Consider the following 69,154-nt stretch of genomic DNA (forward strand, 5'->3'; position numbering starts at 1 on the left):
TTCAAATTCCATCACCTTGGATACTGAAAAAGAAATTTAGGGGGAAAATTCTTCATTCCCCAGGTGAGTGACCCAGTCTGGGATCCTCATACAAATTTTCAAGGTCAGAGAAGGAATCAATCCCAAAAGGCCAGGGTTATCCAGTTAAGGAACTGGGGGGGAAAATTAAATAAATCTGGGAGATAGTTTAGTGAAAGGTGAGTTTAATGATCACATGGAACTTGCTTTAAAGCAAGAAAATCTTTCCATCACAAGCTCATCTTGAGAAGCTCTTGGGGCGTTGGGAGGCTCAGTGTTTTAAGCAATCCTTGGTACATAAAATACAGTTCCAACTCTTAAGTTGACATTCGAGGGGCACTAGAATGACATCACATCAGCAACCTCCAAACCACCTTGTTTTGTTTCAGAATATTCTTGGTTACCTGGTGAAGTGTCGTGTGTTCAATGTCTGGAATAACTGTTACCAGTCCTTGAGATGCAAACAGAAATGCTTCGTCTTGAGGCTCTGCTTGAGAAGGAAGAACTCTTTAGCCAAAACTCATTAGCCTAATGATGCTGCTGTAATTTCCTACTCCATTGGAAAGTTATTACCTTAACTCTAGTTGAATGTATTGGCTGCTTTGTAAAGGGCTAACGATTACAAAAATACAAATTTATGCTAAAAGAATTTGTAGAGGGCAAGGAGCAGAGGGAATGACAGAGACTGCCAGGGTGGATATTTTTGAAAACCATATGAATAAAAGGCAAGCAGTTCTGTTAGAAGTTGGCTCTTCTGTTTGGGATTTTTCTTCTATATTTTAGGAAGAAACCAAATGAAGTTGGATGATTTTATCAGCTGTATTACATTCAACCCTTTAGGCAGCAAATCCTGGAATACAGTTGTTAAATACTCTGGTGAAAAATCAAGCAAATTTTAATAGTTGGAATTGGAACTTGAGCATTGTTTATTTTTATGTTAAATAACAACCAAAAAAAAGGTACAAAGAAAAAATAATGTAATTTTACATGTTCCTGTACATCTGGCTCTTCTTCACAGACTTTCACTTTCCAGAATGCCTTTACTGCTTCCTCGCACCATGCAGCAGAGACACCAAAGCTGACTTTCACTGGATATTTATCGGGCTCCAAATTTTCTCTCTGTCTCAAACTTTATCTCAAAGTTTGCTCTCTGCTTCATCAAAATCTCATTAGATAGAAATTGTCACTCAAGAATATTTTACACATAAAATGTAGTCAAATATGCATTTAGGGGAAAATTTGTTACATTAATTTTCTGCATAATAAATCCTTTCAGGGACATTCAGGTAAATCTAAGTGCTTTTAGTCATGAACATTTCACTGATACTTTGTAAGACACAAATCCATATGGGGGAATGCAGTTAAACTCAAGAGACAACCAACATTGTTTCCATTCAAAATTGTAAAGGTTTAGTTAGCAAAATCAATTTCTGGTACCTTTCATATTTCATCTCATTTTAAGTGATATCTTGAAAGTGTTTGGTTTAATCTGACTTTACCTCTTGTTTATTGACCTGAAGTGAGGCAAGCTTGGATATTGCAATTCTGCAAAGGGCTATTCAGCAAATGTCTGGCTGTTACAGATCTCTAGTTTCCTTCTCAAGGGAAGCTGAAAGTAAATGCTTTGAGTATTGTTAATTCTTTATATATTAAAAAAAATATTTTTCTGTTACTGCAATCAAAATAAAGAGATATAAATATATAAAGATGGAAAACTTCTAGTTTTAAGATTCAGGCACTGAAATTGTATCATAAATATCTTAACTGTCTCTTTATGGCAGTTGGTGCTGGGGACTGCTCCCATTTTCTACTCAATTAAGGAGGAAGTTTTGTAGCATAATTACCACTGAGGTCCCACAAGTCCAACTGTTGTCACCAAACAAAACTTTTGCCTGCTCTGAAAACGCTTTACTGAGGCTAGGAGTGCTTCAGGCCATGAGCTCTGGTACAATGAAATTATCTGGGCTGCAGATCCCAATGTCCTGCCCAGGAGATGCACAGCAAATGTTGGTTGTGGGAAGATTCTCCTACCTGTATAAAAATCGTCCCTCATAAAAAACGACCACAGGCATCAAGATACCCTCACTGTCCTCCTGCCTGCAGTGGAAAACGTGGAAAACCTTGTGGCTCTGCTTCAATCCGTGTGGTTTATCCCAAAAAAAGCCTTTTTTCCTTTCTGCTGGCCGAGCAAAAAGAACATTATCCCGGGCTCTCCCGACTGGGAGCAGTGTTCCAGGAAAAGCTGTTTCACCACTGTAGGGCAGCACAGGACAGCACAATTCTGCTGTGCTGCAGCTCAGGTGCTGGGGTACATTCTCTGTATTGAACTTTGGAGTGCAGCAAATCCCTTGATTAGCACATAAACCACATCTAAACAAGGATTTTGTCTGTTGGAGATGCTGTAACTTATTTCTGAGCAGGGGGTTTTTGGCCTTTTTTACCAAGCAACGCATGGAAGACCATGTCATTTTTTTATACTGTTTTTCAGTTAGAAACAGAATGAGAATAAAGGACCTTTTAAATAATTAATCAGCAAAACTCCTGGCTGGTCTCCAAATCCCAGAACACAGCCTTACCCTCCCCTTTCTCCCAGTGAAACTCTGATCCAACTGAAGAGTGGGACTGGAGCTGAAGAGAGACAGAGGGACTGTTTCTCACATGATCTCACTAATGCCTCTCTCCTTGCCCGAGGCCTGATTATGTGATCAGTTTTCATTGTAGACTCGTCCCTGTTCATCTAATTCCTTGTCCTTCCCTTCCTTGAGGACCCTCTTGACCTGTTATCTTTGCTCAGCATCCTCAGGAAGGTCCCAGGGTGAGCACAGCGAGTGCTCTGCAGGTCCCGTTTTGTGGATGGGGAGTGTCACACTACGACACGAAATATTACTCACACAAACAGGCTGGATGTAAAAGGAGAGAAAAAGAACCAAAAAAAAGCAAACTTTATTTTCTGACTCTACTATATCTATAATATAGTAGAGTATAATATATATATAATAGCAAAAGTGACTGGATTGGAGGGTGAAACTGCCACCTCTCCAACCATACTGGTCACACCAAGAGTTCATCAATTCTCTCCACCCACAAAGAATAATGCAAAGCAATCATTGTTTATATGAACAGTGTGAGAAAATTCAGTAGAAATATGTAAAAAACAGAAGGCACAAGAAACTTTTCTAAGAACTTTAAAACTCTCAAAAGAACAGGGTGACAGGGGAGCAGTCACAGGCTGCCCTGCCTGCTTACAGAACAGCCCCACGACAGGGGATGTGGCTCTCACAGCACCTCTCCTCTGCCCAGAGATGCCCACTTTGCTCCAAAGTTATCCCTTCCTCCTTTTATTCTGTTTTGGTTTTGGTTTCTGTTTTCTTACTTGTCAGCTTTTCTATTCTACCATAACATTTCATCATTCCTATTGTGAAAAACACCCGTCACTTGGTTTTTAAAATTTTAAAAGTTTAGTAATAATAAAATGGTTATAAAAATAGTAATACAATTAGAGTAATAAAGTTTAGAGCGAGGACAATTACAAGACAATAAAAAGCAAAGAGCTACGGACGTCCGGATGCTCTCGGACACTCGGTCACGAAAAGCATCCCTTGTGAACAAAGGAATCACCCTTAAAACAATACACTTGTTGCATATTCATACATCCTTCATGGTTATGCATACATTCTATTTAAAACAAGAAACTCTGTCTGTTGTGTGTCAACTCTTTCCTTTAATCCCCATGGCGTCTTCGAGTCTGAGCAAGGCCTGAAGAAATTAGTTTCTTCTGGTAAGAAGCCATAAATTCCTTTCCTTTGGAAGATGTAGGTGTTCCTCGAAGCGAGTATCTCATTCCTAAAAAAAAAACTCCTCCCACATCTCTATTTTAACATTATGTTGGAACCTAAAACTATATTTAACACACTACTTAAGAGAATGAATACAGCATAACTTTCTAACATTACACATATAATATTCAGTGTAATATTTGCAAAAAGCCAATCACAAAATATGCATTTTTTACACTATCAATTTGCTGTTGTTTGACATCGCCCTCATGCTTCCATGTGAGTGAGGGAAGGAGTGAGGGAGGGAGGGCAGTGCTGTGTGTGCAGTGGCAACCAGAAGAGGAATAAATCCCTCAGAGAACACATCCCTTGGAGAACACATTGCTTGGATAACACATCACTTGGAGAGCACAAACCTTGAAGAACACAATCCCTGGAGAACACAACCCTTGGAGAACACAACCCTCGGAGAACACATTGCTTGGATAACACATCACTTGGATAACACAACCCTTGAAGAACACATCGCTCAGAGAATAAAAACTTTGGAGAACACAACCCTTGGAGAACACAACCCCTGGGAGAACACATCCCTAAGAGAATAAAACCCTTGGAGAACACAACCTTTGGAGAACACAACCCCTGGAGAACATATCCCTCAGAGAATAAAACCCTTGGAGAACACAACCTTTGGAGAGCACATCCCTCGGAGAACACATCCCTCAGAGAAGCCACCCCTTGGAACAACGCATCCCTTTTTTCCCTCTTCCCTTGCAATTCCCGTGCGGTTGCTGCTGCGCTGGGAGGCTCCGCAGGGCAGTTTGAGTTCACATTTACACTGGCTCCTTTCCCCTCAGAGCCGGGACGCCATGCCCCGCCGTACCGTCGCCCCTCAGAGCCGCGCCTCCATACCGTACCGCCGCCCCTCACAGCCGCCCCTCAGAGCCGTGCCTCACAGCCATGCCTCCATGCCGTGCCACCGCCCCTCAGAGCCGCCCCTCACAGCCGTGCCTCCATACCGTACCGCCGCCCCTCACAGCCGTGCCTCCATACCGTGCCGCCGCCCCTCACAGCCGTGCCTCCATGCCGTGCCGCCGCCCCTCAGAGCCGCCCCTCACAGCCGTGCCTCCATACCGTGCCGCCGCCCCTCACAGCCGTGCCTCCATGCCGTGCCGCCGCCCCTCAGAGCCGCCCCTCACAGCCGTGCCTCCATACCGTGCCGCCGCCCCTCACAGCCGTGCCTCCATGCCGTGCCGCCGCCCCTCAGAGCCGTGCCTCCATGCCGTGCCGCCGCCCCTCAGAGCCGTGCCGCCGCCCCTCACAGCCGCGCCTCCATGCCGTGCCGCTGCCCCTCAGAGCCGCCCCTCACAGCCGTACCTCCATACCGTACCGCCGCCCCTCACAGCCGCGCCTCCATGCCGTGCCGCCTCCCCTCGGAGCCGCCCCGCCGTGCCGCCGCCCCGCGCCGCCGCCATTGCGGCGCCCCGCCCGTTCCGGCGCGGGCGGACATGGAGGACGCCGATTACTTCGAGGGCAGCGCGGCCGAGTGGGGCAGCGAGGCGGACGGGGGCGCGGTGAGCCCGGGGGAGCGGGGCGAGGGATGGCCGCAGCCCCAGGCGTGTCCCGGGGCAAGCCCCGGGCACAGATCCGAGCGTTCCCCTGGCTCCGGAGCATCCTCCGGGAGCGTCCCGGGGCTGCGGGCTGAGGCGGCAGCGCCGCGTGTGTGAGGGCCGGGGCCGCGCCGGGCCCGGGATAAACCCTGCGGGTTTTTGTGCCTTCTCCCTTATTAATCGCTGTTTGTCGGGGTGCAGGTCGCTTGCGGTGCTGAGCCGAGGTGTGTGTGCTGCTGTGGGCAAAAACAGCCTGAAGTGGGAGTGTGGGGGGAGACGGGACAGGGAGGCTGACCTGACTGTGCTTGTGAGCAGCAAGATGATGAGGATGGGGAGGGAGAAGATGATGCCGAAGTGCAGCAGGAGTGCCTGAAGAAATTTTCAACACCTGATTATATAATGGAACCGTCTATCTTTAACACGTTAAAGAGGTGAGTGTGATTTGATGTGTGTTATAGGTGTCACTTCGTATAGAAACATATGCAAATCTATAAATGGTGCTGTTGTTTTCCCTTTAAATTTACACTTCTATTGAATTTTGGGTTTAATATGACTCAAATAGTCCTTTTGTAATCCTTTTATCAGATATTTCCAAGCAGGAGGGTCTCCAGAGAATGTAATTCAGCTTCTCTCTGAAAACTACACTGCAGTGGCACAGACTGTCAATTTGCTGGCAGAGTGGCTCATTCAGACAGGTATGATACAAGATACAGAGTATTTTGGGTCTATTTTCTGTCAGAAATGTCTGAATGTCTGGCAAATTTGATCATCCACAGGAAGTGGATTGTTATAAAGCCATCATCCAGTATGTGGCTAAATCCTTTATAATAATAGGTTTATTCCGCTTGGAGAATAATGAAGCAATATGTTGATGAAAGGCCAACAAACTATGTTATGAAAGGTTTTATAGTTGAAATAACTGCATAAATTATAGCTTCTTTTTAATTTTATTCAATGGGTAAGGGAGCTGTTATGTAGACAGTATAAGCAGAGTTTTTATCCTGTAATGGAATTAATTATGTAATCGTTATTACATTACCAGAATTATTATACTCTGATTTTAGAAATGTAGAACTACTCATTTTTACTTGTGTGTTATTTTTTATAATACTACCAAATCTACTGATAACCAATATTTAAAAGGATTAATTTTACTGTGTAGTAACATGGCTTTGTGCCCCAGCCCTGGTGATCCCTTTTTTGGTTAAGACACCCCCTGCATTTTGCTGTTACACCAGTAAGAGTCCTGGGGATGACTGGCAATGTTTTTTGTGTGTCTAATGAGGAAAGAGGAAGGTTGTGACCTGCCTGAGATCTTAAACAGTTCAGCATTTAGGAAAAAGAGGTGGAAAATCTGTAAATCTGTATAAGCGTGGCTCAGTAGTAGAACTGATGGCTCTCATCTCTGTGCTGATAAATTTTGGAGTAATTTCTGTTCTCACTGTAAAATGTGGGATGTCGCTGCTGTGTTCCACTGTACCACACTGCATGTGCCAAGTGTTTTGTTCCTTCTGTGCAGGTGTTGAGCCAATGCAAGTTCAGGAGACTGTGGAGAACCACTTGAAGAGCTTACTGATCAAGCACTTTGACCCTCGGAAAGCAGATTCCATCTTTACAGAGGAAGGAGAGGTGTGCATGCAATCCCTGTTGCTGTCCCTACAGAGAATCCTTCCTAGATGCCTTCATCTGATGGAATGGTGAAGGGAAGGGAAATTGAATCTTCAAAGCTCTTTAGCTGGTTTCAGACAACCAGCTCTGTCTCACTGGAGTCCTCAGAGGTTTAGAGAACTGGGAAATTTGGAATACATCCCCATTAGTTGTTCTACAGTAATAAAGCTCTGTAGAACAACTCACTGGACTGCTGAGAGGTAAAAGCCTTGCTTTTTATGATCTTGACAACAAAACATTCTTAAATTTCTCTCTGTTGCTCTGTTCTTTTCAGACTCCAGCCTGGCTTGAGCAAATGATAGCACATACCACGTGGAGAGATCTTTTTTACAAATTGGCAGAAGCCCATCCTGATTGTTTAATGCTTAATTTTACTGTGAAGGTACTACACTTAAGTCTAATGAGTAAGAATATCCATAGATAGCTAATTGTTCTGGCATCAATTATTAGGTGTTGCCTTGCTTGTATCTTTTATGTATTCCTGCTAATACTAATTAGTAAAAAGACTCCTTGGTGGGAGGACTTGTGCTACAGGTGGAGTAAGTGTAATTTCCCAGTTTGAAGTACTGCTTTTTCATTTTTTGTTGAGGTTGTTGGGGTTTTTCTCTTTTTTTTTCTTGTTTGTTTGTTTTCCTGTGATCTCTCAAAATTCTGTATTTCTGGTGCAGTGGAATGTCTCAGACAGTTTTGTATGTTGCTGTGATAAGAAAAGAATGTTATATTTTGGTGTGCTCTGCTACATTTTTTATTATTGTGCTTTATTTTTGCTACCTCTTTATTGGTTTCCTTTTCTGTAAACCACAATGTAAATGTGAATTCCAGTCAGTGTGTGCAGAGGTGAAACTTAGATTGTCTGTGTTCTTCTAGATTTGTTAGGATATCAGAAATAGAAATGCAAATAACACAAGATTTCTGTGATGTTTTTATTTTTATAGCTTATATCTGATGCTGGGTATCAAGGGGAAATAACCAGTGTTTCAACAGCATGTCAGCAACTAGAAGTATTTTCCAGAGTCCTGCGTACATCTCTGGCAACAATTTTAGATGGGGGAGAGGAAAACCTTGAGAAAAACCTCCCTGAGTTTGCTGTAAGTTTGGTTTTTTTCCCCCTTTTTATGTGGAAAAAGAATTGTTCTGCTTTCCAATTAGGAGATAGAGATCAGTGTAGGATTGTAGCCAATTTTGATGTCCTATAAAAGCTTATGAAGAAAAGGTACATCTGAGTTAAAACCCAAAAATTGATGCTTTTTGGTCATTCTGTGACCAAGAATTCTTTGGGTTGCTTATGTGACACTTCTTACATTTATTAAATGGATTGTAAAAAGTTGGGGGTAGAACTGTTGTCTTTCACATGTACTGCAAGATCTAAAGATCAGTATTGTCAGTCCTCGGGCAAATGAAAATAATTCTCTTACTGTCCACATCAGTGTGAAAGTTGCCATCTGAATCAACCCAGCATTTCAGTATCATGAAACAGCACAATGATTTTCAGCTGGCTTTGAACTTCTCTTAGTGTTCAAATACTGGGAAAAAGTGCTGAGCATAAAAGTAGAATAGATTTTCCTCTCCGTTTTGGAATTTGAGAAATGAAGTTTCTCAATTCAGAAATTTCTTTTTGTGTGGTGTCAGTGCTTTTTTGTATTTTCCTCTTGGCTTTTGGGGTTTTGGCTTTGTTATTTAGTTGTTTGTGCTTTGGTGTTTTTTCCCCCCGTTTGCTCTCACGGCAGTGTAATCACAGAAAGGCACTGGGATGTTTTCTTGCTGTCTGGTGAGCTTTGTGCTGTGCTTTCACAGAAGATGGTGTGCCATGGAGAACACACTTACCTCTTTGCTCAGTCCATGATGTCCATCCTGGCCCAGGAGGAGCAGGGCGGCTCCGCCGTCCGACGCATCGCGCAGGAGGTTCAGCGCTACGCCCACGAGAAGTGAGTGGCAGCTGTGGGACCAGGGAGATGGAACTCACAGTCAGATTTTGATACTTTAGAAATATGGTCTGTAACTGATTCCTTTTTTTTCCCTTTTTCTTACAAAAGTAAACTGTAAACTCTGCTGGCTTTTGCTCGTTCTTCATCACCTTTCACCAGCAAAAGGAGAATCTTGAGCTGCAACAGAGCAGTTCTTGTAGCGGGTCTTTAAGTTGTGGAACAGCAGAAAAGTTCAGTGTCCTGTACCAGAGAGACCTGAAACTGGAAAAGCAAAGACTTGAAGTTTCTGTCTATTAAGAAATATCTATTTTTATTTTTCTGTTAACATTTTGGAAATAAACAAGGCAAGCACGGGCCTAATTCTGTAGTTACCCTAAGGCATTGCATCCCATAGAATATCCCTGTTGTCTCAGCGAGACTTCATCTGAAATGTCTGAATTAAGAAAACAAATCACTGTGTGTGTTTGCTCTTCCTGCAGAGGCCATGATGCCAGTCAGATCACCTTAGCACTGGGCACTGCAGCCTCCTACCCCCGAGCCTGCCAGGCTCTGGGGGCAATGCTGTCCAAAGGAGCTCTGAATCCAGCAGATATCACTGTGCTCTTCAAAATGTTTACAAGTATGGACCCACCTCCGGTAGAACTGGTCAGTATTCACCTGTTTGTAACCTCTGAAACTTATTTCTGTTACAGAAGCACTCAGAAATGGCGTGCCTTGTGCTTAGTGTTGTATGGACACAAAAATTAAATTAGCATTCACTTGTCCCTCTGTTATTTTAAGCAATGTCTAAAAGTGAAACTGATGCATTCTGGTTTGCATCAGCTTTGTGGTACTTCTCTTGGGGTTTTTTAATCATTCCAAGTTGTGTTTTTACATATAACTAAACTAAAAAACATTTCCATAGGAAATTAAAATGGCAAGGAATTAATTCTTTAAACAAACAAAATGAAATTCAAGAAAAAAGAATCTGTGCCCACTTTAGCAGTTTGTTATAAGCAAGCCTGAATTATACATTTCACATTTCTCACTGCATTGTTCTTGTTTTGGTATGAAAAGGCAAGATTTTGATACTTTAGAAATCTGGTCTGTAACTGATTCCTTTTTTTTCCCCTTTTTTCTTTTAAAAGTCTGTATCTGCAGAAAACTGTTTAATGTACTATTAAAGGAAAATGTGTTATATTGTTCTATACAAGGTTTATCAAATGCAGAAACTCCATTCTGAGTCATTTCTCCTGAGTCTCAGGCTCTGATAAAATGTTCTTTCTCTTCACAGATTCGAGTGCCTGCATTTTTGGACCTCTTCATGCAGTCCTTGTTTAAACCAGGTGCTAAGATCAACCAGGATCACAAGCATAAATATATCCACATACTAGCATATGCAGCTAGTGTTGTAGAGATGTGGAAAAAGGTAATGTTTACTTCTGTGAATAATATTATTTTTTACCTGCAGCAGCCTGCCTGTGCAGAAGAAAATGTATGGTTGTGAACCATATGGTTGCAAGAATCATCAGTTTAAAATAAAACATTCAGCTTAGTTTACTTATTTTAATATTAAATGCTTCTGCCTTCAACTGTGGTGATTAAAAAGTGTAGATCCTGATGATCAAACAAAAGTCTGAGTGCACTGAGAATTAAATAAAGCAAACATCCTTGTACTCCATCTCACTCATAATTAATTCTTCTGAAATTGCATGCGAGTCTGAATTTTGAGACACAGGTTGCAATCCTAGGCTTATTGCAGGTTAAGCTCCTTTCCTTAAATAACCAAAGACATCTGCAACTTTTGCATTCCAACTTTGCAATAATTTTGCAGAACAAGAGAGTCAGCATCAACAAGGATGAACTCAAGTCGACCTCAAAAGCCATTGAGACTGTTCACAATCTGTGTTGCAATGAGAACAAAGGGGCATCAGAGCTGGTTGCAGAACTGAGCACTCTCTATCAGTGCATCAGGTGAGCAGAGGCTGGGAGTCTCTCATGACTCACAAATCCTGTCTTTCACACACAACTTGTCCACCTTGGGTGGCAGAACATGCTTTTCTGTGCCACTGGAAAATGATGGCAGATTATTTCAGGTTCCTGATAAAACTTCCATTTGCTTTTCATGCTGCTGTGCTAAAGCAATGTCTCTCTGTAGGTTCCCAGTGGTGGCTATGGGTGTGTTGAAGTGGGTGGACTGGACAGTGTCAGAGCCACGGTACTTCCAGCTGCAGACAGATCACACCCCAGTTCACCTGGCACTGCTGGATGAGGTAAGAGTGTCTGGAAAACTGTGCTGGGGAGCAAGAATGGTTCTGGTTCTTGTGTAACACTGAATGCCTGTCATTTGCAGCAAGGCAGTAACTATGCAGAGATGAATCTATTCAGAGTAAATTATTTTATTTTGTCAGCTCAGCATTTACGCCAGGAAAACTTGGGCATCATAGAAATGATGGAATGCTTTTCTAAATGAATTTCTGTCTGGCACTGAACATCAATGCAGAATTGCCTGCGTTGTGCATTGTGCTTTAAATTGCAGTTCTGAGGATCTCACTTTGCTGTATTGTTTGCAGATCAGTACCTGCCATCAGCTGCTTCATCCCCAAGTTCTGCAACTTCTTGTCAAGCTCTTTGAAACAGAACATTCTCAGCTGGATGTGATGGAGCAGGTGATACTCAGAGGATTCAGTGCTTTCTGTTACTTCACATCAGTCACTCTTACCCAGTTCAACAGCACAGTTAATTTAGAAGCGCACGGTTAATTTAGAAGTGCTGAAAATGTAGCATAGCAGATACTGAATGAATAAAAATTGCACACTTTGAGAGCAAGTTCTAAAGTGTTGGTTCTTCCCTCCCTTCCCCATCAGCTGGAGCTGAAGAAGACTCTGCTGGACAGGATGGTTCACTCGCTGAGCCGAGGGTACGTCCTGCCTGTCGTCAGCTACATCCGCAAATGCCTGGAGAAGCTGGACACGGACATCTCACTCATCAGATACTTTGTGACAGAGGTCAGCAGCAAAAACTGTTTTCTGAAGTCTAGAGATCAGGTTTAAAATCAGCTCCATGTGTTTTGGATATTCAGAAATCCTTCAAGTTCAGGTCAGATTCTGAGCAGTGTCTCAGTGATGTGACTTGGTCCTACTGATCCTGACTTCTGGAAGTAACAAGGTACTCAGTAGAGCACCTTGAGAATACCTAATTACTTGCACTTGAGACCTCTGGTTCTCCATCCAACTACTTGTATGCTTCCAAGACTGGTATATGAATTAAATTTTGTCCCTCCTCCCCCTGTAAGTGCAAGAATGATCAGTTTTTGTTTGCTGTTTCAGGTGCTCGATGTGATTGCTCCTCCGTATACCTCAGACTTTGTACAGCTTTTTCTTCCAATCTTGGAGAATGAAAGTATTGCAGGCACTATAAAAACAGAAGGTGAACATGATCCTGTCACGGAGTTCATAGGTAAGTCACATTTATTCCTTGCATACCTGCTTCAATTTGTGTCTGTTACAGCTAGCAAATGTTTAAGAGGAAGATTGCTGAATATAGGAATGCCTGCCAGCTATTTTGACAGACAACTTCCCTTTTAGGGGCCTGTATTTAGCAATTTTCCTGTGACCAAGAATCTGTGTGTAGTAGTGAGGAAAGTGAACATAAATACTGCTTTTTGGGAACTATCACTGCAGCAAGGAAGGGAAGTTGTTTGTCATAATACCTAAACTAGAAAAATCTGTCTGGACCCTAAAAGCCTAATTGTTTATATAATGCAGAAATCCATATGCAAATATATAAATCAGAATCATAGTAATGTACTGAACTGTGTCTTTTTTTTTTTCCTCTCTTTTTAAGCTCATTGCAAATCTAACTTTATTATGATGAACTAAGCAGTGGAAAACATCAAGAATGCAGCCAGAGCTCATGATCACTGCTTTGCCATGCTCTCCACCAGTGAGGTTCTGTAAATGGGCAAAAAAAACCCAACAAAACCAACGAACTTAAAACAAGGAGGAAAAGGCTAAAGGGCATTTGCTTGACTTGCATGGTGACCTCAGAATTCTTACCAGAGGAGTGATTGTGTTTCGTATCAGAGGACTTAATGTCATTTGGAAAATGGAATGATACCAAAAAGGTCTTTCTGTTGTTACACGAATCAGGATGTTCTCTTGTTACACAATGTTCTGAAGAGGATGGATAGCAAGAAACAGATTTATTTGAAGGAATTATTTTGGTTACTTGCAGAATTTGTCACTGATTCTTTGTGTAAGAAGCAAAATATGAAGAACGGGTAAGGTAATTCCTACCAAAAACACTTTGCAGATAGTTCTCTGAAAAGGTCTTGAATGCTCTATGCTTTCATGTTGCAGTTGTGAAAAATAGGAATTTGTGGGATTTGCTCTGTGCCTGCAGCACAGCTCTAATGTCTGTTCCTCCCCTTTGCATTGTATTAAGAATTCTAAATATGAATGAAAACAAAAAATGTGTTTTGTGTAACACAAGAGGAATTGCGACAACCAAGGTTAGTTTTGTATTAAGAGAGGAATTCTGTGTGAGTGTGTTACCTTTCAGAATCTATTTTTTGCTAAATAGATGGATCAGATGTTACTGGTAAGTTTAATTACCATGTAATTACTGTCCCAAAATATGAAACGTGTGCCGAAATTTCATTAGTGCTTGTGTGGCTTTGTTTTTATACTGATCTCTACTCTGTCCTGGCTGATGCCAAACTGTGGCAGAACACCCAACAATATAATTTTACTTTTAAATAAAGGTGTTGGTTCTTTTCCAGAGATGTCTTTCAGTTTCATAAGATGACTCGTTCTCTCTGCTCATTGGGCTAGATTCCTCTTTACACTCCTCACTTTTAAACAAACTGTAATTCTCTTGAACAAACAAGCAGATTTTGCTTTTCCAAGCACATCTGTTTTCTGAAGAACCTGCTTTCTAAAAGACACATCTAACTGGATGTAAATATAAAATGGAAATCACCTGAAAAGGTCAAAAGTTGCTTCTGTAGAGGCCATTTTGAACTTCCTTGCTTATCTTTGAAGATTTATATTATTCCAGCTAACTCACAATTTAAAATTTGTATGAAACCTAGTTTTTGTAGTTTAAGTAAACTGTAGAATTAACAACAGAAATTATTCACCTTATAGAAGATCAGTTTAGGATACAGCCCTGTACAAGCTCTTGGTGATAATCAAGAGCAGTTTGCTCTGTGTGCACTGCAGCTTTACCAGCAGTTTAGTTTAAACAAGGTTTATTTTTATTTTCCTGTGTTCTGCTTGGTGTCACTTCCTCTAAACAGTTCCTCTGTAGATGATTTTTGACTTGTTAAACCCTTTGTGCTGTCACATGATCCTTTTCATACCCAGTTGTTGTCTGAACCAGCATCATTGCTGTATGAACTTGTCCATCAGACCTTTCAGAAGAAAAAGACCAGTGAAAGCAGCAAGATCCAGGTAAAGAAAACCAAACACCTCTGTTAATAACCTCTTATAATAAATACCCAGTCATGTAAGAGAAAAAGTCTGTTTATTAAATCAGTTAGCAAGGTCAGGTAGTAAATCTGATATGGCACTGATTTGTCATATTAGTGAGGAATTCTGGGTTATGGCAATCTTCTCTTTAGGAGAAAAAGGGCACAATCACATGTTAAGAAATTTGAGCAAAAACAAGACTAATGAAGTAAGAAGTGTTTAGACTGTCTTTTGGTTAAAGTAATTCCCATTATATCATTTTGGTGGATAAAAGCAACTTCATTATTTAAGAATTCCAACACTACTGTTTCACCAGGAGGTCAAGAAAAACAGGGTTGCGTATTATTTTTAATCTACCATGTCCAGAGTTATCATGGCTTTTGCATCATTGCAGCATATTTGGTCAGTACTGTCACAGAACTTAAAAGAAGCTCTAGACCCAAATATTGAGTATATTTTCCAGTACACCTACATGATTTGTATTTAAAAAAATAGATATTTACACGTACATGTTCTGTGATTCAGTCATTGTGATTTTAATACTGTGCATCAAGGTAGACAACTTCTTCATGGGTGATTTACTTCAAGATGTAAATAAAATTAAGGCAGTTCTGTATTTTTTAAAGGTACTGTGTGTGGCATCTGGGCTAATTTTGCAGAACTGCCTGACGGTGTTGAACTGTGAAGGGGTCTTAGGCTATTATTCTTTAAACAAGAGGAGGTTGTGCTGGGAAGCTTCCAAACACTGACTTTTCTTCTGGAACCATAAGGAAGCTCAGAAATCCCTTATCTCTAGCAACCCATAAAGTGGTCGAGTAGTACCCAAACACAAAGCACCTAAACACAAAGCTGTACCATGTAGAATCAAGGCAGTATAGGATCTCCATATGTACAGTCCTCTTCAATAGCCAGATTGTAGTCTGCTCCTCTTCCACCCTTATAGGCACTGGTCACAATCCTCAGCCACCCTCTTTCACCCTGTAAAGGATTTAATTTGCATTGTAAATTAGGAAACACAACTGTAGAAATTGTGTGTTGGTGAGTCTGTTCTGTCTGCCAAAGATGAGCGATTTAAATGAACTGAGGAACTCAAGCTGAAGTGTAACCCTGGAGTCATGAGCAACCTGCTTTGGTGAATTGACATCCCATTCATCCAGTCCAGGTATATGACTGGATTTTTACCTACAACTAACAGCAATTTACAGTTACCCATAACAGAAGCTGCACGTCCTTGAAAGGTAGAATCTGGGATAGAGCTGACATTACTCAAATAACTTTGACCAAATATCCTTGTCTTCAGATTGGCTGGGTGTCATTTTTAAATTGGTAGTCTAGTTCAAAGAAAGTTCCAGTTTTATATCCATGGGCTGTACTTTTGCAAGTGACAAACCCCATGCTCCAAAGTCAAAAGTGTGTTCCCATGTCTCCTTACCCAGGGCTCGCCCCAGGAGTTACGAACTATCCAATATTCTGTCCCATTTTCCACTCCCCAGCCAGCCACAGAGACGATGTGATTCACTGTAGGTGTGGGGTTGTACTCTGTGTACAGTCCCCCTGTGTAGGCATCCAGCTTTTCAGTAGCCATTATGCCACAGCTGCAAGAAAACAGAGAAAGTTTCATACAAGGGGATCAGGGCAGAGGCCTGGCTAAAAGCCAACTGGTTTTCTTGTATCTTGAGTTCTGATCTCAGTTTATATACAAATTAAATAAAGTCTGCATGTTAGTGCAGAGCTGCTGACACGTGCTAGAGTGAAAACGTACACTGAGTTTCATGTATCTTTTTTTTTTTACCTAATTGGTCCATTAGTGTAGATTTCTGCCATCATTTTTTCTCTTCCACTGACAGACCCATAGTCAGCAACTTTCCAGAGAGTGTAGTTCTTGATCACGTGGCATTCTCCAAAAGTGACACAAGTTCCACACTGGTTGAACTTCTTACACTCTGTAAAACAGAGGCGAGATTACCACTGGAGGTAATCTGCAGGAAGGTATTTTTCTTCAAGTGAAGTGACTGTAGGACACTGAGCTTTTATAATTTAATTGAGGCAGATACTAATAACTTCAGAGTAATTATTAATACATATTCTCTCTGGTGAAATAAATTATTTTCTGGAAACCACATTTAAAGTCCCTATTACCACCACTTATTGTTCTTACTTCACAGGCATAAATACTTTGTTGAGGACATCGAAAACCATTCCAGTCATACATGACCAAAGGTTAAATTCCTCTTTTGTTCAGCTTGAGGTGACACTTGTACATATTTCAGTACATTAGAGATTGTGTGTCACAGATTTGAGAGATTAAGTTAAAACCATTCAGCTGTGCAAACTTGCCTGAGCATGATTTAGTGCTACACTGTCTGTGTGGAGCAGACAGTGTAGCCACGTAAATAAAACCTGTTCTGTCAGCCAAACAGCAGGAGCCAGTACTCTAAAAACACAAAACATTTTTTTTTTTTTTTAATACACTTAGATCTGCTAAACCTGGGAAGAAATCCTACAGCAAAGCAGAGGCATCCTACTTTGATCCTTGGCTTGGTAGTTGTTGCAGGTCTCGTCGGGGATGCCGTGGTCGTGGGCGTACATCCAGACCCGGGAGTGGTCCCCGCCCTCGCAGGAGCCGGCGTCAGCGCAGTCGATGACGTTCTGCACAGACAGGTAGGCAGAGGGCCAAGCACCTTTCCTCTTGATGTTGATTCGGTCTGTAAGGATAAGAAACTGGGGTTTGTTGCTGGAATACGTGGGTGGCTACACATTGTAACTGGTTTTGAAACTGTCTCCTCTTCATTGAGGCCGTCACTGGCTGCAGACGGCAGCACTTGTGGTTGGAAAAGCCTCTGCTGTCTGCAGTGAGAACACAGCGTGACCTAATTCAAACCAGAGGCTGACTTATTATTGTGGGTTTCCATTAGGAGGGTTTTTTCCATTAAAAACTCAGCAAAAACTCGGAGATGAGTAAGATCTGTCTAAAGCCTTGAAGAGCCCTAGTCCTCTTTTAATTCAAGCTGCAGCTTCTGAAAACTTCTAGATCTGTTTCCTGACTTTGACAGCAAAGAGTTTTCAAATACACATCATAAAAACAGCTCTGAGCAGCATCTTTCGGAGGAGTAGAGATTTATGTAGAAGCCCATGGATAAACATAAGCCCATGGAGTTCAGGCTGCTGGCTCTGTGAGCCAGTCTCAATACAGGAGAAAGCTTTCAGAGTTATCTCATTGCTGTTACATCAGCATCTCACTGTTTTCCTGCCATCTCAGACAGGCACCACCACCCTGCTGCCTTCTTTTGTCAGAAACAAGCAGCTTACTTGGCGGAAAAGCTTCCTGACAAGTATTTATAAACTGCTTTTGTGCATTAACAGTCTTAACTGTTGCAACTGTAGTACTTGAAATCCTATTAGGACCAACAACATTCAATAAACTTGACAGAACAGGGAGCTATCATCCCAGCCTAATCTTCCTGCAAGTTGCTGTATTTTACCTATCCCAGTACTTCAACCCATCCTGGCAGGTGTCATACATGTCCACATCCTTGTATGCTGCATGATTCCTGCTGTCTGCTCACACATGCTCTATCTTCCCCCTTCTCCCCAGTTTCCTGTTTCTCCTTCACAGGTAATTTCCCTACAGCCTCCCTGTGCAAGTGGTGCTTCTCCAGCACATAACTGTTGCATGCAAATCATGCATTCTCTCTAGAGCCACTACTTCTCCATCTCTAGCAAACCACTACTTCCTCCTGACTGAGAAAAAGGCTGAAATCAGACTTACTTATGTGTCTGCTGTGGTGGTAAGTTCTTGGAATGATAGGGCTCCTGTAGCAAATAGCCCATAAGAGGCATCTTTCATTTCCTCAGTGACAGCATGGCTGCAGTGAGGTGCCAGAAAGGGGAAGGAGACCTTACAACACTTTTGCATCTGCTGCTGCCATCACCACACCTCTGAGTAGAGGGCAGAAACCCCAGCTCTTACTCCAGGACCTAAAGAGCAGTTTGGGAGGAGCTATGGCCACATTCCTTCTGCAAACAGGTTTTTAACCACACACCAGCATTCCCGCCTTGCTGCCTTTGGATAAGGTGGAGACAGCTTCACTCTGATTGCATTTTGTATTGAAACCAACTTTCCCTGTCTTCACCTTGGGCATTCCCACTGTTCTGGTGTATTCACGGACATCTCAGTCTAGTCACTGCAATGATTTAGCACCTTTATACCAACTGCCAGTAACCTGAAGCTAAACTTCCTTTGCTTCCTGAGAACTCCCGATTCCAGCGGGGAGCCAGCCCAGCAGGTGAGCCTGAGGGTACCTGCCAAGGCGCTGGTGCTGCCGTGGGCCCAGCAGGACCCGCAGTACTGGGGGATGTGCTGGTTCCGAGTGGTGCTGGCGTAATTCACCCCGTTGACGTTCCGCCAGTCCCAGCTCTGCGGCAGCGCCGACACGTCCAGGTACTCGTGCGGCCGGGGGTAGGTCCTGGGAGGGGACGGGACGAGGAGGTAGGGCCGGCATCCCCCGAGCACGACGGGTGGGCATTTAAAAAAAAAAAAAAAACCAAAAAAAACCCCAAAAAATCACAGAAAGCAGGGATGTCACAGAGTTTCTTAGCGAGCTCGCCAGGGGCCGGAGGGGTCACGTGACCGCGGCGTGACCGGTCCGGCACCGAGAGCTCGTGACCGCCCCCCCCCTCCCCAGACCCGGAGCGGCCCCGGCACCCCGAACCCCCATCCGGCATCCCGAACCCCCACCCCGGCACCCCGAACCCCCACCCCGGCACCCCGAACCCCCATCCGGCATCCCGAACCGCCCCGGCACCCCGAACCCCCATCCCGGCATCCCGAACCCCCATCCCGGCACCCCGAACCCCCATCCGGCACCCCGAACCCCCACCCCGGCATCCCGAACCCCCATCCCGGCACCCCGAACCGCCCCGGCACCCCGAACCCCCATCCCGGACACACCGAACCCCCACCCCGGGCATCCCGAACTCCCATCCCGGGCACCCCGAACCCCCACCCCGGCACCCCTAACCCCCATCCGGCACCCCGAACCGCCCCGGCACCCCGAACTCCCATCCCGGGCACCCCGAACCCCCACCCCGGCACCCCGAACCCCCATCCCGGCACCCCGAACCCCCACCCCGGCATCCCGAACCCCCATCCCGGCACCCCGAACCGCCCCGGCACCCCGAACCCCCATCCCGGGCACCCCGAACCCCCCCGGCATCCCGAACCCCCCCGGCATCCCGAACCCCCATCCGGCACCCCGAACCCCCATCCCGGGCACCCCGAACCCCCATCCCGGCACCCCGAACCCCCACCCCGGCACCCCGAACCCCCCCGGGCACCCCGAACCGCCCCGGCACCCCGAACCCCCATCCCGGGCACACCGAACCCCCATCCCGGGCACACCGAACCCCCATCCCCGGCATCCCGAACCCCCCCGGCATCCCGAGCTCCCACCCCGGGCACCCCGAACCCCCCCGGCACCCCGAACCCCCACCCCGGGCACCCCGAACCGCCCCGGGCACCCCGAACCCCCCCGGCACCCCGAACCCCCACCCCGGGCACCCCGAACCCCCACCCCGGCACCCCGAACCCCCACCCCGGCACCCCGAACCCCCCGAGCCCGGCCGTGCCTGCCCAGCCCTGCCCCGCCGCCGGCGGGCCGAGCGCTCCGGGGCCGGGCTGACCTGAGGCCGGGCGCCCTGCGCGGGGCCGGGCGGTAGCAGCTCTGCCCGGCCCTGAAGTGGAGCCCGGCGCGGGCGGGCGGGCAGAGGCCGCCGCAGAGCAGCAGGAGCGCGATGAGCAGCGGCGGGGCCATGCCGGCACCGCACAGCTCCCGGGAGGCGGAGGGCGGAGGGGAGGAGCGGGGGACGGGCGGGGCCGGGCCGCGCTCACCTGGGACCAGGGGACGAGGGGACAGCCCGCGGCTCCCTCGGCACCGCCCCTGGGTGGCTGCGGATCGCCTGGGGACGGGGAACAAACTCAGATCCCGCCTTCCCAGCCCCCAGTGCCGTTTCCAGCTCAACAATTTGGTCACATGCGTCGTGAGAAGGGGACTTGTGCCTGGGACAGGCGCTCTTACAGGTTTCTTCGCCTTTGGCCAAACACCTCAGCGTTGTGCTAGACTGCGGCTGTGACTGGTTTTTTGTTTGGTGGGTTGTTTTTTTCCTAGTCCCCCAAATTCTGGATTTCTCAAGCCCTTTAATGCTACAATTAGCAAAGTGTGTCCATTTTCTAGGCTGCTCCTTATCCTTGAACATCTGAAGGTCTTTATTATTTGCTAGAAGATTTAGTCAGTAGGAAAAATAGTTTTCTAATTTTCCTGTAGAAGCTTCTAGTAACTGTGTGAATGGATTATCAGTCTCTTTTCCATACGTTAGGTAGAAGCTTTCATGTTTGATAAACTGGTTTAGTAAACCACAGGCAGTTCTTCCCTTCTAGCTTCTGTTCCTTAGCGTTCAGCACTTTTTGTAGAGGGCCTGAGGTTTTATTATTAACAACACATGAATAGAGAAACTGAGGCACAGAGAACCAATACACCAAAAGGAAGAGCAGAGCATGAATGAAGCCTGTGGATTAACTGCAGTGTTTTTTTTGTATCATTCTTAAGGGTGATTCAGCTGGCCCAGGTTAGTTAAGACTTGCATCAGCTTGTCTGGTAGCCATTCACAGATCTCTGTAAAATTATCTGATGGCCTGTAGCCAGGCTTATCTCAAACTGAATAGGCTTTCCTCTCAATCTTCTCTGCTACTCTGAAAAGCCATTAAAAAAGAGTATCCCAGAATGCCTCCTTGCACATGCATATTTACTGGGGATAGTGTTAAAAAAACCCCCAAAAATCAACCAAGAAAACAAAAACAACAGCAAAAAGCCCGGCAACCACAAAAGCCTGGCGTCTTTGTGGTCTCAGCCCAAGCCCATCAGCAGGCCTGTGGTATCTGGAAGCAGAGGGCAGCTTGATAATAAGCACTGTGGGACAGCTGCAATAGCTGTGCCCAGTGCCAGGCTGCTCCTAATCTCCCCAGTGCCAAAAGTGGCTGGAGCCGGCCCATCCAGCACAGCCCCTCTCTCCCCAGTGCCTCTCTGCTAATCTGCAGCTGCACATGTGCCCCGGCTGTGCTGGGAAGTGCCTCGGGCTGTGTACAAACCTGGGGCTTCCCTGGGCTGAGCAGAGACCGGTCTGCAAGTAAATCTACACAGAAGCAGCCCCTCCTGGGCCGGGTTTGGGATAAAATCAGACTTAGAGGTTCACGGAAAGGCAGATGGGAAGGAGAGGGAAAAGAAACCTGAGCCCACATCTTCTTCACAAAGAATCTCAGCTACCTGGTGTCATGTGCCAGAATTTTTAAGGCTCTATAAGGAAGTGCTTCAGAGGAGGCACATGATTCTAGGGAGCTATTTTCAGCAAGAGGAAAAACCCCTATTGAGTGGTTGCATATTTCTTTTACTTCCCTTTTCACCGTTTCCTTGTGAGATGTGCTCAGTGAATATATTTATTGCTGAAATTATTTTGTCAAATTTTCTGGACAGTGAATTAGCACCTTCAGCCTTTTCTTAAGCTGATTTTCTAATTTATATTAATTTATATTTTTTATAAATTAATATAAATGTATATTTTTATATTTTATTTATTTAGTATTTGATATTGACAATGTGGCAATGGAACAAAACATTCTGTGTGTCTTGCTGGGTAAACTGAATGGCTTAGAGAATACTTATCTTTTGGAAAATTTTTAAATGATTGTGTTTTAAGGAAACAAAATGAATTTACCTGCATTTAAAGTCTTCCTTTTATTGCTCCTTACTGAGTATGCTCATAGCATGGCAGAGGGTGATGGATGTTTGCTCTCTATTTTTTTACAATGCACTTCTGGTGCTGAGCTCTGTGTTAGGAGCAGGGTCTGTTCCTTCATTGGCTGGTGGGAGAAGTGGAAGTCATCAAGTGGAGGGGAAGCCTGGAACAAGCTGATTTTTCTTTAGGAACCATATGGAAGCTCAGAAATCCCTTATCTCTAGCAACCCATAAAGTGGTCGAGTAGTTACATTCAGTGAGTCAAGCCCTTCCACTGTCACCATTTTATGCTAAATAGTTTAAGGTGCTTTCCTATTTATAGTTCCTTTCCAAATCCTTAAAAGGAATGCTTACAAGGCAGTGACAGTCATTTGACGTGTCATGAAACTGCTCTAGGCTTCCAGAAGTCATTTTACCCTGGGTTTCTGCTGCTCGGTGATATTGGTCCTGGTTATCAGCAGCCAAACATGACTGTGCTGTATTTTGTTCTGCCTCACATCATTTCCTTTAGCACAGGGAGATGTTTCACTCAGTGAAGGTTACAGTTCACTTCAGAGAGCTTCAGTGAAACAGGTTTTTCATCTCTAGCAATTTCTGGGCAAGTTCTGAAGTACATCTGAGATATAAGAAATCAAGAAATATTAGAAATGCTGCATTTCTTAATGTCAGGGAATGAAGAGAGAGAGATGGAGAGAGAAAGAGCATCTGTGCAAGTTAGTCACAAGTTAGTTCAAGTTTTGACTAAAAATTATGGATTCCTGTAAGTATTTAAGGACCAGGCATCACTGAGAGAGTACATTGTTATTTTTTATGTTACAAAATATTTTTTTTTCCTTCTGCTTCATGCAGTCACATCAGGAATGATGCTTGTTAGTGAGCTGGAGTTTGCCTTGCAATGAAGTGCTTGTTGTGATTATAGGAGGCTACTGCTCACAAGTTGTTACCATTTTTATTATGGGTGTTGTCCTCTATGACTCACATGATGCTAAAATTTAAATTATGTGGCAGAAGCACATGTGCTTAATAAATTAAGATCACTCACTTTGGGCTATCATCTCTACATACGCACATATATATTTGTATATATATTACGTCTAATATAAAATAATGCAACACAAACAGACTATGCACACATATTCATGCACCACACTGCTGCACAGAGAACTGGGAAGGGCTGCATGTGACAATGCTGCTTTCCAAGCCACTCAGGGTGCACCTGTGCTGCTGTACCTGCACCCAGGCAGTGAAGAGGCCCTTGGCTGCTGGTGCAGTGCCTGGGGCTGGCTACTCCCCTGGCTGGCTGAGTGACAGTCCCTGGGGTATAAAAGGGCCCCTGGGCCAGGCTGTGCTGGGTGCAGCTGATAGAGCAGCAGGCTGAGGGCTTCTTCTGGGCAGCTGGGGAGCCTGGGCGAGGCTGTAGCCACCGACAGGTCTGAGTCACACAAAATGCGTGAAATCGTGCACCTGCAGATTGGCCAGTGTGGGAACCAAATCGGATCCAAGGTAAGGTCTCTTCTCAACACTCATTATTAGCAGAGGATCAGAGGTAGCAGGTCACACATCATCAATGGATGGGGATTTTTGGGAGGGACAATTTCCTTGTAACTCAGTGGTGGGAAGCATGGCATGTTAGCAGGGAACATGAGTATTTTGGTGTGAAAGGCAAAAGCTGGATTTGCTCCTCATGCAAAGTTAAATGTTCATTTGCAATAACCATAGCCCAGTGATTACAGGTGCACCAGAACATTCCTGTTGGGATTCCTGTTCTCAGGGGGAACTCACATACTCTGACAGATACTGGGGCAAGAGACAGAGCCAGTAATTCCAGGGCTGTGAAGTTGTGTTGCTGGTACTTTAGTTAAGCCATGCAACAGTTCTGCCTCAATTTATTCTTGTATATCACAGTATGATTATACAATGTTTTGGGTTGGAAGGGTCTTAAAGATCATATAAGATCATATTAATCAACAGCATAACCTGTGTTAACAGTGTAGAGTGACACCAAAATGTCACTGGCCTCCTGTAGACACAGGTGTCACTTGGAGTATTTTTGTGTAGCTCAAACACTGGCATGCTGTGACATAGGGAGATAGGGAGTAGTCACTATTGCTGACTTTCTGGGCTAGGAGTAAAATTGCCCCTCAATTACTATGCTGTGTCCATCTTTTTTTTTTTTTTTTTTTTTTCCAATTGATATGTCAGAAGTTGTGCAAAGAGTATCTATTTTGGGCTGGGAGGTCTTTTAAGACATGAGATAGTTTAGGGATTGTTCTGCTGTGTTCTTCCTCCCTTCTCCCACTCCTAACCTTGATTCCTTTTAATGGAATGTGAAGCATGGAACATGCACCTGTTGACAGTGGCGTATTTGTACACTCAAAATGGGACTGGATGCTAACTCAGGAAACCTTTAATATTAGAATAGCCTGGCCCTTACAGTGGGTGGGTGTGTCTGCATGAACACTGCTGTGGCTGCTGCCCAGATAAGAGCCCAGCACAAGAGCACATCCATATGAGTGTCAAGATAGGACATTTAGGACCAGCAGCTGTTTGTGGAAAGCCTTGCTCATGTACAAATTTGCCTGTGCCAGCTTTGTCATGCCATGGTCCCACTTGTGCATGACAGGACTCAAAGCAACTCTGCCTAATCTACACCCTCACAACATTTTTGTTAAGCTCATACTGAGAAGTAACTGTTATTTAATATTTTTAACTACCATCAATTTTCTTTTATTATAAAGAGAACAAATTGAGGGCCTCAACCTATTAGTGCATGGGTCATAGCTAAGCAGCATAAATGGTCTGCTAAACTTTTCCCTCAAATTTATTTGGGAGGGGTAGAGACGCATCCCTGTTCTGATCTGGTAAGTACATGGCAAAGCACCCCCTACTTCAGGCACAGTTCCCAGAGCTGGTGCTGAAAATAAGTAAATCATTCTCATAAATAAAATAAAAATAAATAAATCATACCTCTTTCCTTTTGCAGTTCTGGGAGGTTCTTGGTGAGGAACATGGGATTGACATCACTGGGAACTACCGTGGGGATTCACCACTGCAGCTGGAGAGAATTAACGTGTACTTCAATGAGGCTTATTGTAAGTGCTCAGTAAAATAAGTAATTTAAAAACCCACAAAAACCACTGTAGGTGGATTGGACTTTCTGGACTTACTGTTTCTTTGACCACTAGCAGTAATTATTTGCATTCATTTTGTTTTGTTCCAGCCCATAAATACGTGCCCCGTTCCATCCTGGTGGACTTGGAGCCTGGGACGATGGACAGTGTTCGGTCCAGCAGAATTGGACCCCTCTTTCGACCTGACAACTTTATCCATGGTATGTACAGCACATTGCCAGCAAACTGACTGCAGGCAACTGTCCCAAAACGGCCTTGGAAGTCCTTCAAAAATTCTCCAGTTAACTTTGTGGCTGTTCCTTCTGTAATTCTGTTCACAGGTAATTCAGGTGCTGGCAACAACTGGGCCAAGGGCCATTACACAGAAGGCGCTGAACTGATTGAAAATGTCATGGATGTGGTCAGGAACGAGTGTGAGAGCTGTGACTGCCTTCAGGGGTTCCAGCTCATCCATTCCCTTGGTGGTGGCACAGGCTCAGGCATGGGGACGCTCCTCATCAACAAGATCAGAGAGGAATATCCCGACAGGATCATGAACACCTTCAGTGTTGTGCCCTCGCCCAAGGTGTCCGACACCGTGGTGGAGCCGTACAACGCCATCCTCTCCATCCACCAGCTGATAGAGAACACAGATGAAACCTTCTGCATTGACAACGAAGCTCTGTATGATATATGCTTCAGGACATTAAAGCTCACCAATCCCACCTATGGGGACCTCAACCACTTGGTGTCCCTAACGATGAGCGGCGTCACCACTTCGCTGCGTTTCCCCGGCCAGCTGAACGCGGATCTACGGAAGCTGGCGGTGAATATGGTGCCCTTTCCTCGCCTGCACTTCTTCATGCCCGGCTTCGCCCCGCTGACAGCTCGGGGCAGCCAGCAGTACCGGGCCCTGACGGTGCCAGAGCTCACCCAGCAGATGTTCGATGCCCGGAACATGATGGCAGCCTGCGACCCCCGCCGCGGGCGCTACCTCACCGTCGCCTGCATCTTCAGGGGCAGAATGTCCACCAGGGAAGTGGACGAGCAGCTGCTCTCTATCCAGACCAAGAACAGCTCCTACTTTGTGGAGTGGATCCCTAACAATGTCAAAGTGGCCGTGTGTGACATCCCGCCGCAAGGGCTGAAGATGGCAGCCACGTTTATTGGCAATAACACGGCCATCCAGGAGCTCTTCATCAGGGTGTCCGAACAGTTCTCGGCCATGTTCAGAAGGAAAGCCTTTCTCCACTGGTACACGGGGGAAGGCATGGATGAGATGGAGTTTTCTGAAGCAGAAGGTAACACCAATGACCTCGTGTCTGAGTACCAACAGTACCAGGATGCCACTGCAGATGTGGAGGAATTTGAAGAGGTAGAAGTGGAAGCAGAAGCCAAGCCAGAAAAGGAAGCAGAGTAAAAAGTAACAAAACATTCTCTGAATGAGCCTGTTCACATTCACTAAAGACAAAATAAAAGCCATCATCTGCATACCCAAAATATCACTTTTCTTCAGAACTTTTTCTCTGCATCTGACCAAGTATATCTGGTATTACAACACAGTGTTTTTGAAATTAATGGCAGCTCTGCTTTACTGTCTTAAAGAACTGTTGAGCTCGAATCTCTCCCAGAACCGATCCACTATGAAGACACGTTATCTCATACCAGCCCCTCCTGTAAATGGATTCACTTTTAGAATATAATCATCAGATACTGAATGTATTATACAGCCACTGTGCTTGTGTATATAGACCAGGATCATAAGCAATAGCAAAACAGCTGTCAGCTCATCACATTTATTTATTCTCAGGTAAACACAATCCCTGCTGATTGTGAACTTGTTACTGTTTTAGGAACATGTGCACATCTCTGAAGCCTCCAAAGGCAGTGACTCTTATCATTCCATGGACTGATGTAGATCTGCAGAAACAACAGGGGGCAAATGACTGAATATGCACATTCTTATTTTATAAGTACTCTTAATTGTTCTATCACATTGCTGGCTTATATTATTGCAGAGCTTGTATTCATTATGGTGTGGTTTGTTTCTATATCTAACTACAGGTTCAGTTACATTAGCACACTAAGTTGTGACATCGTGTAAAAGTTTTGGTGTGGTATTTTTTTTCCTAGGTACTAACTACTGTAAATTTTTGTCCTAACATTCAGTACAACAAAAATGACATAGAATGGTTTGTAGTTTGTTAATATAAATTCCATGGCAGTCACTAAAACAAAATCTTATTTTGCCTTTGGTGACAAAAATTTCTTGACATCACAGCTGCCTACTTAATGTATTTATAATATTCTTTTAAATAAAGATTATATACCATTCTATGAAAGTTTTATACTTGAAACATTTGATAGACAAACCCCCATAGTTTATTCTTTCAAGAACTAACTTTGAATTAAATTAGTTATACTCTTATCTGAAAAGGTTTAACAAAGGTTGTTGTACTCTGAAAAAGGCAACCCCTCATGTTTGAGTTCAGTCTTGGTGAAGGAACCTGAAGCCAATTTTCCTGTGCAATGGGGCAATGTCATCCCTGCTGTGAGCCCACACAGATGACAGCAGCAGGAAAATGCAAAACCTTCCCCAAAACTACACAACCTGAAGAGCAGCTTTGCCTCCCAGCCAAGAGCAGCGTCCCCCTCCATTCCTGCTTCCCGGGGAACGTGTCCCTCTCCCTCTCCTCCCTGTCCTGACAAAGTGCAATGAGGATAAACAATTCAGACTCCTGTGTCTTCTTCCCCATCTTACATGACACCAGCTCTCCCAATTCCTGATTCACTGCTCAGTGTCTCAGGCTTGGAGATTAGATGTCCAGCAGCACATCCATGGCACAAATATCCTGCTTCCAGTTTTCAAAACTATATGCTATATTCTCTGCTAACAGAGCTTTTAGCCAGGATTTTTTCCAAAGTAATAATTTAAATGAAGTAGGCAGAAAAGTTTTAAACAACAATCAAATCTCTCACTCATTTATGTACCTGAAATATCAGCATGACACCCAAAAAGAGATTTGGCTTAAAAATAAAAAATGCTGCTACTGAATGTCCAGACTGTGCTAAAAGCAGTATTTTATTTTAACAGAACTGAAAAGTAAGTGTCTCTGCAGAACAGAAAATTTCAAGAGGAACTACACTTTCTGCACATTCAGAAATTACATTTATTTGCAAGTCAATTTACATACACAGGCAAGTTCTACAGTTCATGTGATGACATTACACTGCAACCTTGAGCTCGCCTACAGCTTTGCAGTTTGCTGTTATTCACCACAGATCAGCTCCTACAAGAGATTAAAAATACAAGTTATTTCATTCAAGAATTTGTACAAGGTACACTTTAAACAAAAGGTACTAGCATTTAATCTCAGATCAGGAATATAAGCTGTTCTATCCAGAACATAAAATATTTCAGCTGCTTGTAATGTGTAAAATGGCACAAACAAAGGTACAAGCAGCATCTGTCTCACAGAGAGCAGATAACACATACAACAAATTTGCTGAACAGGGGAAGGAGCAGTTCAGACAGGCTGTCTGCTGGCTTAGCAAGTCTGAGACATGTGAAAATCCAGAGAAACCTGTGAGCATCACTAGAGAGCCCCAGCTGTTCTGTGTAAGCCCGCGACAAGTGTGACCAAACCGCAAGCGGTTCAGTGCAGGGCTTGGCAGTGCATCTCAGCTCACTAATGAGATCAGGCTGTTTGCCATCCCACACGTAACCAGGTCACAAACACCTGCGGCACAGCAGCCGCAATGCCCTCCCTGCCATGCCTGGAAATGGAACCGATTATCTCCAGATATCGGGGATTAATGGGCTCCGCAGTTACTGATACCGCTAACGCCACTCCTGCACTACAGAGCTCCAACCACGCACCCAGCGCACCCCACCCACTTACATTTCACTCCTTTTTGGGTTTCACCGTTTTCACCGTGGCCACCGCTGCCCTCTCCGCCTCCGCTTTATACTGCGGCTTCATGGCGGCCCGCACAGCCTGGGCGCAGATCTGCGAGTACCGGATGTAGCTGCGGCCGGGGCGACAGAGGGCGGTGAGACCCGGGCCCGCCGCTAAAGCCGCCTCCCCCGCCCCACACCCGCGTTCCCCCGGCAGCGCTGTGACCCCTCAGAGCGGCGCTCCCTCACGGCGGGGCCGCGCCCGTACCTGAGCCCGGCCTGTCGCCAATACGCCACCATGGCTGCGGCTCCGCGGGGCAAGGTCAGCGCGCGCCGCCGGGGACGCGCCGGCCGGCCAATCAGCGCCCGGGAACCGCTCACGCGCGCCGCCGCTCGCGGGCGCGCGCCTCCGCCAGCGCCCAATCAGAGCGCTCCGTTCCGGGGCGCGGCTCCCGCCCTTTCCGCCTGACGCGCCCCGGGGCTCGCCCCGCCCCTTCCCCTCGGCCCGGGCGGCCCCGCGGCCGTGAGGGGCGGTAGGGGGCTCATGGCGGCACCACCGGGCTCCTCCCGGCGGCACCACCGGTCCCCTCCCGGCGGCGCCACCGGGCTCCTCCCGGCGGCGCCACCGGGCTCCTCATGGCGGCGCCGGGCTGAGGGCGGGCTGAGGGCGTGCCCTTCCCGGGCTGAGGGCGCGCCCTTCCCGGGCTGAGCAGCGTGCCCTTCCCGGGCTGAGGGCGCGCCCTTCCCGGGCTGAGCAGCGTGCCCTTCCCGGGCTGAGGGCGCGCCCTTCCCGGGCTGAGCAGCGTACCCTTCCCGGGCTGAGAGCGTGCCCTTCCCGGGATGAGGGCGTGCCCCTTTCGGGCTGAGGGCGTGCCCTTCCCGGGCTGAGCAGCGTGCCCTTCCCGGGCTGAGCTGCGTGCCCTTCCCGGGATGAGAGCGCGCCCTTCCCGGGCTGAGCAGCGTGTCCTTCCCGGGCTGAGCAGCGTGCCCTTCCCGGGCTGAGCTGCGTGCCCTTCCCGGGATGAGAGCGCGCCCTTCCCGGGCTGAGCTGCGTGCCCTTCCCGGGATGAGGGCGCGCCCTTCCCGGGATGAGACGGTCCCGCTCGGCCTGAGCCCCGCCGGCGCTTCCTGTCTCTCAAAACCACGCGAGTCTGTTCAGTGGTTCAGTGCTGGTAATTTGCCGGAAATGCACTAGATGTCAGTTGCCTAAAGAACGTAAGTTGAAGGCCAAGTTTGCCGTGAGGCTCATGGCTAGATGTAGAGCACTTGTGTTAGTTACATATTAACTCCTTCCTCGGTGATCCTGTTGTGATCTGAGGATCCGAGCAAGTGGTTAAATGAGTGTCTTTTGCACCTAAATCTGTTCTTACCCCTCTGTGCCATCACTTCTTGAAAACAAAACAGTTTTACAAGCATGTGGAGCCAGTGATTTTTTTTAAAACAGACTTTGTTTTGATCTGTGTGTGGCCAAGCTGTGACAGTTCTGTCCCATCGGACACAGTGCCTTGTCATGGGTTTCCTTTGGATGTTGATAAAAACACCTGAAATTCAATAATTTCCTCTAAACAAATCCATAAAAGACAACAGTAAACTAGAAGCTGTCTACACAAAGAAAAAAATAGTCAATTTCCCAGATATAATAACCAAAAAACTACTAGAAAGTTCAAATCATGTTTGATACATAAGGAATTTGGTCCTAACTTAATTTAAATTCTCTTAATTTAAATAATTAAGACAAAATACATAAAGATACTAAATACTGGCTTTTAAACAAATCCTTGTGCTTTTGTCTTGTGCTCTTTTACTCCCTTTCATCCAAAGTCAAGCAAATTTTAAAACATGGAGTAATTTTTAGCTTTATTAGAGATCTCATTTAGTCTAGAACCTTTGCAATTAACAATCCACATGGTAATGTCGGGGAAGAGCCACCAGAACAAAAAGAACAACTGTTCACCAGATATGTCAGTCTGTCTCCAGCATACAACAGCAAGATCTGGACCAGTGATCTGTATTTTTTTAAACTGTTAAGCAACTCTACTCCTATAGAAATTTGGGTTCATTTCTTACATACACATATTGTAATTGTTCCTACTTAATTTTGAAGAAATAACTAGTGTAAATGAGGCAGAAAACATTTCTTCGTGCATTTGTTTTCTTCTTTATTTTTGTGTGAAACATATTTTAATTTTGTGACGGAAGTGGCATATTGGTGCAAAGTTTCCCAATTAGCAGAAATGAAATAAATTTAAAAATATTTGTTATGACAAACATGTTTCTGCACTTTTAACACAGAATGCTAGTGATACTGAGAGGAAATACATTTGGTTTCGAAGCCCCAGTCGTAACAGTAATAACAAAAATACACAAGACAGCACCAAAGATTTTGGGAAGCCCCTCTGTGCTACTTAAGCAGCATATTTGATGTGAGACAAGAAACTGCAGTACTTCCATATATTGAGAAAGGGGATGTTACATGCAAATGCTTCTTTAATGGGAACATCTGATGATTTGATAGGTAAAATAAGTAGCACTAAGATTATTTTAAGCCTCGTGGGCAGCCCAGGCCCCATTGATGGCTCGGCAGTGAAAAATCATTCCAGTAGAGTTGGATATTTTTTTCCAGCTACATGTCCCTCTATTCTTACTCCACAGCTTCTCTGCTTCCTCCTCCTAACCCATTTCTCACCTGTTTTTTGCTCCACAGTTTTCTTCTCCCATCACATCTTTTCTCTCTGTACCTTCCTGTGAAATGCCTCTGCCTGCAGTTCTGTGAAATTTACTCAGATACAAATCCATAACGGATATACACAACCTGGATGCAATTACTTACACATTTAGCTCTATTTACTATTTGTTGGTCTTGATAGATGAAGATTCAGCATGAACTGAAAAGCTAAACCTTTGGGAGAGGTACCAACCACGCTGATGGATATCAGTCAGTGACAGAAACTGTGCTCTACAAAAATTCCACAATAAATATTGATGTTTATGCAGCTGTTCCAAGGCACCGTTATGGATTTGGATGACCTGTTTTCATGCCCAGTTTAGATGCCAGGAGATATTTTGTAAAGCCCTAAACTTTCCTCAGGTAAGAATCTTCAGTGAGAGAACAAAGGAGAGAGCAGATAAAGGAGAGAAGTTTTGAAGGACAGAGGGAGGTTGCAGAGAGAAGGGGAGAGGCAAGGAGGGTTAGATGCAGAGGTCAAGAGAAGCCGCTGCAGTGCGATTAGCAACATCCAGAAATGTCAGCGTGGACAGGTCTGGGGGAGCTAAGGATGTGAGGTTAGACATGTCCAAAGAAACGGAGGGGCTGAGGGAAGAAGCATCCTGAAAGGTGAGATTGGAGACCTCCAGAAAAGGTGTAGAGATGAGACTGGAAACATCCTCAGGAGTCGATGAAGATAATCCAGAGGAGCGCTGAAACATGAAATAGTTAAAGTCGGTGAGGTCTAGAGATTCTGACGAGGTGGAGGAGCTGTACTCGGAGACACCTGGTGAGGATGGAGGGATTGTACAGGAAAAGTCCAGGGAAGCTGAGGAGGTGTGACTGGAAACATCTGTGGAGGACGAAGAAGTGAGACTGGAGAGGTCTAGAGAGAGTGAAGAAGTAGGGCTGGAGAAATCTGTGGATAGAGAGGTGACACTTGAGAGATCTAAAGAGATTGAAGAGCTGCTGCCAGACTGATCCAGAGAGCCTGATGAAGTGACACTTGATAGGTCCAGTGAAACTGAAGAGGAGAAACTGGAGTGCTCCCAGGAATCTGAAGAGGTGAGACTGGAGAGCTCTAAGGAAATTGAAGAGGAGGTACTGGAGAAGTCTGAGGAGAATGAAGATGCGAGACTTGAAAGGTCCAGAGAGGATGAAGAAGTGAGACTGGAGAATTCCACAGAGGATGAAGAGCTCAGACTGGATAAATCCAATGAATCTGAAAAGGGGATTTTAAAGAGTTCCAAGGAGGCTAAACTCTTGACACTGGAGGGGTCCAGGGAGGCCAAAAAAGTGAGACCAAGTAGGTCCAGGTAGGTTGAAGAGATGACACTGAAAAGCCAAATAAATCCCCAACATGATGGGTGTTAAATCAGGAGCATTTAAACAAAAGACCTCTATCATCACATCAAAACAAAATGACAGCAAGACCCCCAAAAAAACCTTTTTTAAAAAATAATTATTCAAACTCTGTGTTTGGTCTCTTAGTATAAGTTTCTCTTTTGGTGCATAAAAACTCCAGTAGTAGGAGCTCACAGAATTGTTGAGAATGTTGTGTCTTTCCAGGGGACCAGGACAGAATCAAACATACAGTTGCAGACAGTCTTCTCTCCTGGCATGTCTATCCTTGTTCAACCAGATTTATTTTTCTGTGTAGCATGTGGAAGATTTATTTTTGGAAGCTAACAATGTGCTGAATTGATTCTGTGTCTGAGAAATACACATTTCAGGAACAACAGTTCTAACTGTTGTCAGATAAAAAGAGGTCTTATTTTATTACTTTTCTTTTATACCTCTGGATCTAAAATCTGTATAGTAACAATAATTTTTTATTTGTACTAGTTTAAATTGTTTAATAAAAATATAATAAAAAGAAGTTGTGATAGAAGGCAGATGTGATTAAAGAGGGAACAGAACAGCTTAAATTTCAGTTCAAAAAGGTGCATCTAATTATAGTGTGAGTAGATCAAGAGGCTGATCCACAGCTGCCTCCTCTCGTCTCCAGACCACGCTGCAAAGCTCAGAGCACTCAAACCCATGGCTGCCTCTCCAGACAGGCACAGGAAGGCACAAAAAGCTCTTCACTCATCACAACCACGTTTGATGGACCAAGAAAGTGCAAGGTACAGGAGGCTGCAGGTGAGCACACCCAGCTCTGCCCGTGTTCTTACACAACCCGTGTCCAGATGAGCGTGTAATGGATTTAACGTAATCGCCATGGGTGCAACTCCCACCCAGGTCACCTCTCAACTGAAGCAGGTGTCTGCTGAGCAGCCACTGAGCTCGAATGGTGTCTTACTATGCAAACATTAAAATCATGGGGATTTAGTACAATGCAAAAATTGCCACATTAAAAAAAAAAGAGGTGCTTATATACCATTGATGAGACCCCCAAAATTTTTTGAATATATTTAACATTTATAGATAATGCTTCTGTAATTTAAGAGTCGTTACAACATGGCTGAAATTCTTTCACGAGTACAAGGTTTATAGATCAAAAGGCAGAACAAGACTTTTTTCATAGGCATAATTTATGATGAAATGACAAGTTTGCTTGCTGTCCTGTATTGTTAATAAAACAAAAGTAATTAACCCCTTAAAAAATCCCTTGCTATCTAAAACCAATATAATTTTGAGACTATCTTTAATCTCAGTTTTCTCAAGTGTATTTTACAGAGGAGAACAAATTAAAAAAAAAAATGCAAATAACAATACAATAAAAAGCCGATGTCCAACAGACTATAAATTCCATCATCTCTTCACTGAGTTCTTTCTCTCTTAATTTAAAATAATAAAGTTATTGCACTTTTCCCTATGAAATAACACTGTCAAGAAATGTGGAATATGGTAACTTTTGTACAAAATATAGAGGTCAGTAATAACATTTCCTACCTTGAGTAGCTGTGGATTTACCTCCTTTCTCTGCCTGGGTAAGCCATACTGGGCTGTGCTGGTAAAGCTCTGCTCTTCTCTCTGCTGCTGACCCTAATCTGCTGCACAGCCACTGGGAATGATGCCACTGGTGACAATATGGTCAAATCTGTCTGAGCCCAGTGCTGCACGCAGCGCCATCAAACACCCACTGAAATCAGCTCTCATCTTAAAAGATTCAGTTCTGTGCTGTTTCCTGTTACGGGACAGTATTTTGAAGGTTAGTTGATGAAGATGTTGATTTTCAACTTTTGGACAACTGGATTAAAAGTAAAAATAATTTTACAGTGTCATCCAAGTCTCAGCTGTCCATTCTACAAAATCTGGCATAAATAGCTTGAGGAGGAACGCAGGATCTGCAGAGCAGAATTCAGGTACACTCAAGTATTAAAAACCTTGTGCATTACTTCCTCTTTTCCTGTGGTTAATAACCTGTGTTATTTTTTAAATGTGGTTATAACAAAATAGCATCATGATGTAAAATATTTTGTCTACAGCTGGTGCTCATGGTCTTCCTAAGGTAAGCAATTAGTTCAGCTTGGTTGTAACATGTAGCCTTACCTTTAGAATAATTCAGTTGTACAGCAACATGTAAAGCTATGGAGATATTTAAGATAGAAATTAACAGATCCTGTGGCAAGTGAAAGAACAACTTCCACCTTAAGGAATGGAAAGATTCTAAAATGACTCACTGCTTTCACACAAGCTCTTTACCAGCACTTTTCAGTTCTTCCATAAAAGTGAACCTCACTCAGCAGGTTGCTGACCTTCCCTTTGACCCAGTGCTCTGTCAGGGCCAGGAGATTGGAAATGTTGCATTTATCACAGTGGGTGCTCATGTTTACTATAGTTGAAATTTATTGGAAATATAAATGCAAGTACAGACCACAAGAGACAGATCAGCAATGTTGTAGGAAATGGTGGTTACAATTTTTCTGTTTTTTGATGCAAACCCCTGGCTGGCGCTTGTGGTTCAGCTGTGTGGCTGAACAGGTGCTGACACCCATTGGTGGGCAGGGATCCATCAGAGCCCTCAGCACTGATTTGTTCACATCACATTCCCACACCTCTGCCCCATCACTTTCTCTGTCCCTTCCCCTTTTAAAAAATTTTTCTCCTGGTCCTTCAGTTGTGTTCCTCCAGCTGTAGCTCCTTTTCTTCCTCGCTTCCTCCATTCCTTCCAGCCCCCAGAACCCAGAGCCTCCTGCCCTGCCCCTCTCACAGCCGTGTGGTGCATCCATCCACAGCAACCCACACTCACTGCAGTCAGTCTGAACACAACTCTCAGCCCATGAAAATCTTTCCACAGGATGGATTCTCCACAGCAAACTGAAATCTGCTTGCTAGTTAAAGCCAGATTTGCAGAAAAGTTGAGTTAATAAGAAGCAAAAAAGACCACAGCAGCTGTGAACGTGCATTTTAGGATATGCATTTCAAGAAAATAAGCCACTCATTCCAGGGATTTCTTCACCTTCACCCCTCTCAGTTTAGATTACTCAACTCATAGTTCTAAAACACAAATAGACCAGAAAGTTTCGGAAATTAGCCAGAATCGAAACAAAATTTTATTTAAAAAGCGCCACATACAGAAAGCCATACTCTGACAGAATGAGAATGCAGCCATATAAATAAAATAGAAGAAATGTATTATCTTTGAAGAACTTGTTGAATGCCTGTAAAAATTAAATAGTAAGTTCTTTTTTCAGTGCAAGGCAAAACTGTGAGTTCTACTATGCAGTCCTTAGTGCAGAAAAATTTGGAAAAGAAAAAACTGATTTTAGAATATCAAATGATGCTAATGGCTGAGCAAACGTATAAAATGAATTTCAAGCTAAGCATTTTATAAGAAATGATGGTACAGTTTTGCAGAAGTTTCACATACATTTTTAAAATGGAAATGTTATTTCAGTTGTAATAATCTCCTGTAAAAGTATGGCAAAACTCAATGACTTCAATTAGTAAGGTAGTCTCAAGCTGTTTCTCTTTAGAAAAATATCCTGTTTAGAATACTTATTTTTTAAAAGTTATATATCTATATTCCTGTTTTCTTCCCCCAGCACAAACCTTATGGAAGTGTTCTTGTTTGTTAAAATAAGCTCTGTAAACAGACATTACTAAACAGGCAATTTGATATAGCAGAAATGGCATGCAAAATCAAATATGCTGGGCAGGGTGACATTACAGTTCATAAAGGCTAAGAGAGCCTTGACATCACTTGTAAGCTTAGAATCAAAATTCCAGGAAAAGCCTTGGGCACCAAAATACCACCATCAGCTCCTTGTGGGCTGTGCCTCTGCCTCTGTCTGTTCAGCCTGAAGGGGCCTGGTGGGACAGAGTCCCCGTGAGGTGCCCAGGAGTGCCTGCAGGGTGGCACAGCGTGGCACGTGCCAAGGGCTGACCTTTCCTTCCTGCAGGGAACGACTGGTGACAGTGCCAGGAACCTGCAACGAGTGCCAGGAAACACAGAGTGGAGAACACCGAGTGAAACCCCTGAGAATACACCTTGTACTGTGAGCAAATCAGTTCAAAGGGTGAGGGGATGTGGAACTCGGAACGCCGGCTAAAGTGAACAACACAGTATCCAGTGGATGGGGCAGGTTATTTCTGGAACGTGATCAACTTAATGAGTATATTGTTAAATACTATTTCCTTTTATGTTTGGGCATCTCCTCAACCACCTTCACAAAGGTTTTTTAGTCTTTTAATTGGTTCTTTGAGGTGAACACCTACTACTGTAGCAGCTTACAAGATATTAAGGCTCTGTGTTTATCGTATCTTTATGTAATGGGCTTTTAGAAATGGAGATACTTATTGTAGAAGTTTAAGATAAAATTTGATTTTAAGGTACTGCATGCCCAGCCCATTAATGTGCATTTAGGAGGAGGACTTAGGTCTTGGTAGGTAGGTAAGAGACACTTTGATGTTTTACCTATTGTGCCTGAAAAACAATGAGTACCGTGTTAGTTCAACCAGTTAAGTTAAAAAGGTTATCAAAAAATATTTTGTACATTCTTTTCTATTTCAAGCATCAAGTAATAAGCTTTCTGTTAAACCAAGTTGTATCACACAACTGTCAAAACTCAACAAAAAGAACAATGCTGGAACAACCATTCTGATTAATTTTGGGTTTGGTCCCAAAAGAGGTAGTCCATAAGTCACACAAAAAATAAAAGTTAGCCTAAGATGCCAGTGTCCTCCACCATAGGCAGCCTCAGTACTAAATGAGGCTATTTCATACCTGCAAACATAAATTAGTGTTCATGTAAATACAGGAACTACACTTGAAATTTATTTCTTCATCGGTCCAGCTGACCCAATATATTAAATAGCCTTTGAGCCTCAGCCTTGTTAAGAATTCAGCTTTTCTCCAAATTAAATTTATAACATGCCTAATACACACATCCTTTAAATAACAAAGAATACATGTATGTAGGCCTGGAGAGAAGCTGCAGGTTGTTATGCCTTGTTAGTGATACAGGTCTAAGAACTATCATCATTTCTCTACAAATGCTGCTGCTGCCATCGAATTCCTCATGGTTCCTCTTGCTGAAGCTGCAAACTCTTCAATTTCAGCATTCAGTCTTTTAATTACCCATTCCAGTGCTTCCCGGCCCTACAGTTAAAGGAAAGTTTATTAGTGTGCAAATCTTAGTAAATAATTAAAATTCTTCCTGAAAATGACTGAAGACACAGTAGTTGAAAGAGAAAGGAACAAAATACATGCCTCTGATGTTATCCCAATAACTCGAGTACTGCTGGAACATGTTCTGCCTTTGATTTCATGAAAGCAATTCCTTATATCAGCAGTTCTCACATTATGATCCACAAAAGACTTTTTATCCTGACTGCTTTATTCTTCTCGAGGATGAACTCAAGATATCTTTGGACTGCCAGAGGACAGACTCCCAACTAAAATACTGCTTCATTGCTCCCACATTACTATTTCAGGTCTGTATGAACGTAGATCCTTTTTTGACAGCAAAAATTAATAATGGCACCAAGAGGGCAGCAAGAGAACGAGTGTCACGCTGCTGAGTGAGTGGAGATGTTTGCTCCAGTGAAGATTCGGAGAGCTTTGCCAATAACAATTTATCTTATCTCTATTCACAAGAGGAAAACAAGAATAAGTTCAGCATGCTGAGCATTCAGTCTCTACAGTAAAGGCAGCAGAACTATGTGGCTCCTTTCTAAGACTGCTGACAAAGCTAAAAAGTAAACCAGGGATATTTATTCCCTTTGACATTTAGCCAGTTACCACACATTTTACACAAAGCCCATACTTACTTTTTTAGCATTGGAAGAAATTGTGTTTGCCATTAGCCCTTCTAGATAACTGCTGAGACTGACACCTTTTACAGATATTATTGCTTCTTGTGTCAGAATGGTTCTGAAACAGAGCAGGAAACTGAATTACTTTGAGTAGTTTAAAACAGAAATTCCCTCCTCCCCTGCAAGTACGTTCCCTCATCAGCTTTGCTCTGCAACACAGAACTTCTTGCCCCCTAAACACAACCTACTTCCACACTGTGTAACTGCTTCTTCTTAGAAAATACAGTCCAAGAGTGCCTGGCAAGCACAAGCCTCCCCTCGTGGCTTTCAGCCATTTCCATCTTTAGCAGCAGGATGTTAAGAGTGGAAACAGCAGACTTGGAGTTACTCTATACTGGGAAAACAGTATTAAAACAACCCCTTCAACAATATAGATTGAAGATTTCTGACTGTTCTGACAGGAAAAAACTCCAGTGTTAGAATCTCTAGAACAATCTTTCAGACTCATCACCACTTCCAGCAGTACAGACTCACTAAGCTCCAAGTTGCCTTAAAAACACCAAGCAACAATTGAAACAAACCTCCAAAATGAGAGGCTAAAGGCACATAAATGTAGAACAAGGAGCTGAAAAGTGCAGATGTACACAAATTCAGTTACAGACAGAACAGCCTGAACTGGACTGGACTCCAGCACAGCACCCAAAGTCTCCCAGGGCTCTGCAGAACCAATGTCACTGCAGGAAGTGACAATCCATTTAGTCCTGGTTTAGACAATTTACTGTAACAGAGGCCTCATCTGATCAAGGGAAACCACGGACATTTTCAAAGCAAAATCCAGTCAGTCTCAGAGCAGGGAGGTACTCACTTGTGTGGTTCATGAGGGTGTGGTTTATAGACAAGCCTCTCATCTACCGACACGAGGTTTGTAAATGAAATCTGTAGAACACAGGACAGGATTACCCTTTGATACAAGTAACAGGCAGAGTAATACAGAGAACAAAATGTCACATGATTAGGAAACGGTCACAGTGTACCTACACCAAAAGGCTTTATAACATTTTTTCTTAACATCACCCCCACCCCCAAAACTCCTGCTCATCAGTACATTCACAGCTTCAGCAGTGACAAGAGCCAAGCAGCTCCTTCCTGAAAAACAGAACTGATCAACTATAACCACATTACTTAAACCTTTACCTTGTATTGCTCTAACGCAATTTTCAAGTTATTTTCAAGATGATTTTCCTTTTCGTATGTACAAGGTGCTGTTATACTCTGTGTTCCATTTCAGTGGCACAAACACAACTACTTACATTGCAGGATTTAAGCTCCATTGTTTTTTTCACAGGGTCAACAACAGAGTGCTCCTGCACATAGGTCCTTGTCCTGCAGGTGCCGATGAGCTGGGGACAGGCAAACAGAGATGGCATCAATTCCCCTCACCCACTGGAATTCTTCACGCCTTTAAATGCACAAGCAGTGGTTATTGCACTGAACAGACACCAAGAGAACACAATTAGGATTTAGCTTAAAACAAAGTTATCCAGTTGAGGTAGATCTCATTTTCCAGATGGAAATCCAGTCTGAGATCCAGATTTGGCTGTCAGGGTCACTGTGTGCTGCTGTTAAGCTTTCCCCATACATAAATGCTTAAGCCATTAAACTTTTAAACCATTAAAGTTATGAAATGATACCCATCTATTACAACAGCTGGCTCAGGAGCTTCCCCTCCCTGCGGTGTCCCTTTCTGGCCTGTGACACAACACCCACCGATTTCACAATGGACGGGATTCCCCACTCTGTGCTCAGGAGCCGGTGGCTGTGCAGCTTCCCGCTGGGATCCACGTGTCTGTCCAGGACATCGACTCCCACCACGCTGGGGTTCATGGGGTTGGGGTATTTCCTCATGGCAGCTGTCATCACAGTTTCCCAGGGGTGACTGCCCAAACACAATCAGGACGCTTAAGCTGCACACCTCTGTTTTCAATAGGATATATCCTCCCACGGAGAAAAACCTCTATTTCGTTGAGTGTGCAGTGCACACGAAAATACAACATATCAGATTAATTAGGTGTGCTGGCTCTATTACAAATGTTATAAAAATGTTTTCCCTGTGACACCATGCTAAAAGGCTTCACTTCGTCCAGATCTTCCTAACACTGGACTGATTTATTAAGTTTCTACTTCCGTGTAGCGAGCGCTCCCTTCAGATTATTTTTAACACAGACGTTCCGGAGCACTCGAGCCCCGCCACCACGAAGGGCCTCCCGGTGCCCGGGAGGGCGGGGGCAGCACAAGGACTCTGCTCGGTGCCGGCTGCGCCTCGGCCCCGCTCGGCTGCGGCCCTGCCGAGCTTCCGCAGCCCCGGGAGCCTCCCCAGCCCGCGGCCCGGCCCCGCAAGGCCGCGCGGGGGAAGGTCAGGGGAGGCCGCGGCCCGGCAAGGCCGGTGCAGCCCCGCAGCCCCCGGCCCGCCGGACGTGGCCCCCCGCACCCGGGGCCGGCCTGGCCGCCCGCCCGGCACGGCACGGCACGGCACGGCACGGCACGGCACGGCACGGCACGGCACGGCACGGCACGGCACGGCCCGGCCCGGCACGGCACGGCACCTACTCGAACACGTGCTCCGAGGTCCAGATCCTCATGGCTGCGGGGCCCGGCCCGGCCGCGCTCCGGGGCCGCCGCCGCCGCTCGGCTCCGCGGGCCCGGCTCTGCCGCCGCGGCGCGCGCCTGCGCGGACAGCGCCCGCCAATCGCCGCGCGGCGCCGCGCTGACGTCACGGGGCGCGGACGGCGCGACCGCGGCCGTGCCCGACCGGGGACCTTCGGGGTGAGGGCGGGGCGGCCGCCCGTGAGCCCCGGCCCGGCGTGGAGGGCGCGCCCCGGGGCGGCACCGCCGGCTCCGCCGCCCATGGCGCAAACACGGGCGGGTGCGGTCCGTGAGCCGCGCTCCGGTCAAGCCGGGGCTCGCGCCGCCCGGGGCTCGCGCCGCCCGGGGCTCGCGCCGCCCGGGGCTCGCGCCGCCCGGGGCTCGCGCCGCCCGGGGCTCGCGCCGCCCGGGGCTCGCGGGGCCGATGACGTCACAGCGCAGGCCGGTACCGGCGGTGCCGGCAGGGGGCGCGGGCGGTGTGACGTCACGGGCCCGGGGCCGGTTTTGTAAGAGGTTTCGTAAGGGTTTCGTAACCCGCAGCGCCGCCAGCGCCGCCGCGCCCCGGTCACCGCGGCTCCTGGCGAGCACCTCCCGGCGAATTCCCGACAGCGCGGGCAGCGCCCGAGCTCGGTTTTGGCCGACAGCAGCGCGGCGCTTGGCGCGCACAGAGCGGGGTGACCTCGGTGCGCTCCCAGCCGCACCGAAATAGCCGCAGTGGAGGAGCGCGGGGGAACCTCCCAGAACTGGTCCTGTCGCACGGACACCGCTGGCGCCCGGCCGTGCCAGGAGTCCCGGCCAGGCTGCAGAGCTCGCAGCGCTGCCTGTCCCGGGCGCCCCAGCAGCACACCAGCGGCTGGGCCGCAGGGACGCTGCCGAACTGACCGTGTTCGGCCCGTAGCACATACTTAAACGAGAGCTGCTAAGCGAATAAAGTTTTGCTGGGCATACCTATCTTGATCCTGTATTCCCTGACTCTTTCACCTCATTATTCCTGGACGTGGCTAACTCGCTGCTGATCTGTCAGAGTGGATGGAGTAACTGCTGGGAGATGGTGGGGCAGCTCTGACTCCATTGCAGCCTGAATACCCACCGAATGATTTTTTGCAACTGGAGAATTTTGTAAAGGATGTTAAAAATGCAAAGCATTTTGAGAGGTCTCACTGTGACACAGTTGTGGAAGGAAGGCAGTGACCCTGAAACAGGCAGGGACAATGCAGCAGATATCCATCCCTTATCCATCAGGCTGCCTCTCATCAGGTTGTTTTTTTTTCTTTAAAAGAAATGTTACCTAGTGGAAGCAAAGCAAAATGTCATCTCCAAGAAGGAGTCATGCCAACATATGGTGCAGATTAGGAGCTAGATTTCAGCAGTTTTTGCTCATGTAAGCTTCAGGCTATTTTAGCAGGAGATCTGTTAAAGTAGGTTTCTATATCTGACTGATATCAAGTGTGGAACTACTTATAAACCTGTCTTGTAAGAGAAATAACACAATTATAAATAATACAGCCAGACTTTAGGAAAATGAAATGCGCATTTTGAAATGCAGAATAAAAAGTGGCACATCCTAAACATTAGAATTATTTACATGAATTATAATACTACAGAATCCAATATCTTTGCCCCTATATGTTGTCAGTATCTGTTCTTATAACTGAAATAATAGAAAACACTCTTGTCAGTTGAGTTTGTCCAGTCCCAGGCAGAACCAAAATGATCACTGAGGACGATGATGGACATCTGCAAGAGAATATAAAAACCTGTGGAAACCCGTGATGAGGTTCCTTAGTCCATATGTGTCTTTCAGGGGCTGTTTGCTCACAGCTGCTAGATCCAACTGATGCCTGAGATGGGCCTTGTGATTCTATGTTTCAGATTTTGGCAGAGCAATCCCCTTGGCATGGCTAAGAAATACTGGAAATTGCCCTAGGAATTCTGTGGGAAAGTGCTCTGGGGGTCTCAAAGAATTTATCTGCTCAATGAGGCATGGAGATTTGGTATTGCCAGCCCCATGTTTGCCAGCAGGGAGGTGTGACTTGTTCCCTCTAAGCAGCCTCATAAAAACCTCATAATTTTGACCAAAACGCATAAATATCAGGAAATAACTCACAATGCAAAAGTGTTTTATCTCCAGCATTATATCCAGATCATTCCTGCTCTCCATAGTGGATACCAAAATCCCAGATTGTCAAACCCAATCAAGCCTACACTGCTATGTAAAAATACAGGTATTGTGTTTCTGTTAGGAAAGCAAACACTACCCTGGCTCACAGCCCTGCTCCAGAGATTGACCCGGCCACTCTGCAGCACGAAATGTCACTGAATTCCACCCTGGGAAGGGTTTGGTGACAATGGCAGTGACTCAAGCTGCACTTCTGAGGGAAATGAATGCAAGCCTGAAGTGCCATTCATCATGGGTCACCAGAAGTGAGCAGTGCAGAGGTGACTGCAGGGGACTGATGCAGGGAGGGGTGACAGGGGAAAGCTCTGAGCTCACCTGCTGTGCTCCCTGTCATGGGCTCTGCCTGCTTCCCTGCTTCAGGTATCACAACTCTGCACTTTCCACATGGCAGCTGAGGTGTTTACTGTTTCTTACATTTACAAAAATTGTGTTTTGTGGTGTATTTTCCCCCTGTCATATTCTGAAATATGGCTGCGCTGCAGTAACACAGCACAAGTTCCTTGATCTGAAATCCAAGTTTTATTGATGTGAAATATTGGTATTCACAGGCAATACTAATGAAAACCATTCAAAAGTCTTGCTCTAGCCTTGATTTGGAAAAACAAGTTCCCACTCCCTCTGTCAATCTGGCAGTTGTAATGACAGAAAATTGTCAGTGTTTTCTTTTCCAGACATACCTCTTCAGTGACTTCCATTATACAATTCCTCATGGCTGCCCAGCTGTAAACACTCTTTCATCAGCTGTCAGCTCAGTATCAGCCTCCTCATGCTTGGCTGTATTTTCCTGAATGTACTTCTTAGAGAAAACTTTGTTGGATAGCAAAGCTCCTTTTCAGTGATTCCAAAATTGGCTCATTAATTCCTGGCAAGTCATAATGCATCCCTGCATGACAAGGTCATATTAGATGATGCTTTTAATAAACAAATACCTTTATTGACAGAAAGAAAGCACAGCAATACCTCAGTTCAGGGTGGTACCAACTCCTCTAGCTTTGCCCATACTTTAACAGGAGTTTTGTTCAAATAATTTTCATCCTTCTAGATTTCTGATTAATGTCTAAAGAAGACACCAATGGGGAAATGCCACCACTACAGAACATTCTGGAAAAGTGGTGTTAGGCACAAATGAGTTTCCATGATGAGACATTGATTAGGTCAGAACAGAGCTCAGAACACTCTAGCAGGGATTAACATGCTTTGCTGCATCTCTTTCTCTCTTCAGAGAAACATAAATGGAATAAAAATATTTCCCTTTCAATACTGAAGATGTGTTTTTATTGAAATAACCGGTATTCTTTACCAGTTTTACCTCCTCTGCAAGGCATTAACAGCTTCAGTGCTGATGTTGAGTCCTGACAAGTGCTCCCCAGTGCTGCAGCAATCTGTCCTCTCACCCCAAAGCCCTTCACCTTCCTTCTTCAGAACAGGTGTTGTCCCAAATTCCTCATCGCTGAGGCCTCATGACCCAGGGCAGAGGGAAAGGACCAGAATGCAGCAAACAGCACTGGGGAGCCCTGGGCTCCATAAACCTCCCAGCCTCAGGCAGGGGAGCTGCTCTGCTGAAGTGCCCCAGTGCAGCTGCTCTGCAGCCCTGCCCAGGCTGGGGGAGCTGGAGCAGCTGGTCCTGGTGCCACCTGAGGACAGTTATTTCTGTCCTGGGGCTGCTGCTCTGGTGCCCTGGGACAGCTCTTCACGTGGCCAGGAGGAGCCCTGAGGAACAAGGCACCTAAATTTCTTCTTGCACAGTGAGCCATAAATGAAATGGAGAAATGACAGGAAGGCCATGCTAGTGCTACAGAGCAAGAAAATGGATCAGGGCTCATTTGGCCAAAGCTGTGCACCCCCAAAACACTGACTGGAACCAGCTTGGCTTTAGCCAGACCTGCAGCAGTTCTCTCAGTTCAGTGCATTTCCTCTTCACCTGCTGACAAACACTGACTTGTTTGTATCATGCAATTCTCTTCAACTCAATTGCAACACAGAGCAGTGTAAGACAACCAAATGCCTGTGTTTGTTTCTGCACTTTATCAATTGACTTCATCAACTGAGTTTTGTTTTGTGTCCTGTAGTATTTACTTCCTCCCTCAGTTTGAAGAAAAAAACAGTTTCTAGAAATAGCCAATAATTCCCTTCCTTTACTCCTTCATATTATACCAGAAATAGGCATCAAGTCACCTAGTAAATACAAATACAAGTTTTTACAGATTATAATTTTCTATTCTCAGACTAATACCTATCACTCCCTAAGAAGAGGTGAAATTCCAGTAACCATATCAGCTTTCAGAGAAGAGATGCAAGTGTTTATATAATTATCAGGTAATCAGTTTGAGTCAATTCCTGCCTTCTGTGTGGAAAAACCACGAGAGGGGGCTGGATCACATGTGTTGTCTGTCTATTCCACTCCCTGTGTATGTCCCTGTGAGAACAGACTTCTGGATTTCAATTTGCACAAGTCCTCATCTGTGATGAAGCAGCTTTTCCCCCCTTTGCAGATACTGGTCACCACAGCTACAATTACACTGCACAACTCTCTGGGATGTGATTTCAATAAAGCCAGTCTTAGGTAACCTGAGAGCAATTCAGAGTGCAAATTTGAAATGTAAAACAAGTGAAAACCAAAAAATTAGTGATAAGATCTACATAAACCTGTGGCCACCTGATGTGGAAGGACAGCTTGGGATCTGAACTGCTGATTGGTGATACTGCTACACTGCTGCTGCAGCCACTCAGTTTTAGCTCTCCCTTCATTTAACATCTCTCCCTTCCCCAAAGACTCCTGCACGCCTTGAAGAACCCTGCCCAAGTCTCACCAATATCCCACCCTTATCCCCCCAGTAAATTCAAACCCAGATATTATCTTTGCTTCACAACACAGAGTTTAAGTTAGGTCATATTAAAAATGTGCATTTTTAATAGAATGTTCTGGGGCAAACATTTGATTTTCAGATCCTTTTTATTTTATTCTTTTGCCATAAAATGTGCCAAGAAGCTTAGAGCTGCACACCTTCAGAGTTCTGTTGCTTCATATACCTTCTTTACCCAGCATGTGATACATCTCCTGCAGTTGGGAAACACTGTCTAACACTGCCTACACTAACCAGGCTCTGGCACTGTTTATATAATTTGAATGCAAATAATTATTTTTCTTATCAGCTTCCTCCCCCACCTGACAACATCTGAAATGTAAACACCCTGCACACAGGATCCCACCCAGCTGGCCTGAGCTGCTTCTGACACTCACTCTTCCACCTGCCCTCTGGGCTCCTTTGTTTTAACACACTCCAATTACTACAGAGAAATGATTTACCACCTTACACAGCTGTGCTTGGCTTTATGTTTGGCAGCAGAGAACTTAAACAGGCAGTACACAGCCCTTAAACGGCTTTTGACAAGGAATGATCTGGTTTCAATTTAAAAACTGACTCAGAATGTGCAACAAGGTAGGTGCTGTTTGACTCATTTTGACTGTTTAATTTAGGTTGTGCAGTTTCCTTGACTTGCAGAGGTGATGGCTCTACAAAGATCTTGTCTGTGTCAGGAGTGGGAGCAGCAGTTGCCACCAGGTGTTAGACTGAGCACAGGTCCACGGTGGTGCACAGCTCGTGGATCAAGGGGACTGTGCTGTTGTCTGGGAAACAGTCTCTGAAACTGAGAATGTGACAGATCCCAGCCAATGATGTTTGCTCTTGCAAGCATCACAAATGTGCATGTGATCAAGTAGGCAGATGATAATCACATGTTATCACCCACAACTCATGAGCAAGCACAGTAACAGCACAATTAAAGACAAAACCACAAATTCTAAAGTACTTTGAAAATGCCGATGATTTTGTGTTGTTTGGAGATAATTATGTTACTCCCCCAGTGATTCTTGTGTAATTCAAAAGATGACAACAGCTCTTATAAAAACACTGTGCTCTCAAACATTTGTTGGGTGCAACTTTCAGTGCAAAGCCTGAAGGACCAGTGATGACAGGTCAGAACTATGTATTAAATCACCAACATAAATCATGGTCTTTAGACCTTGCTCCCTTGTCCAAAATTTCTTTCAAACTCTTTGTTTCAGAAATCCTGTGTTCCATCAGCTGTCTTTGAACATAGTTTAAAGAAATTAAAACCCGGAAATAGAAGTTGTCACTTTGTCATATACAAAGTATGGCATGGAAATGGCCACTTAGTCATCAGTGCTGACATCCTAACTGTCACCAAGACAATGATCAGCTCAATTATAAACCAGACAGCCTTGAGGCACGAAGGCTTTCATGTGCCTGAGGCTGACCACACAGCTCTGGTGAAGGCAAGCCATTAAATCGTTTTTCTTCTAAGTTTTGTGGGCCAGGGAACAGGTGGATCCTGGATTTAAGTATTCCTGTTGTCCTTAATGCTGGGGTTGTATTTGTTACTGCTCAGCAGCTGAGAACACAAAACCTCCTTCTGGGACTGCAGTCCTCAGATCTTTAATGGGAAAAGCAACTTAAGGCTCAGTCCCAGCCTCTCATCTGGGCCTGACAGTGGGAATTCCCAGCCCCAAACTGAAAAGAAATGTTTGGACAGGATTGACAACTCACAGGGCAACAGCGAGTATGGAAGTCAAAAACTGCACCTGAAAATGATCCTCGTCCTTCTGGGGATGAGGCACTTAGGTAATTTTAAATTTTTAATATCTTATCTGGCCACTGGTGGTTTCCTGTTTGTAGCTTCACTGAAAATATTTCTCTCTTCCAAACAGTGTTCTGAGTGGTTCTCATGAGTTCATTTTGTCCAACCTAAGGGATAAACTATAAAAGAAAAATAAATAACAAATATTAATCAAATAGGAGAGTTTAAGATGGAAACATAATGCAAGGATGTTCCATGCAAATAAAGTAACAGAATATTCTTCATGCACAGTGGGGACAAAAGTATTTTTTTTCATGGTAACATATAATAACATCTAATAACATATTAAACTGTAAAGTAAGCAGACTCCATAAAATCTTCACTAATGTAAAAGTCATAGATTCCATTTAGGAAAAATCAAAATCAAAGTCCATGAGATGGTGTGATCAAAACTGTCAGAGTCCAGCTTGATAAAACACCTGAATCTGCATTTCCTGTAGCCACTGTCTGACACCCCAGGCCATGGGGGCTTTTTTATGTACTTGGCTGTGAAATATTACAAACTTAAAGAAAGTGAGAGAAATATGTGGGAATACTTATAATCTTGGCAATCCTGCAAGAGAACTCCACTACATTCTGTCCTGATCCAAAGCCAAACACATTTAACAGGCCTGCACAAACCTGCTACACACAGACCAAGAAGATTTGAGTCAACCATATGCAACAACTTGAAGAGGGTCTAAGAATTTAGTAAATATTACCAGAACATATGAGCTGTTAAAATCCATTTGCAGAGCAGCCCTGGGTGTGTTTCACTTGTGAAGGACTGCAAGTAAAATCCTCACGGCCTGGACTCAGCCCTCAGACTCTTCTAGGCTTCCACCACCCACATTATTGTTAATTAGTACAGCTTCATTAATGATGATTAATTAGACAGCCCTTTGGGAGAAAACAGCTTTTTCATAATTGTACTGCCTAGACTTAATGTGCTGCTGAAACGAAGCTGTCTGCAACTTAGTGTTACAGCAATAATAAAAAGAATAAGCCACATGTCTAAATAAAAAATGAAAAAGTTGAATTCCATGCACTGAGAAATCATAAAATTTATCCAAGTATGATTAAGTCAGCTTGGATTAATCTGTCTCCTGAGGATGTATATATACTCTCTGTTACATGAGTGCAGAGTCCAAAATGTTAACAGACAGCTACAAACTGAAGTTAATTTTTTTTTTAAAGAAATAAGTAGTTTTAGCATTGACTACTCTTCTCACAAAAACATTTAAAATGCAATTTTTCATATCTAGGTCTTGCATAGTGTACATTAAAGCACTTTCTACCTAGCTGCCTCAATTTATTTTTTTCTCTAAATTGAGTCGTTTAGGAACCACTTGCAAGTTGCTGCATATATATCAGTTCTAATGCACTGCAGTGTATCAGTTCTAGTGCACTGATTCAACAGGATATTCAGCAGGTTAATGAACAGTAAGATGGCAAAATGGAGTTTAAGCTTCTTAGTGTCAACTTTTGGTTTTCATGCTCAGAAATAGGAGGCATTTTTAGATACACCTTCTACTGATGAAAAATCCTGATTATCCAGGAGCTCTCTGAAATACACAGAATACTTTAAAGCAGTAATTATTAAAAATATAAGTCTTTAAAAAGCAAGATGAAGAGCAGAGCTCTTTTTTTTTAAATCAAGATATGCATTCTGTATGTCTTCAAAGCCAGGAAATGTGCAGTGGGATGAGTAGCATAGGAACAGGAGAAACAAATACTGTGTGACCAGCTGGACACTCCTGAGCAGAAAGACTCACACAGGGATTGGTGCTGCCAGGTCCATCAGAGAGGGGGGCAGCAGGCAAGGAGACTTCTAAGGAAAATGATGATATTAATAAAAAGCCCCCACAAAGTTTCATTAATCACAAAACTTGGAGACAACCCAGTATCAGCAACAACTAAAACTTATTTAATTTTCTTACTCCAAACTCAATGTTTGTTCCCTTTATAAATGTATGTTTCAGATGTGTCACATATCTTAATCCTTGCTGATGAAAGAGCCTGTAAATATTTGAAAGCGAAAAAAATGATGATGATGATGATGATGATATTGCTGAGGTATCACTGGGTCCCCCTCAAGAGGGGAAAAGACCTGGGTTTCAAAACTGACATATTTCTGAGTAGATTTTGTTTTCCTGCTTCCCTGAAGTTCAGTGGAGGTATTTGAATTACACTCTCAAATTCATTATGTTTGGGGGATTTCTTTATATATTATAAATTGTGATCAGAGATATTCAGTGTTAGGAAATGTTTCCTTTACAAGCCATAATAACCAGTTTTGATGTAGGAATAGATAGGATATAACCTTCTTAGGATGGTTTGGGTTGGACAGGACCTTCTTGGTGTAGATGATTTTGATTAAATTAAAAAAACCCTAAAGATAAAAAGTGTGAATTTACAGTCTTAAGTTGCAGTAATAACATTGAAAAATCTATGTCATTAGGCAAGAAGCTCTTTACAGTTGAACAGAACCTTTTAATTGTTCTGTTTAAGTGTTCCTGAATCTTTGATGACTTTAATGAAAATACAAAATACTCATGCCCACAGAACTCTAGTGAAATATATAAGTAGTAGTATCTTAGATGTTACAAATATGAAAATGTTGAGGAGATTTTCTAGGATCAGTTAAGGACTCAATTCCCAGGAAAAAAATTAGTGGGAGTTGAGCTTCCAACTCACATGTTATCTTTTCTGAAATATGCCTTGGATGGCTTTCCTGAGACAAAGAACAGTTCACCTGGAACTAAAATGTTCCAGGTGAACATTTTCCCAGTGAAGTGAATTTTCCAGGTTAACTGAATTCCCAGTTCAGTCACGTGAGCGACATTTTCTCCCTGTACCTTATTATATTTTGAATTTCATTTCCATGCTGGCACATAGGATGGGTGTGTGAAGGAGCCCTTGCACAGACCATGACATCAAAATTTTCTTTCCTGAAGTAGTTTTGTTAATGATTGTTGGGGAGGACAGAACCATCTTTTCCCTAAACCTTTGCTGATGGTAGGGATTAGGAGAGGTTGGTAACTATTGAAAGGGCAAAGTTAATTCTAATGTATATATATTTTTTTCCATTGCTGTATTTTTAATGTGGAGAAGCCTTGAGGATTTTATTAAATTGCCAGGTACTTCAGGGACTTAGTTTTATTAAAATGAATCCTGAAAGGATAATTTAGCAATGGATCTTTACAAACACAATCACTGAAATACAGACAGGAGTTGAGCTGTTCAGATGAATGTTTCCATAACAGCACACAGCTACAGCAGGTCCTCAGAGACACAGGATACTGTTTCTATGGTAATAGAATGTCTGAGCCTCCAGGATGCACAGAAATCCTTTATGAAAAATAGGAACTAATATTTTCGATTAAAAAGACTTCCTTGTTCACACTTGTGTTTAGCCACTTGTCACCTTTTTGCCATGTCTTGATTTTAGGCTGGTGATTCCCTTGAGCTTGTTTTTCTCAAACAAGAGACAAGGTGTCTGGATATTCTGTCTGTCCACCTCTTACAACTTTTTAAACTGTTGGTTAATTTTAGTCCAGTTCCAGTGTGTCTCTGGCTGGGGCTCAGCACAAGGAGTGGTGACACAGCTGCTGGGACATCCATGCAGGGAATTCAGCTGCTTTCTGTCCTCAGCTGAGGGCAGGAGGGGCAGGAAAGAAAGGGCAGAGGTACAGGATATGCACTTATGGTCCTTTGTGAGCACCTCAAATAGGCAATGGTAACAAGTAAATGGAAAATGCTAGAAGGCAGCACAGGAACAATTTCAGGGCAGTAGGAGAGTGCATAGAGCCACAGACAGTGTCACTTTTTGTTTCAAAACATGAATTATGTCCCTGTTAAATAATACCAGTTGTTAACAATGCTGGTACCCTCAAGTTCTTCACGCTTTTCCCATGTTCCTACATCCTGGATCCATGGCTGTAAAAATTCTTCCAGATTATTCTACTGGGGTCAAATCACAAAGGCTCTGTAATGTGCTAATATCGAGCAGATTCACAACAGAACCTGTGCACCCCTTTGCAGGAAATCATCAGAAACTGAAAATAATCCAAGAGCATTACTATTACTATTTTCAGTAATTTCAGAGCACCACGTATGCAGCCTGAATCTGGCTGCAGCAAGTGTCTGGATGATGAAGACTTTTCTGAGCATGTACCCAGGATTTCAGGACAAGGAGATAACACGTTAATAGCTGAAAAACTGCTGATACAATTTCAGTGTCTGCTTTTGAAAATCGGAGCCATTAATGGTGTCAATAAATTTGAAAAAGTCATGGTAATCCAACTACTGCTATTTTAAAACACTAAGGTTCCTTTGTAGCTATGGAAACAAAAATGCAGACATTAATGAGCAAGGGGAAAAAACCCTGGTGTTTCCTTGACGACAGATAAAAGCAAAGCTCCATGAGACCCAAAGGAGAGAGGAACAGAAATACCTCTCACCGTGACAGACAACTGAAATCCAAGTCCAGTGCAACAATAAACTTCCCTCTGCCAGGAGTGCTGTTTCACAGGACCATTCCTGCCTTTATCCTGCAGTTATCCTTGCATGAGGCACTCAGGGTAAGAACTGCAGCCTTAAAGCACGTGGTGAGAGCTGGAACCCTCCTGGGGCACTTCTGGGACAGGTGAGAGTTGTGTGGAACCTGGAAGAGCTCCTCAGCCCCAGGGGAGAGGCAAATGCCAGATCTGAGCCTGCCCTGGTTCTTTGCAGGGTGGATGTGACTCCTGTGCTCCACACGAGCTCGGTGTGGGCACAGGGGACACCACCGTGGCACCCCCAGGGGTTGGAGAGCTCCTGTTTCCTGCAGTGCACCCTAAATTCAGTGTTCATTTATACATTTATATATAGCACCTCTTCTCCCAGTGAAAATCTGTACAACTGTTAGATAAAAGTATGACACAGATACAAGCACTTTGCAACTGCACTTAATGGTTATCCCTTGAAATTTAGCTGGCAGCTCTCACAAAATTCACAAAACATTTTGTGTCAGAGGAACTCAACATTGTTCAAAGATAACCTGTGAGTGGAATTGAGACAGAGCTAAATAAGAAGACACCAGTTAGGTTACAGGGCTATTTTTCAGTGGATAGCATAGAGCATAATAGAATATTGATATGTAAAATGATTAATAAAATAATAAACAGAAGAGTTAATTGGCAAGTTTCTCCCAGGCATTTTGGAAGGGCTGAATTTTCAAAAAAGGTCTCACTTTAACTCTATCCAGCTTAAGGTATAAGTGCAGATCACGTCATAATGGGAAGGACAGTGTATCAAATGGTTCAAAATCTTAAATTTTGGGGTGTCAATAGCAATAAAGAGCTGGACACTAAGCTACATCAGTGTAGGGTTTCCTTGACAACATGCTGGGAAAAAAACACAACTATGTAGAAATTTATGGGGAAAATAAAAAGAAATACAGAATTGAGTTGTCTGAATGGTGTGGACCATGGTTTACTGGTGACTGGTGCTGGCCTGGAGTCATGGTGATGGGAATGCTCTGCTTCTGTATTTTTAGTTACTGATTCCTCCTTTTATGGGTTTTGACATTGATCTGGATTTGTTCAAGTGATCAATGACCTTGTCAAATTCTATTCTCTTTCTCTGTAAAACACATTAAAGTCAATGTACTTGGTGGGCTTTAGAAGGTTTCTGACTACTGTCAGTAGTTCTGACTTATCTGTTTAATAACTGTTTTTCTGTGACAAATAAGAAACAGATGGAAAAATGAATACATCTGTAGTTTGTGCATGTACAAACCACTGAACCTTGCTGCCTTTTTGAGTTGGAGCAACTGTTCCTACATTGCTTGTAAATGTGTCATAATGGAAATTATTACTGTTTGTGATGTGGTATGCCTGAAGAAACTACAGCTCATTAATCCTGGAGCTGATAGGACCTGGAAAGACCCTTCCTATTCATCCTGCACATCTCTTTTGTGGCAGAGGCACCATAACATCCTCCACATTTTAACCTTTCAGCTGTCAGCAAAAGGAAGATTTGGGCAAGGAGGAGGAACTGGAGCTCTTCATTCTCACCCCATCACTTGATACTTCAGGAACAAAGCTGGACTCATCTGCTTTTTCTCTGATGTCCAAGATATTTCTTGGATTTTAGGCCATCCTTGTAAATTAGTCCATATAACAAGCCTTCACCATACCTGCTTATGATGAATTAATTGTAAAAACCCAAACCAAATAAAGCCCCAAATCAAACTGTGTCATGATTCAGCATTTAAAACCTTACCTAACACACATTAAAACTACATTTGGAAAAAAGGTCTATGGGATTTTAATGGAAGATGGCTTGAGGTTGCTCTTTTTCCTTTTCTTTTTTTTTTTTCCTTTCTCCTTTGGGCGAGTCCGGCCCTGCTGTTGTGCTGTGGAAAGAACCCAAGTATTTTAAAGGAAAAATTCAAGTCTTAGTGAAACTGAGGTTGTGTCTGCAACCAGTTGAACCTTTTCAGCTTTGTGGCTGCCTTAGAATTTTCTCAGCAGCCCTTGAGTCTTTTCCCTATGGGATCCATTACTTTTGTCTTTAATTTTCCTTGAACTGGCTTTTTTTTTTGCAAGGAGACCCATGTTTGCTTCTAATGAAGCTTTGTCTCCCTTTTGCTGTTCAAACACATTTTTGTCTTTAAGTTGTTTTCTCTTGGTATGGCCTGACCAGTTTGTGAGGGCTATACTCCTCTTTGGGTGGTAGTTCTTGCTGGCTCAACAAACAGAAAAACTGCCAGATGAGTCTTAGTAGTTGTTATGCAATGTTGATAGAAGGGTGGTAGTTGGCTGTCCAGTTTAAAAGAATGTGATTTTTTGGATATTTTTCTATATTAAAATTTTCCCTCAGTGGCTTTAAAAGATTCTGCCAATTCACAAAGCTGTGATCTCTGAGAAAAAAAACAGACATCTTAAGTACCATGCTGGAGATGGTCAAATGAAAGATGTGTAAGCAACCATGATTTCTGTACATTCAAACTTAAGAGTTCATGTCTATAAAAGAAATATTGCTATTTGTGATAACCAATATCCATATTACACCAGGTGCTACTTCCCCTGCAGCACAGTCACCAACACCATGGAGAAATGGTGACTTGGAAATACAGCAGCTACAGGGTCATGAAATAGTTGTCCATGTCATATTGAGACAAAAATGAGCAACACATACACCTCTGAGAGTTACTGCTGCAGGATGTGTATTTGATTACTACACTTTTCAAACTGAGTTGAGAAAATGGTAATTCATTTTTTACAAAAATATGAATGATAATAAGATTGAGCTGATACCAACTCATTAGTAATGCATGATGTTTAACTAGGCAAAAGAGGTCATCACTGAGCAAACAGAACACAAAGATTGAGAGTTTAGGGAAAGAGTAATAGAAAAAAATTTCTTTTACTTCTATCCACACACACAAAAAAGTTTACAATGCCAAGAAAACAACCAGTGTTAGCAAACTGATTTAAGCAATGTCAGCTTGCAGACTACATCAGGTTGTGCAATGGCACTTGGTCTGCAGGAATGGAACCCTGCTGGCAGGCAGATTTCTTGCCTCTCCAGATATTCACTTTTCTGTGTCAGCTGAGCACACAGATATTTCTTCAGCAAAATTTTTCTGGAGCTGACCTCAGCTGTTAATGTATACATGGAAGAAGAATTTAAGTTTCTCCTGTGGCCAGTAGACAGACCCCACTTAGTGCCAAGTCAGGCTGTACTGCTGTGTAATAATGGCAATATCTGAGAGTTTTACCACACACAGAACTGAGGATTGTTTTTCATCTACTGTTGGGTGATTCACTGCTTAACTCCTTTATCAGTCTTTGTCAAAGTTTGGGATCAGCAGTCTGAGGCCCTCCAGTCCAGTCCTGCTGGTTTTACTGACACAGTTGTGCTGATTTGATGTTCAGCTCTGGCTCCTCATCTCTGGGTGAGGAGAAAAATGACTGCCAGGGATACCCTGCTGCGAGCTCTGGGTGGGGGCACCACCCAGAGCCTCCCCTCATTTACTCCCCTTTCCCTGTGCCTGCAGCTGCTCTGCTTTTCATTGTCAGCACAACACCAAAGGCAACAGAAATCCTGCATTATCTGGGGCTCATCTGGATGTGTGAAAAGATGGACACCTAAACCCCGACACCCCAGAGAGCACATGCCTTCTGCCCAAACACAAGATTTTCTACCTAGTTGTCTCTTCTCAACATACCTGGAGATACACATTTATCAAGTGTCAGTCATGGAGCAGCCAAGTCATAAAGATTCCTTGAAGTTTTCAAGTTCCCTTCTAAAACTGTTTTGTCTGTAAAAAGTAAAAAATATGGAAAAAGATATGTTTGAGAAGTGTTCTTGCTTTTCTGACAAAACCTTCCACCTGTCCCTCCCAACAACAGTGTGTTCATAACTGTTTTAGTCCCTGTTACTTGTGTCAGCACTTTTATATCAGCTGAAATCCCATTTTCTTCTCATTCCCCATGATATGACAGGGAACAGCCCCTTTGTCTCACTCCTGTTGGTCTCCAGTAGTTACAACAAATATTCAAGTCTGTTTTCTGCCTAATTTAGATCAGTAAACCTGAGGTGTTGCTGGACTACTGAACAAAACTGGGCTGCCAGCATGTCCTGGTTTTTTGGCTGTGTTTTGTGGCATTTCCAAGGAATAGTCCTGGGCTCAGATGTCCTGCCTGGCCAGTTGTGGAGTGGCTGCTCTGTGTACTGTACTGTGCTACTTGGTGCTACCACAATTTAGGCACCTATTTAGCATGTTCTAAAGCACAAATATAGGTGTTCTCTGAAGACTTTCTCTGGGGAAATCTGGATACTCTTCAGAAATACAAGCTCTTGTAGATTAATTAAAAAATAGCAGCAAAAAAGACAACAAAATATTAATACTATGTAAAGTAGAAAACCTTCCTAAATACTCAATTTACCTTTTTTTCTTTTAGAGGCTGAGGAAGAAACTTGACTGGATTACATCTGTTAAGTTAAAACAAAGCAACAAAAAAAACCTCAGAAAAAGATAAAAGGAGAAAAATCATAATTTTTCATTTGTGCCTGATGGGGTTGTGTATTTTTTTTTTTTTTTAACTGTTTGCAAATCTTCAGTGTAATGGTTTGAAACCCAGTCGTGTCATTTCTTTACGCCCACACACAGAGCTGCAGTAGTGCAGACACTGTAGCAGGCAAACCATATTCCCAGCATCGGCCATTAAAACTCTTCCTACACCAGCGTGGGCTGCCTGCACCCCCTGCTCTCTCTGCACACACCCCACCACCCACCCTTCACTGTTCAAATGCTTAAAAAAAAAGGAGAAGAGAAAGACACTGAAAAAAGAAAACAGGATGCTTCTTTTGTTTCAACGCTATTCCAGGGACCTGAACCTCTCCACCTGCCTGTGAATTGGCCACCTAAAGGTTAGCAAGTGTTTTGTTGTCATTTTCTATGGACAGAGAGAGAATTCAGTTCTAGATGGCAAGCCAGAAATTTTAAAGTTACAGTTGTTGGCTTTTTTTTTTTTTTTTTAATTATGATGGTTCTTTCACTTAGCAACGAGAAAGATTTTTTTTTCATAAAACACAAAGCATTTCAGTTCTGGCCCCACTTCAGCTTTTCAGAGGGTTTTAATCGGTATTTTTTCATCATTTAGTCCAACCTTCTAAACTTTAAAAGATGGATTAGGGTTATTATTTTTCTGTTAGAGCAACCTGTTGATTGCAGTCTGCTGGCTGGAGGTTGTTAACTCTTTCCTAACACGGGAAATGCACAGGAGCAAATTTGATGAAAGGATAAAAGAATTGAAATACTTTGAGGTTTTTAAGCACTAAAGATCCTATTTTTTCCTCATGGTCAAGCCACAAAGCATGTTATAAAACGAACAGATATGCTAGGTATGTTTCTTTTTAGAAATAGTGATGTAAATCTAAACTAAAGACTTATAATAAACTAGAAAGCATTTCTTATGGCTAGAGCTGAGAAAAGTAGCAGTGTAAGAAGTAGAAAAGGAAATATTCTTGATACAAATTGCATGAAGAGGTCAAAAAAGCCAATACAGTGTTTACTTACACATTAAAATGTGTTTTGGGTAACAATATTTTTACTAATCTAAGCCTTTGGAATGTTTTCATATATGGATATTCAAGAAAAGAAACATAGGAAAATATAGAAAACTGTATAATTATGATAAAACCAGTTGCTTCTATTCTGGAACAAAGGGAAGGTAAAGCAGATCCCGTTCTTCCTAAAAGATTTTAAAACTGTATTCTGGCACAATATTTACAGAAATAATTGTTTTAAAAAGCCCAACCTAACCAGCTTTGCTGATATAACTGTAGAAGTTAAGTGTCAAAAATATTTATCCTTTTGATACGGTACAAGAATTTCCAAGTTCCCCCAGCTGGTTTTCCAGTGCCTTTGTACTTTAATAGCACATGAAGAAGGCAAAACTTCAGAACAATGACTTGTACCAAGCAGCAAGATTTCCCAAAGTCAGAATTTGAGATGTGACTATGGAAAAACTCTAAAGGTTTCAGGAGATGATGGAATTAAACAGTTTCAGCCTGATTCTGCAGAGGACTGAGGCTCCCAACTTTGTTCAGGAGGTACCGGCAGCGTGCAGGCTGCGGGTGGAACTGGCAGAGTTGTGAGATCAGAGACATCCCTTAAGAACAAGGGGAAAGGTGAACTCACTACTTCTGTTATGAGACATTTCAAGATAGGAAGTCAAACTGAGAAAAGAGCAAAGGCAGAAATAGTTTTCAAGTTAAACGAGATTAACAGTCATTTCTGGGCTAACCAGGAAATGTGTCGGTTCCATTTTGCTTGTTTGAATTGAGAACTAAAAACTCCAGACCTGGGGTAAACTCACAAACTTTTTGCTTCCATCACAGAAGGAGTGTTTAAAGTACCTGCACAAAGTTTATTTCAGACCCTATGGTTCCCAATGATTTTATGGTGCTAAGATTGAAGTAGAAGTTTTGTGTGGTCTGTCAAGGGAGTTGTGCAGGCTGTCAGTGTTGGATGAGCAAATGGAAATTATAATCCCACTGTCTGCATCTTTCTCTGACAGTAAGATACTGTGTGCTGCTCTCAGCATCTCTGCCTTCACAAGAAAAATTAATAATTAGCAATCCTGGAAGATACTTTCTTTTCATTTAACTTTGCAAAGTTCTTTCAAACGTGTAGTTGCAGGATCTTTGGAATCAATTTCCTCACCAGCACAGGAAGAATGTTTATTGCTGCTTTCACTTGCTCACACCCCTGTCAAAACTCTGTAGGTGTCTTTGAAGGATGCAGGGTTTTAAATACCTGGGGTGGGACCTTTTCCACTTGGGACCCAGAAATGTGTACCAATGGTGTGGGGTTTAATTCCTCAAATCCTGATGGGGACATGAATTGAGAGAGGAGTACAGCCCCAGAACTCCCTCCTGTGCAGCACCTGACAGTGGGTTCAGCTTTGTGCATAGTTTAAATCCATACTTTGCTGTCTATTGAAGTTACCCGAGTTTCTCTGAGCAGGACAATATTTTGAATTTAAAATGAATATAAATAATCTTGCATAGAGATTGCAGCTGAGGAAGCAACACATAAGTAGATTGATTAGAAAGAGACAACAAAAATCACTTAATTTCAAACACAGCTAATGCAGTGTAATACTGGTGCTCTGTATTTTGTTACTTCTAGCCATTACAGCAGCCTATTCAACCACATAAATGGGAAGAATCACAGGATGCTGTGAAGGACCCTGATTCCAGAGTCATCCAAGATTTAGAGATTTTAGATCAAGCTTCAAAAGGTTCTGCTAAACCCTGAAATCTCTGTGATAGTGGCAGATATCCAGACAGCCAATTGCTTTTGCTGTAACTTGCTTTAATTAATTATGGTCTCCTTAAGTCTCTCAGGATAAGCAGCTTGCAGTTTTAGCATTTGGAATTTGATACTGAGTGATCTCAATAATTAATTTTAAATGCTTATACATGTTTTCAATTTGTCACTAGTTCCAGCATACTGCTGCAATTATTAGTACTGTTTAAATTAAGTGTCCCTTTTAAGTAAATTCACCTTAACTTAATAACAGTCAGTCTCAAAGTGTAATAAAAAATAATGGGCTCCAGAAATGTGATCAAACTGAAGACAAACTAATTTTGACTGGTTATGTAAAATGCCCATAATCATCTGTTTGTATGATTTGATTCATGCCAGTGTTCTATTATAAGATGTGCATCTTTTTTCCCCGTTGGTTTGTTGACTGTAGCATGCAGTAATCCTCCAGAAGATCTCACTTAGAGGTGAGAACACATTCCTTTAGGAAAGTATCTCCCAGCAGAGCTGAAACTACTTGCTGCATGTAATTCTCTCCATCTGGACAGACTGAGTCTATAGAGCAGAAGCATGAGTCACTGTAAAGCAGTTCAGAATGTCAAGTATTTTCTAGATTCACAGATTTTAAGTGTCTGCAGTGCCATTACCAATTACTGGGAGCATTTCAGGGTATGGGAGAAACCAGGAGGATTTTAAGCAGTAATCCTGGGTCCTGTTAAGAGCTTTTCTGCCCCTTGAATAACTATGTGACAGGCAAGAAAAATGGGAAGAACAAGACAGAAACATTTCTCCACCACCAAAATTAGAGGCCTGCTAAATCAGGGCTCCAGAAATAAATGGAAAGCAAACCAAACAACAGGCAAAACTCTCCAGGATCAATAAAGCTGTTTGAAATGGAAAGCTACCGAGGCCTCTGGCATCAGTCTATCACCAGAATTATTAAAAGAAAGAGCTCTCACTGAAGTGGATATTGGACAACTATAAAATTACAATTTCACCACCACCCAGCAAGGCATAAGCTGTAGGGTCTGAACTGGGCAGCTGCTTATCACAGCAGAAAATAAATAAAATAAAACTGAAAATAAAACTGTATCTTCCAAAATATGCTGTTCCCAAGGAAATTATAAAGGCCAGAGATGGCAATTTTGTAACATTATTGGGAATTCATATTCCAGTTGGGGTTCACTCAGTCTACCAGCAGAGGAAGTTGCAGCCATCCCAGTCCCTGTTTTAAACATAAAGAAGAGCAGCCCCTCCCAGGACCCCTCAGTCTGTTCACTTTGTTACCTGAGCACTCCTTAGGGACTCGACACACAAATAAAATCTAATTTTTTTAAATTACCTTTTTAACTGCCCTATCCTGTTTTCCCTGCAGCTTTCCCCAAGTTTATGGAGGTTTGTTGAGCATGACCCAAACACTTTTAACAATCCTGAGGCATTTTCCCACCTGGTTCCTGCGTTCTCCTGTCCCACAGGGCACCATTAGAAGAAGCTGGTGGACAGCACCCATGCTGGATAACTTTAGCATTTCATATGTGACAAGTGTCTTCTCTCCACCATTGTTTTCTTTCCCAATATATTTCAAGAGAGCCCTTTAGTGTAAAGTTAAAAGAAAATTAGCTTTAGGAGTATAAATTAAAAATCCTACCATTGTATTTCAGGACAATGCAACTGAAAGCTGAGTAGAAACTCCCCACATTTCAAAGATTCTTTTTAGAGCTCCCTAATTAAATAGTGATAAAGGATACAGAGAGATTGAAATACCACTTCATTTTCTTCTGTTTCGACTCTTCCTGTTTTCTGAAGGTTGTTAATGTGACACCAATGTAAAAAAAAAAAAAGAAAAGAAAACCCCAACTTCCTACTTCTAATCTGTTTCAAGTCTTTGTCCTTGTTTCTCTCTGCTTGCATCAAGTATTGACAGAAATGAGAATTTTTTGCTGAAATGCCTGGATCAATCAAAGGTACGTGAACTAAAGTTATTTCCAGACTAAAGACTTAATTATTTCCAGACTTCCACTTCTGCTCTCTGGCATCTAAAGTAGGGATCACTAAAAGCTTTTAAGAAAGGTAAAGACTCCTGGTATAATTTGGTATTTTGTGTATGTTCAGAATGTTGAAAACCTGCATCTGTGGGGTTACAAAAATAAAGGAGTTTTGTTATGTCTCCAGGTCATAACTGCAGACCAGGGTGGGGGACTGAGCAATTGAGCTCTGAGTCTGCTTAGAGACTGATGCTCTGCTCAGTGCTGTGTCAAAAAATGATATGAAAGTGCAGAAAATAAGTATTCATATGTGTAGCTGTTGATTTGGTTAATAATGATGAGCAGTTGACAGAGCATTGCATGTGCCATGCAGAAGACAAAAAACTTTTGATTGTGTAGTCCAAAATTATTGCAGCAGTGCTGACAAAATGAAACAAGTTCTATAAAATATTATTCAGGAAAAGGTCTATAAAAATGGAACTTACTGGATTTAAAATTAGGCTTTTTTATCAACCTCCTGTTGATAAAAACTACCTCCTGTTGATTAAACTACTTTATACTTATAAACTGACTAAGACAATTTCTGCTACAATGATTTTTTTTTTCTGAAACTGCTCCACTTTCCAGTGTTTCACAACTGCTTCTGGTGTGTACCTGAAGTTAGAATTTCAAACCAGGAACAAAATAATTGTATTTCATGGAATTTTAGTGACCAGTTCTGATAGCTTAAGGAATCAATTTAGAAAATTCTGAGCTGGCCAAATCCTGCATTTAGTTTTGTTTGTTGGAAAGTTTTTCTTATCTAATTAGGATCAAGTTCTTAGTTGGTAGTTCAATGCCACAAGTTACAAACAGCTGAGAACATGGGGTAGATGCTCAGTAACAGAGCCCCGGGCAAAACCAACAGAGGAAGTTCTACAGTTAGGCAAGGACTACCCTGAATCAGCCTTGGGGCAGAATTACTTCGAGATAAGCTATTTTTGTAAACGAACAAAGAAATACAGTGGCCTTTTTTGGAATATAAATAACAGATGTGAAAAGTCTGATGGTATTTGCCCCAGTAGAATACAAGTCACAGCAGCTTCACTCAGGAATAAAGTACTTTTTCTTGCTGTGAAAAGCAACAAACTACCAGACCTGGTAGAGATGTATTATTACATTCTTAAAAGTACATTAAGTATCACCATTAGCTCACTTGTTGAGCTTTATTTAGAACTTTACTTTAAATTTTCTGTCACCACTTAGGTATTTTCTTTGTAGAGCATTACAGAACACTAAAATGAGTCTCAGGCTGTGTTGTTGGCCCCAGAAACTTAACAGCATTAAGTGAAATTACAGAGCATCTGGTACCACAGGATTCCTATGAAAAACATCTGTCTGTGGCAGCCTTGAAGGGCCCATCAGCTCTGCATGGCCAGGAGGAAACCAGAGAGAGAAACAGTTTGTGCCACTGGAGCAGGCTGGTGGGGGAAATGTAAAATATGTGGAAGTGTATTTCCACATTTCTCTCTAGGGGAGGGAGGGAAACAAAGACCTAGTGCCTTGTTCTGTCTGATGTGGTACTTGTTAGATGTTCTACCCACTGGGTATTTGGGCTTCACTTTTCTTCTTTGAGTCTGTTCTCTGCAGCATATTTTTTCCCCTAAAACTTTTTAAAAAAAAATATTTTGGAAAAACTACTGCATACTTAGTTTGTATCTCTGTGGCATCCCTTATCATATGCTGTGTTTAAATTTAAAAGTGACTATAAAACTTAGAAACCACCTCAAATGGACTTGAAATGTTGATAACATCACTTCGGAAATTAGAGAATTCCACTTTTATTCTGTAGGGGTAACCACACTGTACAGTATGGGTAATAACTTATTTCTTTAACAAGCCATATTATTTTAACATTCTTGCATCATTATAGTCACTGCTATAATAAAAAGCCACTTAAGTGATTATTTCATATAGAAATGTCAGAAGTACATAAGAAAAGTCCATGCTTGATAACTGAGCTTAATTTATAACATTCATAAGGAAGGAAAAAAAAGGCAAAATCTAACATTTTACTCTTCACAGATCAGTTGATTTTACACGTTGTTGTCTTGGATGGAACCAGTAATGATTTCAAGCCACATTTTGAAGCAATTCTTTTACTGTTTCCCAGTAATTATTAAAATGATCCAAGGAAGTTACAGAAACACCACTAGAGATTATGCAGTAAAGCAACAAATTGCAGATTTCAAATTGAGCCACTGATTATGTTATTCCAAATGGGTTTTTAATGGCTGTTTGCACAAGAACAACCCATTATTCATAGCAACCAGTGCATCCAGTGAGCATAGCTGAGCAAGACTCAAATAAACATTTACAGATCACCTGATGTTCACCCAAACTGTAATTAAGAGGGGTTATGCCCCTAATGCTTAGAAAGAAAAATTTCACCTTGCTTATTTTGATAGTTTCCTCCTTTGTTTCTAAGAAAGAAAAAAATTTTTGCTGAAATAATAAGTGGAACCAGCACCAACCCAGCATATATCAGGATAGATTTCAAAAGAATAGGTTCACTTTTTTAAAAACAAGATGTTTTCATTTGCATTGAAAGCATCTAAAAACAAGCAGTGCACCATAGTATCTCCATTAATTATAGCAAATTAATTTGGTCTACACAAAAGCCAGCTTTAATTTCTCACACTATTTTCTTATGACACCATCTTTTCCACTTTGCAGATATTTATTCAAATTTGACTTGTAAAACAGAACATGAATTTCATTTTGTTCACGTTTCCATTTTACACCACTTGTTGAAATGTGTTTGGCCTTAGCTCCCTTTAAACTGGGGAAGCACAGATAATATGCAGGCATGTTCAATGTCCTGTGTTTGGAACTGGTTGCCCAAAGAAACTGTGCAGTTTTTATCCCCAGAGTTTTTCAAAACCAGGCTGGTAACACCCTGACAACCTCATCTGACCTAGGTGCTGACTCTGCTGTGAGAAGGTGTTTGGACTAGAGAAGTCCTGAGGTTCCCTTTAACCTCAGCTGTTCTGTGTTTCTGTAGTAAAAGTTATTTATATTAATGAAATTTAAAAAACATGATATAAATATTTAATGGAAATATGGTTCCAGAAAATGAAAATTGTATTATTTCTAGTGTGCTTAGAGCCTTCATTTGCAAATCTGAAACTCAGATTTGTTTCCAGTGCTTTGGGTACTCAGTGTAGGTTGTAAGACTGGTTTTAAGCGCAGTGTTGAGCGTTCTTTACGCTGTACTGAACTGTAACTCCCAGAGGAAAAATGAAAGAGGAACCAATTTCAATGGGAAAGGAAATGATGATTGTCTGTATAATGCCTGCATATGTGATATTCTTAGTTGCTAATCTTCCAGCCCAGCTGGGGAGGTGTGTGTGTTATTCTGCCCGCAGACTGTGCCCGTTCTGTGTCCCTCGGCAGGTCCGTGAGCACATGGCAGCCGTGCCCTGCCATGGAGGCGCAGACCCCGGCACGCCTCGCGGCCGCTCCGGCAGAGCCCGGCCCGGGCCCTTCCCCGCGGGGCTCGCGGGGCTCCTTGGAGCCCGCCCGGGGACCAGCCCTGCCCCAGCCCCTGTACCTCAAGGCCCTGACGTTCCCGCTGCTCCAGCCCGTCCAGCCGGGCTGCTTCCAGCCACACGGGCCCTTGGTGGCCGGCAGGAGCTGCGTCCACCTCGACGGCAGCAACGTCCCCCTCATCCTCAACCCGCTCGTCCCCCACGAAGGCACGGAGCAGCCTCAGCCGCTTCTCCACAAACAGCTCGGGCAAAGTCTGACGTTGAGCATAGTCAGCGCTTTACCGGTTTTATCGTCGCCAAGTTCTTGTGTAAAAGCATCTATTGGAAATCTAGGAAAATCAAAAAAATCTGGGAAATACATCTGCAAACACTGCGGACGAGATTGTTTGAAGCCGAGTGTCCTTGAGAAACACATTCGCTCTCACACGGGAGAGAGGCCCTTTCCGTGCACCACTTGTGGCATTGCGTTTAAAACTCAGAGCAACTTGTATAAACACAGGAGGACTCAAACACACGTCAACAACACCAGGCTGCCCTCAGACTCTGACATCAGTGGGGGACCAGAGCAAAATGAGAGATCAGCAGAGAGCACCACCTGTCCCCAAGGTAGCAAAATCTCGAGTAGCACCAGTGAAGACCAGGGGATACACATCAAACAGCCCAGTTCAGAGACCAGTGCAGCAACAGACACTAAGAAACCTCACGAGCTCTCACTGCCAGCGACCAGCTCGTCATCAGCTGCTTCAGAAAATCAAGAAACAACAAATCAATCATTGAATTCAAAGGCTGTTCATGGGGTTCCTGAAAGAGAACCTCAAAGTTTATCATCTCCAGGAGCTTTGCCAAATGGTCCGTGTCTGAGAAAGAAGATGCAGGAGCAAAGAACTCCAACTGTCAGTAAGCACATTCAGCTGCAAAGGCAGCAGGCAACCTCTTCAGAGAAGCAGTGGGATTACAAACCCTTGGACTGCAAGCTGAAGAAGTGTGAGAGCACTGACTCGGGGTATCTGTCGCGCTCCGACAGCACAGAGCAGCAGCTGGCATCGTCCAGTCCCTTGCACAGTCTCTACGAGCACAGCACGGAACTGGAAAGTGAAACTGCCTTCAGCAGCCCAAGGTGTGCCTCCAGAAGCACTGCAAAGCCAGAAGCAGCTGACAAAGCTACAGCCTCGATGCTAGAGAAAAAGAGGCTGGAAGAACACATTTCAAAGCTTATTTCTCACAACAAAAGTGTGGTGGATGACACCCAGTTAGACAATGTCAGGCCCAGAAAAACTGTCCTTTCTAAACAGGGAAGCATTGACCTGCCAATGCCTTACACATACAAAGACTCTTTCCATTTTGATATTAGAACTTGTGATGTAAATAGGAAAAAGAATCTTTCTCTTTGTTCAGCAAAATCTACCTTTGCACCCCTGGAGAAATGCAAGCCAATGTTTTTCCATTCAGTTCCCACCCAGTTCTCCACAACAATTGACACTGTGCCTGTTACTCGGAGCAACTCCTTGCCTGTTGTGGAGGCATCGAGGATGGTGCATGACAAAGCAGGATGCTCCAAACCACTTTCTCTTACTAAGCAGTCTGTAAACACAGGCACTGCTGGTTTGCTGCCTAGCAACGATCTCACTGCCAGTTCAGTGGATTTCCCTAATAGCCATCCCCGAGCTCTAGTCAGACAAACAGCAGTGGATGATTTGCCCCTAAGTAATGTGGCTGACCATCCTTCTCTGTCAGAGGACCTAAAAGGGACAAAAAAGCTTGGGGCTGGAGAAGTAATCAGTGCTAAAAATAAGAAAAACAATCAAAGGAAGTTGAAGATGTTCTCCCAAGAAAAATGGCAAATGTATGGAGATGAAACGTTTAAGAAAATCTACCAAAAAATGAAAAGCAGTCAAAATGCCAAGAAAATGAAACAAAGAGATAATAAAATTACAGATATTACAAGCTTGACTCCTAATTCAAGGGACTCAGGCAGCAGCACTGAAATAACTGAGGAAAGAGAAGGCAGGAGCTCTGCAGCTGACAGTCCTTCCTCCCTTGTGACCGCAGCTTCAGCCATGGGTAATTCAGGAATCTCTACTGATGGCAATTGTGTTCTGCATAACATGTCCTCTGAGGAAACTGCAGACAGAGTGTCCAACCTAATGGAGACATCACATTCCATAACTGCCGGAGCCGTAAGCAGCCAAACTTCCCCAGAGCTCAGTGGCACTGACACGGAGAAATGCACAGCAGGCAGCAGCACACTGCTGGCTCCAAGCAGTGCTGAGCTCAGGCTTCAAAATCCTGAGTGTCAGCTGAGCAGCCACGGGAGGAATGATGACTGCTTGCCAGTACAGAGTACCAACTGGGAGAAACCAACCCCTGGGAAAGAATCCAGTGCATTTGAATTAGATTGTAAAAACACTTCACACAATTATGGGAACTATCATGGGAATAAGCAAAGTGGCCAACATGGCTTGATGACCCCTTGGGTTCCTTGCAACAATAGAGAAACTGCAGGGAAATCCCAGATTTTGCCATCAGAAAGGAAAAAGCTGAAATTTGAAGTGGAGAAGACACAAAATGTGATTTCAGTTTCCTGCCCTAGTCCCAGTAGTGAAACCACTGCAGTAAGTGAAGCAGAGAGAGGCCATTGCTCTGGCACTCAGTGTCTTCCCACAGCTCCAATGAAATTCTCCACTAAAGCAGAGGAGCACAAATCAAGCACAGGAATTAATGAAGCCACTGGAGGTACTGAGAATATGGAATATAGGAAAGCAATCAAACTTCCCACACAAGCTCATAGTTACTGTGACATTAACCTTCTTTCACATCCTGCAGGTATCTCAAAAGTTTCACTGGTGGAATTTTTAGGGTCTAGATTAAAGGAAAGTGATTCCAACTCTTTTGCCTTGCACAATACAACAGATGGAGATGACAAAACATGTATTGTAAAAACAGGAGCAAAAGTGCCACTTCCCAGTGACAATGCTGTGGATGTGTCTTCTAAAAGCCATCATCTGCAATCTGATTGTTTAAGTCCAGTCCCACAACAAAATGCCTTTTCTCCAAAATATATCCTTAAATTGCCACAGGACAAGAGAGCTTCAGATCTGTCACCTTTGCTTCAATCTGAACAGGAGATGACACCTGGTACACCTGTGACAGACACCTTAATCAGCCCACCCTGCTCTTCCAGCTGTACATCCTTCCATTC

At 43.6% G+C, this 69,154-nt stretch overlaps 6 protein-coding genes across 9 annotated transcripts in view; 3 read left to right on the forward strand and 3 right to left on the reverse strand.

The window, feature by feature from the left end:
* Positions 1–5,261: 5,261 nt before the first annotated feature.
* Positions 5,262–13,758, forward strand: NELFCD (negative elongation factor complex member C/D). The gene is made up of 15 exons (XM_021553612.2): positions 5,262–5,368; positions 5,720–5,835; positions 5,990–6,099; positions 6,924–7,033; positions 7,347–7,454; positions 8,008–8,160; positions 8,867–8,997; positions 9,477–9,642; positions 10,271–10,405; positions 10,811–10,950; positions 11,135–11,249; positions 11,550–11,645; positions 11,844–11,984; positions 12,306–12,435; positions 12,823–13,758. The coding sequence occupies exons 1-15, from the start codon at positions 5,303–5,305 to the stop codon at positions 12,855–12,857; spliced, it is 1,752 nt and encodes a 583-aa protein (XP_021409287.1). The 5' UTR covers positions 5,262–5,302; the 3' UTR covers positions 12,858–13,758.
* Positions 13,759–14,486: 728 nt separating this feature from the next.
* Positions 14,487–20,290, reverse strand: CTSZ (cathepsin Z). Of its 2 annotated transcripts, none has more exons than XM_031506557.2 (6): positions 20,133–20,290; positions 18,753–18,916; positions 16,976–17,155; positions 16,243–16,393; positions 15,883–16,045; positions 14,487–15,428 (listed from the first exon to the last, which is right to left on the reverse strand). In XM_031506557.2, the coding sequence occupies exons 1-6, from the start codon at positions 20,261–20,263 to the stop codon at positions 15,315–15,317; spliced, it is 903 nt and encodes a 300-aa protein (XP_031362417.1). In that variant the 5' UTR covers positions 20,264–20,290; the 3' UTR covers positions 14,487–15,314. The 2 variants fall into 2 exon arrangements, with proteins under 2 accessions (XP_031362417.1, XP_021409289.1); XM_021553614.2 differs by having other exon boundaries at positions 20,079–20,290.
* Positions 20,291–20,451: 161 nt separating this feature from the next.
* Positions 20,452–27,058, forward strand: TUBB1 (tubulin beta 1 class VI). 2 transcript variants are annotated; one of them, XM_077786982.1, is made up of 4 exons: positions 20,452–20,597; positions 25,222–25,330; positions 25,459–25,569; positions 25,690–27,058. In XM_077786982.1, exons 3-4 carry the CDS (start codon positions 25,509–25,511, stop codon positions 26,766–26,768), a joined length of 1,140 nt encoding a protein of 379 aa, XP_077643108.1. In that variant the 5' UTR covers positions 20,452–20,597; positions 25,222–25,330; positions 25,459–25,508; the 3' UTR covers positions 26,769–27,058. The 2 variants fall into 2 exon arrangements, with proteins under 2 accessions (XP_077643108.1, XP_021409286.2); XM_021553611.3 differs by lacking the exon at positions 20,452–20,597 and adding an exon at positions 23,601–23,741.
* Positions 27,059–28,405: 1,347 nt separating this feature from the next.
* ATP5F1E (ATP synthase F1 subunit epsilon) lies at positions 28,406–29,642 on the reverse strand. Its single transcript, XM_021553610.2, has 3 exons — positions 29,515–29,642; positions 29,251–29,377; positions 28,406–28,638 (listed from the first exon to the last, which is right to left on the reverse strand). Exons 1-2 carry the CDS (start codon positions 29,544–29,546, stop codon positions 29,254–29,256), a joined length of 156 nt encoding a protein of 51 aa, XP_021409285.1. The 5' UTR covers positions 29,547–29,642; the 3' UTR covers positions 28,406–28,638; positions 29,251–29,253.
* Positions 29,643–36,417: 6,775 nt separating this feature from the next.
* Positions 36,418–41,858, reverse strand: PRELID3B (PRELI domain containing 3B). Its single transcript, XM_077786983.1, has 6 exons — positions 41,761–41,858; positions 40,921–41,089; positions 40,464–40,553; positions 40,019–40,089; positions 39,169–39,271; positions 36,418–38,497 (listed from the first exon to the last, which is right to left on the reverse strand). Exons 1-6 carry the CDS (start codon positions 41,790–41,792, stop codon positions 38,378–38,380), a joined length of 585 nt encoding a protein of 194 aa, XP_077643109.1. The 5' UTR covers positions 41,793–41,858; the 3' UTR covers positions 36,418–38,377.
* Positions 41,859–57,753: 15,895 nt separating this feature from the next.
* The window catches only part of ZNF831 (zinc finger protein 831), a 17,166-nt gene continuing 5,765 nt past the window's right edge, over positions 57,754–69,154 (forward strand). The window contains exons 1-3 of one of the 2 annotated variants that reach the window (XM_021553600.3): positions 57,754–58,036; positions 62,356–62,404; positions 65,861–69,154. The exon at positions 65,861–69,154 is cut by the window's right edge and continues 955 nt beyond it. In XM_021553600.3, the coding sequence (XP_021409275.2) occupies positions 65,892–69,154 (3,263 nt within the window). In that variant the 5' untranslated portion in view covers positions 57,754–58,036; positions 62,356–62,404; positions 65,861–65,891. The remainder of the gene's footprint in view (positions 58,037–62,355; positions 62,405–65,860) is intronic. The other variant, XM_021553601.3, reaches the window with a different exon arrangement.

The sequence above is a fragment of the Lonchura striata genome, chromosome 17, assembly GCF_046129695.1.
Source record: "Lonchura striata isolate bLonStr1 chromosome 17, bLonStr1.mat, whole genome shotgun sequence".
Lineage (NCBI taxonomy): Eukaryota > Metazoa > Chordata > Aves > Passeriformes > Estrildidae > Lonchura > Lonchura striata.

What these genes read in the sequence shown, in the direction of transcription:
- NELFCD (XM_021553612.2), top strand. Translation starts at nt 5,303, where the DNA reads ATGGAGGACGCCGATTACTTCGAGGGCAGCGCGGCCGAGTGGGGCAGC. An exon ending in TCTTTACAGAGGAAGGAGAG is followed by an intron (nt 7,034 to 7,346) that starts GTGTGCATGCAA and finishes TGTTCTTTTCAG; the next exon opens with ACTCCAGCCTGGCTTGAGCA. An exon ending in TGCTTAATTTTACTGTGAAG is followed by an intron (nt 7,455 to 8,007) that starts GTACTACACTTA and finishes TTATTTTTATAG; the next exon opens with CTTATATCTGATGCTGGGTA.
- CTSZ (XM_021553614.2), bottom strand. Translation starts at nt 20,263, where the DNA reads ATGGCCCCGCCGCTGCTCATCGCGCTCCTGCTGCTCTGCGGCGGCCTC. An exon ending in CAGCACCAGCGCCTTGGCAG is followed by an intron (nt 17,156 to 18,752) that starts GTACCCTCAGGC and finishes TTATCCTTACAG; the next exon opens with ACCGAATCAACATCAAGAGG. An exon ending in CTACCAAGCCAAGGATCAAA is followed by an intron (nt 16,394 to 16,975) that starts GTAGGATGCCTC and finishes TCTGTTTTACAG; the next exon opens with AGTGTAAGAAGTTCAACCAG.
- TUBB1 (XM_021553611.3), top strand. Translation starts at nt 23,685, where the DNA reads ATGCGTGAAATCGTGCACCTGCAGATTGGCCAGTGTGGGAACCAAATC. An exon ending in GGAACCAAATCGGATCCAAG is followed by an intron (nt 23,742 to 25,221) that starts GTAAGGTCTCTT and finishes TTCCTTTTGCAG; the next exon opens with TTCTGGGAGGTTCTTGGTGA. An exon ending in ACCTGACAACTTTATCCATG is followed by an intron (nt 25,570 to 25,689) that starts GTATGTACAGCA and finishes TTCTGTTCACAG; the next exon opens with GTAATTCAGGTGCTGGCAAC.
- ATP5F1E (XM_021553610.2), bottom strand. Translation starts at nt 29,546, where the DNA reads ATGGTGGCGTATTGGCGACAGGCCGGGCTCAG. An exon ending in TGGCGACAGGCCGGGCTCAG is followed by an intron (nt 29,378 to 29,514) that starts GTACGGGCGCGG and finishes CCCCGGCCGCAG; the next exon opens with CTACATCCGGTACTCGCAGA.
- PRELID3B (XM_077786983.1), bottom strand. Translation starts at nt 41,792, where the DNA reads ATGAGGATCTGGACCTCGGAGCACGTGTTCGA. An exon ending in TCCCGTCCATTGTGAAATCG is followed by an intron (nt 40,554 to 40,920) that starts GTGGGTGTTGTG and finishes GCCTGTCCCCAG; the next exon opens with CTCATCGGCACCTGCAGGAC. An exon ending in CACCCTCATGAACCACACAA is followed by an intron (nt 39,272 to 40,018) that starts GTGAGTACCTCC and finishes GCTCTGTTTCAG; the next exon opens with AACCATTCTGACACAAGAAG.